The sequence below is a fragment of the Pyrus communis genome, chromosome 14 (genome assembly GCF_041283825.1).
Source record: "Pyrus communis isolate YQ-2024b chromosome 14, ASM4128382v1, whole genome shotgun sequence".
Lineage (NCBI taxonomy): Eukaryota > Viridiplantae > Streptophyta > Magnoliopsida > Rosales > Rosaceae > Pyrus > Pyrus communis.
In genome coordinates this window covers 17,827,342-17,899,430 of record NC_142578.1, presented here as the reverse complement: position 1 = coordinate 17,899,430, position 72,089 = coordinate 17,827,342, and the positions used below count along the sequence as shown (strand labels likewise).

Sequence of the window (72,089 nt, the reverse complement as noted above, 5' to 3'; positions counted from 1 at the left end):
ACTATTTATGAAATTGGACCTATAAGTAAACACTATTTATGAAATGAAACCAAGACTTGGGCACTATTTCTAAAACCGATAGAGGATAAATGAGCATTAGAAAGCAATGTGAGAGAGATTTGTCAATCCTTGCATGCACTGTGTTTAAATCCATCTTACAAATCTTTGTAATGCTCACATAATGCACTTCTAATCCTTCATATCTAACGTTTGGTGATCTAATCCCTTTACCCACTTGACATCAAAATTTTGGGATTTGGAAGTTTTAACATTTTTCATGTTATAATTTGACATTTACATGTAAGATATAGCTGCATCACAGACACGCGACCGATAATCTAAACAAATTCAATACCCTTTTTCCCATATGGTGCTAATTTTTAAGAAATTTATCACCTTCCCCAACAAATTTATTCATGAAATAATTCAAAACATAAATTAATTTTCACCAAAAAATTCTCAGAATTATTTCCTACCTACCACCTGACACACCCCGACGGAAATCAAGGTGTGATGGGCGTCACGCGAGGGTGATGTAGCCATGTGCACAGTGCGGAAGGAAAAATAATAATAAAAATGCGAATAAATAAAAACCAACTACTAGCAGTACTAGCTAAGATAACATGCTAGTGTGAGATTAAGTGTGATAACACAATCAAAGCATAAGTAGCCTAAGTGCAGTCCAGCAGGACAAATACTAATTATACGACACCCAAAGGTGACCATACAATGGTGATAATTTGTCAAAGCTACCGTAGATTCCTCGCAAGCCACCAAAAAGCACTCTTAACTAGAACCTGGAGGGGCGCAAAACTAAAAGTGTGAGTAGGCAAAACAAAGCTTTTCAAAATCATTTCATTTCTCAAAAAGTTCTAACCTCTCACCATAAAACTTGTATAATTTCCCAGAAAATAGAATATATATATATACCACAACCAGATAATTTCCCAGAAAATAGAATATATATATATGTCAAACATCTCAACATAAAATATATGTAAGTCAGGTGATATAAATCAATGCAAATGATATATCAGCCGAAGTCACCTAACGTGTCATATCCCGCCCCGGGACGGATCACTTCCCGGGCCCGCTCCACCACCGTAGCACGATATTGTCCGCTTTGGGCTTACCATTCCCTCACGGTTTTGTTTTTGGGAACTCACAAGCAACTTCCAAGTGGGTCACCCATCATGGGATTGCTCTAGCCTCCTTCTCGCTTAACTTCGGAGTTCCTACGGAACTTGAAACCAGTGACCTCTCAAAAGGCCTCGTGCCAGGTAAGGATGAGAATATACATATAAGGATCACTTCCATGGGCGATGTGGGATGTCACAATCCACCCCCTCTAGGGGCCCGACGTCCTCGTTGGCACACCATGGCCAGGGTTAGGCTCTGATACCAAATGTCACATCCCAGCCCGGGGCGGATCACTTCCCGGGCCCACTCCACCACCATAGCACGATATTGTCCGCTTTGGGCTTACCATTCCCTCACGGTTTTCTTTTTGGGAACTCACGAGCAACTTCCCAGTGGGCCACCCATCATGGGATTCCTCTAGCCCCCTTCTCGCTTAACTTCGGAGTTCCTACGGAACCCGAAGCCAGTGAGCTCCCAAAAGGCCTCGTGTTGGGTAAGGATGGGAATATACATATAAGGATCACTTCCCTGGGCGATGTGGGATGTCATATAACATGACCTATACGGCTCAAATCCACATCTCAGGAAATATACCTGCACACGAGTCAAAATCACCTAAAGTGGTCTATACGACAAGACTGGGTGTAAATAAATACGCTCAAATGCTACGATCACATGAAGACTATGCGAGTAATCGTGGGTCACCTACAAGTCGGAACCACCTATAGTGGTCTGTACGACAGGACTGTGCACCTAACTTGGATCCAAGATGAGCGCATGGTGTGGGAGGTGAACATCACGTGAAGGATTGTGCCCTAACTTTGTACGGGAGCACCAACACCGGGGTGCAAGTTTATGAGTTCTCAACACATCGCACATAATTATCAATCTCACAACCATAATCTATAAACTTACCTGGCTACCTATGCGTCCGTAGCACCAATCATAAATATATGCAACTACTAATGCATGAGTAAAATAGGCAGATACTTTGCATGGCATTTCAAGACGTATAATCATTCAAATTCATTTTCTGGGAAAAATACCAAGTATATAGGTATATACTGAAAACCAAAAGCCCACTCACTGGTATGTGGAAGGGTTGTAGCCCCCGAGCCTGGATTGACTGCGCTCGTTCTGAGGATATGTCTCACCTATATGCGAAACAACTATATAAACGTTAATTTAAAGCACATAAACAAAACTAGCTAATAACTTCTCATACATCGCTCAAATGAGGTGTTTGAATATATCAACGTGATCTACCCAACACCATGAACATCCCCATATTTTAAGAAAAATTTTCCGCCCACCCACGTGCCACCATGCGCCGGCCACGCGCAGGCACGTGCCTGGCACACGTACGAAAACCCTAACGGCGTTAAGGAATATTCCTTCCAAAAATGGAATATAATGTTATATATACCTGACGCCGTTAGTATATTCCATCAAAGTTGATGGAATATTCTCCTTCTCCTTCCTTGGTTCGTCGAAGTTCGATGCCAGTTGCTGCTCATCTCCGGTTTTTGGAAAAACTTCAAAGCTTGATAACTGACTCATTTCTTAACAAAAAAACCATGAAATTTGTACCAAAATGAAGCTAACAACGAGTAGAACAAAACCTTACCACTTTTAGGACTTAACTACAATGGAATCTTGCCGAAAAAACCCACGATAATCTGGTTAAACTTGAAACTCACCAAACTCAACTTCCCAACGTCCAAAACACTTCGTTTTTTCTTCTCCGAGCTTCGTGAAGACTTTCTACAGCTCCTTAGAAGCTTAAAAACGTCCAAAAACTTCACGATCACGATTGCATGAACAGTACCCAAATCGGAGTTCACGAGAAACTAGGGTTTTTGAAGGTTTCACGTCCAACCAAAGGTATGGATCGACTCCTGAGCTTGAAAGGAGTCCAAAAACACCAAGAATGATCTCAATCTACGATTGGAAGGGTTGGTTTGAGGTTTGTCCGTACAATTGTACGGAAATGGAAGAAAATCCGACAGAGAAGAGAAAGAGTACATGGGTTGAGGGTGTGTGTGTGTGTAGTCCTCGTTGGGTCACCAACCAAAACAAAACCTTAAGTCTTTTAGTTCTAATTGGGTCCAAATAAGTTGGACTAAACTTATTTGGTCCACAACCAAAGTGCATGTCACACAACGCCATTTAACATTCAAGGGTAAAATAATCATTCCACGCTAGCAAGGATAAAATAATATATCCATTCGGGATGGGCTCATTTGCTTATGATTCGAAAAAATGGTGGATTCGAATGGAAATGAAAATGAAAACAGAGATTAGGTGGAGAGATCAATTCAATTACAAAAATGGAGGAATTGTTTATGTGCAAAGGAAAGATCGTGATTAGGCGGAGGGCTTGAGAAATGGAGATCGAGAAATAGAGATTAGGGGGGGTAAGGATCGAGAAAGGGAGAGAGGATTAAACGGAAAAAAGATTGTCGTTAGGGTAGCCATTAAATAAACTTAGGTCATCTCCAACTGAAGGGTCCAAAGGGCCAAAGGGTCGAAAATAACCTGAAAATCATCTCCAACCGAGAGTTAGGCCAGAGGGCTATGGAATCTGAGAGGGCCCCACGGAATCAGAGAGAGCTAGAGGGCTGGCTGCATGGGTGGCCAAAAAATAGAGCATTCTTGTTGGTTATAACCGACAAGATTGCTTAAAAAAAAATTTGAATACAACGGCTAGTCAGCTAGCCGTTGAATTCAATTTTTATTTTGGTTTTTTGGGCCAATTTTTTGTTTTGTTTTTTTGTTTTTTTTTTTTTTTTGTTAAGATTTAAAGTTTTGAAATCCTTTTAGCGCTCGTTTGCATGTGTTTTTAAAATTCTAATCTTTTTTTTCCTATAAATATCTAAACCATTCATTAAATTTAAGTTCTAATTTTTTTGGTTTTTTGGGCTAGTTATCGTTGTAGTTTTTAAATTTAAGTTGTTGGATTTGAATTTAAGTTATTGTAGTTTTTAAATTTAAATAATAAATTATGTTTGACCCTCGGTTGGAGACGGTTTTTTGTGACAGGGCTAAAACGAGCCATCTGGCCAGCCATCGGTTGGAGATGGCCTTATTATCTAGTTGTTTTTTTTTTTTTTTTTGGTTAAGATTCAAAGTTTTGAAATCCTTGTAGCGCTCGTTTGCATGCGCTTTTAAAATGACTGAAAGTAGTTTTGGTAAAATTTTTTTTAGAATCTATCTTTAGTAAAAATACAAGTAAATCTTGAAAAACACTTAAAGTGCGTCCTGGAAGAAGCACTTAAAGTGCGTCCTGGAAGAAGCACTTAAAGTGCGTCCTGGAAGAAGCACTTAAAGTGCGTCCTGGAAGAAGCACTTAAAGTGCGTCCTGGAAGAAGCACATACAGAAGCACCAATTATGTGCGTTTGGAATCTAAAAACATTTTCTCTAAAAACACTTTCAATTATTTTAAAAGTACATCTAAACAAGCCCTCAGTTAGTTTTCTTTATTTTTTATAAAAATATTTTAGTCGTCTAGATTACAATGGCTCCAGAACTCCGCCAACCAACTCAAAAACCTTTCGAACAAATAAATCAGTCGAACAAAGCGACGGTGCTGGTCTTTCCACGTTACCATGCAGCTCATCGTGCTTTCGATTATGGACACGTGGAAAGCCAGTCGTTCATCGTACACAAACCTCGCACGTGCAGAATCTGTACACTAACAGGCTGCATCAGTTAGTCGCACGTACGAAACGCTTCCGACTATAAATTTGGAAGGCAGAAGCTGGTCCGCTGAAAAGAGAAAGAGCAAAGCTCCCCTCCGGCGAATTCCGGATAGAAATTATCGTCATTTTCAGTTAGATTCTTGATTTATAGCTTGATTAATTTTGTTTTGTTATCATCATTTTCAGTAATCCAATAGAAGTTATCGTTTTTCCGGCGAATTCCGTTTCCAAGCCGACCCAGAAATCAGCCGAATAGCGTAGAGAAAGGGGGGAATCTCATTTTCGTTATGCCAACTTGGGTTAAGGAGAATCCCATTATTTATTAGTGGTCATGCCGTACCGTGTTCGTGAAAATCTGTTCATCGGCAACATCAGTGATGCAGCAGAGATTCTCCAAAATGGTAGCACAGAGAACACGCATATTCTATCGCTTCTTACTTCAGCGTCGATATCGTTTTTCTTCGAATGGAAGGGTTTAACAATTCCCACAGAGGAAATTAAGAAGGTGTATGCTGGCGGGTCTGGTGGTGCCTCGGCTTCCGAGGATGATTCCGGTGACGGGAAAAAAAGTTGTTCAGCGTCCGATAAGCTTTTGTACTTGTTGGAATATGCAGGCAAGGATTTGAAGCTGGTGAGAATGGGGGTTCCACTGAGAGATATGGAGAATGAAGATTTGTTGGATCATTTGGACGTGTGTTTGGATTTTATTGATAAGAGTAGAAAAGAGGGGTCTGTTTTGGTCCATTGCTTTGCTGGCGTGTCTAGAAGGTACTCATCATTTTGACCCTTTATCATTTTTCTGTTTAGTTTTATTCTGGTTCTTGCTAATACCTTCACTCGGCTTGATTACCACAAGTGAACGTACTGCGTGTCTTTTAATACTATTTTTGCTTGTTGTGACTGATAGTATCCTCTTCGCTTTTGGGTTTTATTTTTCTTAAACCTGCAAGTTTTGTTAGAAAAGTTAACAATTAGAGCTGCGGACAATTCTACAAACATATATCGGAAATTGTCAAAAGGCCCACATGCTCTTAGTTTTTCCAGTTTTCTGAATCCAAATTTATAGCGTTTTCAACCTTCTTTGCATGTGTCCATTGCAGTGCAGCTATCATTACGGCATATCTGATGAGAACAGAACATCTATCACAAGAAGGTGTGACAAATCCATTTTAAGTATTGCTAGTCTTCATATATAGCTGATTGCTGCTGTTGTATTTTTTTTGAAATCCAAATGGTTCTTCTCAGTTTGAGATAAAAATAGTTTTGACAAGCGTGTATAACTTGAAAGGGTATAAAAATGTCTAAGTAATTGAATTGGGCAAAAAATACAGCCAATTAATGCTTAACTGCTCAGACTTTAACCCCTTTCTTCCCTCATACGTATTCCTACAGATGCACTAAAATCCCTGCGGCAAATCTGTAAGTCTGTTTGCCCCAATGATGGTTTTCTTGATCAGGTGATGCAAACACTTAATGACATTACATTCTGATATACTCATTTGCAATTAGCCCATAATGAATTGTACTCTTCTATTTGATCCTCGCAGCTAAAAATGTATGAGAATATGGGCTTCAAGGTGGATCATGCCAGCCCCATATATAGGTCTTTTCACCTGAAAGTATTAGGTACACTTTCCTTTCTTTTTTCTTTTCTCCACCTTCTCTCCCTTCCCCTCCACCTCTTTCCTTATGTCCCACATGATCTGTCTTAATGAAGGGATGATTGATACATCATGTTTTCATGTTTTAATTTTTTAAAATTTTGATGTGGGAGCTGATAAAAGAGTTCCATAGAGACTAGGCTATAATTCTTGTGCTCTAAGTGGCAAGTTATCATATTTCTGCTTTGCTTGAGTGTCATGTCATACTCATTATAAAACTTATTGTCAGAAAGATAGTAAGGAACATTGCCTTACCTATTTGGATGTGCACCATTATAGGCTGGCAATGGATCAAGCCATGTGTTTTGACCAGTTGAAAGCAATACATTTCACAAGCCCAACTATATAGAACCATGGGGTAATTCATTGCAATTTAAGCTTTATCCGTCATAGGTCAAAAGAATTTTTTTTAGAGAGAAGTGGATCAAGTGTTTTTTGTTTTCCAATATCAAAACTGCAACCTGTCTCCCCCCTGCGGATGTTGAATCAACTTTTGGGTGGTTATTGCCCAATGAATGTCTTTTGAGAAGTTTGAGGGATGGTGTTTTCGATGGAGTCAATGGCGAATTATTGCTCAACGGATGTCTTTGGGACCATGTGTTTCATTTTGATGCAGTCAGGTCAAATTTTTGATATATTTCGGCGTGCAAATAGGAGCATACTTTGGTGGATGTCGTAGTCCAACTTTGTAGCAAACAGAGAAAGTCTGTCTTGGATGGTAAATGGAAGAAACTCTGAAAAGAACTCCACAACAACAACAACAAAGCCTTTTCCCACTAAGTGGGGTCGGCTGTATAAATCCTAGATTGCCATTGCGCTCGGTTATGTGCCATGTCTTCCATTAGTTGCAAGTACTCTTAAGTCTTTTCTTAGAGTCTCTTCCAAAGTTTTCCTAGGTCTTCCTCTACCCCTTCGGCCCTAAACCTCTGTCCCGTAATCGCATCTTCTAACCGGAGCGTCAGTAGGCCTTCGTATCATATCTCCAAACCACTGTAACCGATTTTCTCTCATCTTTCCTTCAATTTCAGCTACTCCTATTTTACCTCGGATATCCTCATTCCTAATCTTATCCTTTCTCGTGTGCCCACACATCCAACGAAGCATCCTCATCTCCGCTAATGGAGATGAGTTATAACCCTTAAACTAACCGTAATCTTAACCATATAAATGCTTAGGAGTACTAACATTAAAACAGCTAAAATGCTGCTACAGTACCCATGAACTCTAGCTGAAAATGTCTTGTCCCCTCATCTACCACCTAACCTTCTACCACCTAACCTATTAACAGAAGAAAAGAAATGTTTAGTGGAACAGCAGTGACAATTTTGGAAGGAATAGGAAGGCAGTTTTCTTTATGTTCATTTACTATGTGCATCGTTTGGGTCAGCACAGGATATGCCATAACCTACTCATTTTTGGTGGAGTTTTCAAATTTATTGGTAAATGTGAATTTCTGTTTCACTGCTATAATTGAAATACACCCCATCATTTCAGGTGAATCTTATCATCGTGGGAATAGAATAGACAGTTCTATATTTAGAGCCGATCCTGGTGTGGCTACTGAAGTTGCCTCTGGAGTGGAAGCAACTTCAAATGAAGGAAAAACTGTTAAACCAGCTTTCCGCTGCAAGAAATGTCGAAGAGTTGTTGCATTGCAGGACAATGTTGTGGATCACATTCCAGGTGAGGGAGAGCAATCCTTCGGTTGGCACAAGCGAAAAAGTAGCAACTCATATAATAAGTCTGAGGATTCTGAATCTGTATGTTCATCCATTTTTGTTGAGCCTCTAAAGTGGATGGCAGCAGGTAAATTTACATCTCTCAATTCCTTTTTTTGTAGGCTCATGTCCTTGTGACCTGCTTTGATTAATTTGAATGCTGTAGAATTGGATGAGCACTCTTCCATTTTTGTGCCCGTATGACCTGCCTTTTCCATTGCCACAATAGTTAATCAAGCAAGTAGCGGACTGTTGTTGAATGGGATTTACTTGGTTTTGTTTAATTTGATTGTTATGACATAATGACATAAATATTACAGTTGTTCAACTTGGATGTTATATAATCAATTTGTAGCTTAAGATTCAATTAATTGTGAATTTATTAATTGCTGGTGGCATCTTCTCCATTACACAGTCGAAGAAGGTGCAATGGAGGGAAAGTTGTCCTGTGTGCATTGCGAGGCTCGCTTGGGTTACTTCAATTGGGCAGGCACCCAATGCAGTTGTGGAAGCTGGATCACCCCTGCCTTCCAGCTCCACAAAAGCCGAGTTGACATCAGCACCATCTAATATCTGTCAAAAAAAAAGGAGAAAGGGTCCAATACCTCTCCAAGGAATATTTAGAACTTCAGTAGTGCCAGAATACCGTTTAACAAGGTATAAAATTTCGGAGACAATCAGCTATCCACAGAGGAAAAGGAGTCTTGTTTATCAAGTTTTTCATACTGTGTACTGAGGTTTCATGATGTTTGGTTAAAATGGTCCATTTGAGACATTCAACAGAACATGTCAAGTTGAGAGATTATCTAACAAAACGTTAAGAGCAAAGGCGGTTGAGATTAACAAAATGTTTTATGTTTTTATCGCAAGGGACTCTTTACCACAGTAATGGAAATAAGTTGTGCCCTGCATTTCGGCATGGGTTTGAATCTCATCGGCTCCTAATTTAACGTTTAATCTAACGAAATTTATCGTTTGTATCAAATAGAAAATGACGTCTAATTCGTGTCAATTAGATTTTGTTTCTGTAGTTTTGATTTGAAAACAAGTCAGTTGGGCCTAATGGCGTAATGAGATTCAAACTTTTAGTAAAATGTTTGGGTAATTTTATTTACATCAATTTAATATCTCTTTACACCCAACTTACTTTTTATACTAATTTTATTTTTAATTAAACTATCAATAGTTCTTTAAATCCAAATTTATTATTTAAACTACCCTCATAAACTCAATTTAATATGTAAATTTATCCTTACACCCATTTGAAAATAAAAAACCAAAAAAATAAAAGTATTCTCTCCTCTAACGTTCGCTCCTTCTAACAGTTGATTTTGATGGAATCTCCATCACCCTCTATATCGTTACTCTCTCAACTTAGTTTCGTATTTATTGAGACTTGATAGTATTGGTCAATTTTCTCATTAGATTTGTTGAGAGGAAGTCCTTGAATTGCTGCTTAATCATTCATTGCACTGTAAGAGCCAATTTTTAATATGATTGCATCACAATGCATGTTCTTATTTGACTTTAATGACTAAACTTGTTTAAGATGTTTTTGAAATTAGGCTCACGTGCCTCATATGTTGCCATGTTTACAATTTAAAAATATTTCTTAAGATCATTTCTTAATTTCTTTTTAATTAAGGTTAAAAAACTTGTTTGGTATAAAATTTAAAATTGTTTTTTAACAATTAAAAAGAAAACCCTCCCTTCACCCTCAACCTCCCCTTCCCCTACCCTCCCTTTCTCTCTTTATTCAGTCGTCCTGATCTCCATGACCAAACCTGGCAAGCACTTCACAAAAATACCCAAAATTAACAAGAAATTCTAAGAAAATCGCTTGCAGATGCAGTTCTCTGGAATTTCAACGACAAGTTTGTACATCGACTGGTTGAGTGGCATTTTGATACTGAATAAGACAAATATGGAGAAACCAATCTCGACGGCGAAGTTGAGGATCCGCTAGAGGAAAGCGTCGACAACCAATCAAACGAAGAAAGGTTTTAGTTTGGCTTGAAGTCGGGTTTCATGAGGTTTGTGGCGAGGGCGAAGAGGAAGCAGAGATCAAAGCTTGTCGACGCTTTGAATGTTAGTTGCGACATCGAGAGGAAAGAGATTGCAAAGATGAAAGAAAAATTCTAAAGACTCACTTTATTTGTTTTTAAGTAATAAGCTAAAGTTTTGAGGTATAATTGAATTTGGTTTTCAAGAACAGGCTTGCCAAACGCAAACTTTTGGTTTGGATCTCAAAAAATGTTTTTGAGTTTAAAATAATGAATCCGAGTCCAATACTAAATGGGCCACTTAGTACTATAGTATAGTAGTATTTATTTTTACTTGTAAGTCTTAGGTTTGTTTCTCGCAAAATGTGAGTTTTTATTATTGCTAACCCATTATGATGTTTTAAGTCCACTCTCTCTTCTTAGTGTAGATAATATCGTTTGTTAAATAAAAAAAGTCAAGTTTTGGAGGCAGTAGTCTCAGAGTAGATGCGTAGTCCAAGTTTGCAAACCTACAATTTTTTTTGGAGTCTTAATGAAACATTCCTAATACTATTTACAAGTTTTTCAGGAAATGACTCTAATTTAGAATTGTGGTTAATGAATATTTATCAAGATAGTCAAACTCTAATAGTAAGACTGGGATAACTTCTACTACATTATGCTTCTTCTGATGCTTATAATTAAAATGTGATGGTCTAAAATCTCTTATGTTAATTCTGGCCACAACCATACTAACATCTGGTTTACAAATACAACTTTATGTATTATCACAAAAATATGGTGGATATATCTTTGTAATAATATTCATCCCTGGTTTGGATCAAAGATGGACTGATACAAAACACATTATAATTGTAATTGTAACTCTTTCATGGATTGATATTCTGCTCATGATCTCATTTTGCATGTCTAGTGGCATTATTCTTAATTTTTCTTTTGAAATTTCTTCTAATAAGATATCATCTATTTTTAATTCTAATGGTATATTTCTACAAAATCTTTCATATCTTGCTTGTTTTTCTTTATCAGATGCTGATGCTACTCATTTATTTGATGTTACTGCATTTCAATATCTTCTTCTAAGAGCTTAATCTTAATCTCTCTCTTTATGGGCTCATTAGCCTTTTATTCTATGGGTTCGGTAACTTCTTTTTCTTTATTCTTATACTGATAAGTTTCTATGCCTTTTTTTAATTCTTTTTTCAGAGTATTACTTGCTTTTTGTTGCATTATAAGAGATTGGAGTTCTTGGTTCATTTTGGTGAACTGATTAAGCAATGCCTCATGGTCTCTAGAAAGGGCTTGGAGGCTGTTTTCAAGAGAATGAATATGATGCTAGTTTTGATGAAGATTAAAAATAAAACTATCAAACTCTTGTTCTAAAGCTCTAATTAAGTTTTCATGACCTAACATCATGCTTGACTGCTTGATTTGAACATTTCAAAAATTATCTAAAAGAACCTGCTACCTATCAGTGAGTTTTGGTACCCTTGGCCTATACCTCAAAGTTGGATTTTTTATTCCTTCAATTATAGTGCCATTAAAGTTAAAGGTAAGTATTGATGGTGATATTGGTCTGTTATTGCTATTTTGAAATCCACTATATGGAGGTCCATGCTAGTCTTCTGCCTTGTGGTCTTGTGTTATTTGACAATGATGGTCCACGATATTCCATTCGTGTTCAATGAATTAGTCTTAATAAAATATTAGCTAATGTATTATCACTACCTTTAATATGTTCAAAAATTGGTTTAAAACCATTTCCTGTAATTGAATCAACAAAATTGACCCATCTTGTTTATTAGTATGTATCTTATTGTAATGAGAATATATATATTTTGACACTCAGTTCTTATTGTAAATACTTCACTACGTAAAAATAAAGAAAATGTTTCAAGTAAGTTAATTATTCCTAAAATTTCTATATCTGTTACTAGTAATCTTGACTGTACATCATATTTTCCTGATGAATATTTACAAACTTGTTCATCAGACTTTGGTATTTCCTTATGCTTTTTCTGATATGGTATTCATGCCCATCCTAGTGATGATGCAAACGTTTCAACTATCTCGTAACTATCATCTAATGACAATGTTAATGACTTAAGCTTCGTAATTTCTTCTTTTATATTTTGAGCTAGTTTAATATTTTCAATATTAAAATACTTTTTGTCCTGCTTTGCTAATTTTACTATGTAATACCGCTATTTTTCTTCCTAAATTAAGGATAAAATTTCTTGCATAATTTAACAATATTAATATTGTCATGTTTTGCTAGTTTTACTATGTAATACTGCTAATTGAAGTATTATAGCTTTTACTTGTCCAAAATGACATTTTGAGTGGCTTGTTATGTCATTAGGCCTTAAAAATGCCCCGTCGATCTTTCAAAGAAAGATGGATCAAATTTTCAAAAAATATGATAATTTTTGTAGCAGTTATGTAGATGATATTTTAGTACATAGTAAAAATAAAAATAAACATAAAAAAACATATACAGATAGTTTTACAAGAATTTATTGATAAGGGATTTGTAATTAGCAAAAATAAAATTAGAAAAGCAAGATATAGAATTTTTAGGAAGTATATTAAGTCAGGTACAATACATTTACAAGATCATATGGCCAAAAAAGTTTTAGAATTTTCAGATAAGTTAGAAGATAAAAAACAACAGTATTACATAATAAAAATAGCAAAACAGGATTATATTAATACTGTAGTACTATCGACTTGAAGTATCTCATATAGAATTTTTACTATGTAATATTATCTAATTGAAGTATCTTTATACATGCTTCCTCTTCTAAGATTGGATATTCATTGTAACATCCCACATCGTCCAGGGAAGTGGATCTTGTAAGCTTTATATGTATATTCTCATCTCTACCTAGTACGAGGCCTTTTGGGAGCTCACTGGCTTCGGAGTTCATCAGAACTTCAAAGTTAAGTGAGTTCACGCGAGAGCAATCCCAGGATAAGTGATGATGCGGGAATTTTACGCACACAAATTAAACCCTCTTTTTGTCAAATTGTAGTAAGTATGTAAGTAGGGATCGTTCTGGACCGGGGATTAGGAGGGATTGTTAATCACTTGGATTTGACTCAAAAACGTAAAAACAATATAAAACACTATACTAGACTCAAAGAATGCAAAACTAAACTTTAAAACACTAAGACAAACCAAAGACTCAAAATGCTTTAAAAACACAAACTAAACAGATTCTAAGCACTAAATTGAACAATAAAGTAAAGGGGGGGGGGTTTTGATTTGACGAGAATTGAAATAACAAAACAAGTTAATAACTAAGCAGATTGTAAAACGAAATTGGATTTAATGAATGATGAGAAACTAGTTAGAGGGTTCCTTATCCACACATGAACATATGCATATAATTTGATTCCCAGTTATGACTTCAACAAACGATGAATGACAATGCTCCAAGTTAATTAGGTCCGCTTAAATTAACTTTCAGATTTCCCTAGATTCATTGGATTGAATGGAATACGCATTACAACTAAATTATTCCTAATCAAAGTCCCTAACTATGGAATACGCATGATAGAGACATTCAACAAAGATCATTAAGTTCAACGGAAATCATAAACATCGACTAGGCATTCATAACTATGGAATACGCATGATAATCCAGCCTAGGGTTTACTAAACACAATCGTGACTAGCGATTTTTACTACTCATGAATATAAGTTCATAACGATTAGGTGAAATTCCCTTATATCCTAGCATCAAGTTTAGGCATGCAAATTAAGTGTCGACCCTCAACCCATATACATAAACAAGTTCTTAATCAAAACAGAAAAGTAAACCACATCTAAAGTTCATGAATTCATAACTGGAGTAAATCAAATCATAATCAACATATGTCCATGGCTTCAAATTCGCCTCTAACTAAAAAGAAATTAGTTCCACATGTTTAACATAATTGAACAACAAGTTAAATTAAACATGAAAACAGAAACAAAAGAAGAAAGAACTCCAAAAGTTGTAGATTGTAAAGATGAAATTGATGGAATTGAATGGATGGGAAGTTAGCTAAGGGGTTCATCTCCACACATGTTACACTTGCATATAAAACGATTTCCAATTGCTTTTCAATAAACCATGAATTCTCAACACCCCAAGTTAACCGTGATGCACTAATTAACCTTCAAATCTTCCTTATGTCAATGAATTGGATGATGTATGCGATAATTCAAATCATTCTCCAACGGTCCTCAACATGAATGCATAGAAGAGGTACAGTGAGAGATCATTATGCTCTATGAAAACTATAAATGTTGACGAGGCAATTGTAACTATGAATGCATGAAACTCTTGCCAAGAATTCATTTAACGCGATTGTTTATAAGCAACCTCCACTACTTGTGAATATAAGTTTGTAACGATTAGGTGAAACTCACTTATATTCTAGCGTCATATTCATGCATGAAAATTAAGCGTGCACTCTCAATAAACATACATAAATAAGTTATCAATCAAACAGTTAAACAAATTGAATTCACAACTTATGAAACGCAATTAGAAGTAATCAAATCATAATGCAAGCATAAACATATATTTCGAATCCCCCCCTAGCCAAGGGGGATTTAGTTCCTCATGATTACAAAACAAAGAGAATTGAAATTAAACATTGAATTCAAAGGAAAAGAAACACCTAAACATTCCAACAACTCAAACTTGAATTGTATGAACGTTTAGGCCCTCTTCTCTTCCTCTTTGTTGCGCACAAGGTCTAAGGATATTGTTTTGGAGGGTATTTGTATGTGGAATGGAGTGGGGAGTGGTGGAAATGTATATGAATGGATGGAATGGTTGAGGAAGGCACGGCAACAAGGGGTTTGTTGCTGGAATGAATGTGCACGGCAATGGGCTGTTTTTGTGATGTGAAGTGTTTGAATGGATGAATGAATTTCTGAATTGAATCCCCCCCTTGTGGCTGCAATGGATGTTTATTTATAGGTGAAAAAGAGGGAATATGACAGCTAGGAACTTGGTGGAAAGCTGGAAATGCAAAGGGGAATGCATGTGGCTGCAAGGTGTGAATGATTATGGGTGCATGTGGCTGATTTATTTGAAGGGAATGCATGTGCAAACAGCTAGGAAAAGTTGTGGAATGGCTGGAATGAATGGTTATGCACGGCAAGGGATGTTTGGTGCTGGAAATGAATGTGAAAGCATGTGCAATGACAGCTAGGTTGGTTGTGGAAAGCTGGAATTGCACAAGGGAAATGCATGTGCACGGTTTTGGTGTGGAGAAAGGGGTGAATGTGCATGTGGAATGAATATGTGGCTGCATGTGGATTAAAGGGGGAATGCTAGGTTGGAAATGCATGTGGATTAAAGGGGGAATGCATGTGGCTTGGCTGGAATGCAAAGGGGGAAGTCACGGCAATGGTTGTTGTTGTGATAAGTGATAAGTGTATGGTTATGGTTATGATAAGTGATAAGTGTATGGTTATGATAAGTGATAAGAAATGTGGTTTTAAGTAGTTAGAATAGGAAACAAAGCCCTTCCTTGCACGACAAGGAAGGGAAACATAAGGGGACACACGGCATGGCTTAAGGTTGCATGTTTTGTGACCTAGAATAGGTAGGATCCTTTGATATTAGGTCTTCAATTTCGTCCATTCCTTTTGCTCCAAACATAAGCTATCCATTCCAAGTCCAATTTTGCTCCAAAATGCTCCAAAATGCATCTTTTTGCTTCCTTAGCCATATGAATCTAAAAACACACGAAAATGGCTTAAACTACTAAAACAACTATGAATTAACAATATAAATGCACGAAAACAAGCTAAGTAAGTCGCCTAAATATGCTTCTATCAAGTGACCCATTGGGGAGTTCTCGTGTGAATTCCCAGAAACAAAACCGTGAGGGCGTGGTTAGGACCCAAAGTGGACAATATTGTGCTACGGTAGAGTCGAACTCGGGATGTGGTGGGGGCTCGGGCCGGGTGTGACAATTTGGTATCAGAGCCAATCCTTGGTCGGAAGTGTGCCGACGAGGACGTCGGGCCCCTAAAGGGGGTGGATTGTAATATCCCACATCGCCCAGGGGAGTGGATCTTGTAAGCTTTATATGTATATTTTTATCTTTACCTAGCACGAGACCTTTTGGGAGCTTACTGGCTTCAGAGTTCATCGGAACTCTGAAGTTAAGTGAGTTCGCGCGAGAGCAATCCCAGAATGGGTGACCCACTGGGAAGTTCTTGTGTAAGTTCCCAAAAACAAAACTGTGAGGGTGTGGTTGGGGCCTAAAGTGGACAATATCGTTCTACGGTAGAGTCGAGCTCGGGATGTGACATTCATGTTCATATATTTATTCATTAAATTCTTTTATATTATTATGTTCATCATTTTCTTTTGAGTTTTCTAAATAATAATTATCTTGACTGCTAGATTCTTTTATACTTATGCTTTTATATGCTTCTAAAGTATTACTTTGATCAGTAATGATTATTGCCCTACTGAAAAATGTTATATTAGGATTTATAAATAAAAAACATTATAAATTGTTCAAAAAGTTTAAGCCTAAAATAAATGGATATGATCCTACTTGTGAAACAAATGTTAATGGTAAATTAAATTTTTGTTTTTCTACTTTAAGAGACTCATTATTAATACATTGTGTTAAGTAAACTGGTCTCTCATCAAACTATGTTATTCTAATTGGTTTTGCTAATTTTTGTCTATATTTTTTTGGTACTAATTCTTTTCTTATGACACTCTTTGTGACTTTGGTATCTATCTTAAATGTTGTTTGTATTTTATAATCTTTTGCTATTTTTATTTCACAATTTATGGTAATTAAATAACTATTTTTTGGTTTCTCTATATTATGCACAACATTTCCTAATATTTCAGTACTCTTAACTAACTCTGCCGAATTAACTTCTAATAACCTATTATTATAACATTTTTCACACAGTATTAAATATGTATTATAATATTTATTTGCAACTAATTTACTACACTTATAACATCTTTTTGGCCAACCTAAATTAATATATTTATAATCCTCTTTATATCGTTCTTCTATGAATGCACTCATCACTATTTGAACTACTTGAATATTCAAAGTTTGAATCTTTCATATTTATACCCTCTATACTATAAATAATTTTATTATCACTTAAATAATCTAAACTATATATTAACTATATATTCTCATCTTCTTCTAATTTGAATAACTCCATTAAATGTACTTTATCTCTCGGCTGTTTACCTAATTTTGGACACTTAGGTCTAATATGTCTAATCTCTCCACATAAATAACATTTACAACTAGTTTTATCTTTTGGTGCTTTATATTTTCTTATCCAAGGTCTACTACTTCTTTTCCTAAATTGTTTTGGAATATATTTTATCTTCCTATATGATCTTGAAGGTTCTATATTGAAATTCTTATGTTGTTTATAGGGTTTGTATGACTTGTACTTCTTTTTATATAATTTGTTATGCTTATTTTTTTTTGTGACAAACATACTATTGTGGTAAATTTATATTTATACAACTAATATAAAATTGTTTTCTAATTTGTCTTTGAGCTTTTTGGCTACACTCTTATCTAAGTATATCGTATACATGTTGAATTCTAAGTCTTATTGCAATATTATTTTTGTTTGGATGCTTTTTCCAATCATTACAAATTTTTCTCCTATTGGTCCTTTTATTTTTGTCATATAAGTATCTAATAACCTAATATCACTAATTATACCTTTTCTTCCTAAATATTTAAAGAAATCTGAAGTATACTCAGCTATGTATTGTAAATCACAAATTTGTAATTGTTCTAAATTTCTAATAGCTCTTATTTGTTCTTGTTCACTTCTGTCATCTAGTCTATTATGATCTAAAAATTCATGTTTATTAAGGTAAAAAAACCATCTATATTAAGATGTGCTTTAGTTACCTGATGCTAATCTAGATTTTCAACTTTCCATGCTTGAAAATAATAAAAAACTAAATCATTTAAAGTATGCTCAAAATAATCTAACATACTTTGTGAATTACTAAAATCTAACATTAATACTGCATGTCCGCAACATTTTCCCCATCTTTCAATTGTTTTCTCTCAATTATGTGGATCTACTGTCACATCCCGCCCCGGGCCCCCACCACATCCTGGACTCGACTCCACTGTATCAGGATATTGTCCGCTTTGGGCCCCAACCACGCCCTTACAGTTTTGTTTCTGGGAACTCACACGAGAACTTCCTAATGGGTCACCCATCATGTGAGTGCTCTCGCGAGCTACTCGCTTAACTTCGAAGTTCCGATGAAACCCGAAGTCAGTGAGCTCCCAAAAGGCCTTGTGCTAGGTAGAGATGAGAATATACATATAAGGCATAGATGATCTACTCTCCTGGACGATTTGGGATGTTACATCTACATTGTCTAAATTTAATATATTATCTGCTATATTAATTTGTCATAATCTTCTCAAATATATAATCCTATTTTTTTCTAGATGGTCTCATCACTTTTTCATCTATATATTCTACTCTTGGCTTATTCATAATATTGTTCATTTGTTTGTCTTAAAAATTGTTGATCAGTTCTAGCTGTGTATTCTAGATTATTGTCTACTCCTACTATACTACTTTCTTCTACTGAATTACATTCTACTTTTACTTCTAATAAATTATTGTATTCTTTTGTTCCTAAAATATGTTATACTCCTATGTCTAAAATTAATTATTTTCATTTCATCATTTGAAATTCTATGTAGTCCTAAATCATATGTTTTATATTTTTCTAAATATTGTTCATTATCTAAATTATCAATATCTTCTATGAGTTTATTTATAATATGATCAAATTTTGCTCAACTAAATTAATATCTAAATTATTAAAAGCCATATGAATACTCTCATTTTTAATTTCACTCTCATCATCATCTATATTTTCTATATGAATTTAACTAAAATATGATTTTCTTAAGTGAGTAATTGCTTATTTGCTAAGTATATTAAGTGTAACTTCTTTATTAATACAGCTAATTTCATGTTGACTGATTATACTTACAATTCTACTTCTATTTTCAAATAAACCTAATTGATACAAATTATATTTATTTTTCTGTGTTCTTTCAAAACTTCTTCTAATAAATTCTTGTGCTTCTTCTTCATTTGGATAAATATTTTCAGCTCTAACTACTTATTTTCATTTTCTTATAAAAAGTTCCATTCTCTATTATCAAAAGAATTTATCTTAGGTCTTCTAATTTGATTATTTGTACTTAAAGTTAAATTTTCTAATTTTTGTAACAAAGATGATGGAAGTGATGAAGATGTGTTATGTAAAACTTGATCTAATTTTTCAGCTAAATTTAAAACTAATTGGATAATTAAATTATTTTGTCTAATAGGGATATTACCACTAGCTATTGGTGCTGAAAAATCTATTTAACCTACTGGTTTTTTATCTAACTCACTAATTTCTTTCAAAGCTTGGATATATTTTCTTTCTAGAACCAGTCATTAAACTGATAATCTATCTTTTTTTTTAATGTAACTTATCTACTTATTCACTCAAATCTTTTTCCACTAATTGGATTTTTTGTACTTCTAATTTTAATTGCTCAACTATTTCTAATGATCTAAGTTATACTTGCTTAGACTTACCATCTATAAGGTCAATAAGCTCTTTATCTCTCTTTTGCTAGGAAACCTTTAAATATTTTTATTATTATCTTCTAACTGAGATGTAATAAAATCTAGATTTTGCCTAATAGCTTTTATGAAATTTTTCTGAAAATATTCAAACAACTGATTTAATAAATAATTATGCTTATTATTTTCTAGTGTATATTTTTTGCTTGACTAATAATAAGATTTAAAATACTATTGGCTTGTGGATTTTCTTCACCATGTAAAATATGATTATGCTTTCTTAATGGGAAAATAACAAACTAAACTATTTTGTTCTAAAGTAATTTTTGTTTTTTGTGGTTCAGTAATTAAATTAAGATAATCTATCATAAACTACAATCTTTCTTTCTCTAAGATTATGGCTAATTGTTTCTTAAAAACTTTCTTTCTTCTCTCATAGTCTCTAAAGTATGATCTATTGCTCTTTTTGCTTCGAATACGTTATGCTGCACTTCTATGTTTTTATATTTACTAATAAATAAAAAGTGTTCAAGATAACCAAGATAAAACTTCAGTTTCTTCAAAGTCTTGCTAATTCTATTAGAATATATGCTAATTTTATTTCTATGCTAGTTATAGTTGGCTATCTAAGACAATAAATACCTGGTGGTTGTTGTTGATATGGTTTACAAGGACAATAATAGCTAGTGTTCATACAAAATTAAACAAGTGTGTGATATTAGTTGTGTTTATAATTTCCGCCCTTAAGGTACTTTACTATTATAATTGTACTATTAAAATGCTAAACTTAGCTTTGATACTAAATTCGAAAAGCAAAGGCCCGGTTAAATAGTCAGATGACCAGTATAACAACTAGACGTAAAACCTTGCACATGGAACTTGACATGTTTCAGCATGACGACCACTCACAATGTAGGTATAAGGCTTTAAAGGCTGAACTCAGAGGTACCTTGGTTAATGTCCAGTTATTTGTATGGCAAACATTTAGCTATAAAAAAGTGTTCGGACAAAGTATGATCATCAGTTTAGTAGGTTAATAATATAACTACAATAATGTTTCCTTGTTTTGGACTGGAAGTATAATTAAACAAATACACTAAACAAAGAAAGAAAACTTACTTAATACTTAAGACTTGGAGATCACTTGAATATATACACTTGAATTTTTATTGATGTATAAAATGTTTACAAAGAGAAGTGTTTACAAAGAAGTAAGCAAAGGGAGCAAGAAGGCCAAGAGAGCTAAAGGCTTTGTCTGTAGGTATGGTAGTCATGTTGGTGTGATGTGGTATGTAGGTGTGGTGTATTTACAATGAGAGAAAGCTTCTCTTTTATACAAGCATCTCTTTGGATGCTCGTCAACTTTTTCTTCATTTGTCACTTTGCTTCCACTGTTTCTGAATCTATTGAAATTGTCGGCACAATTTTTGAAACGTGGACTGAATTATTTGTCTTCTTTTTGCTTTGTCTCCTTTTGCTTTTGTTTTGATAATGGCCATGTGAACTTGCTGCATGTCTTGTCTCCGTGGAGCCCATACTTGTTATTTTTTCTTTATGCCCATTTTATCTATTATAACAATCTTTTGTCCTGATGAATAAACACAGTTTTTAGGGGCCCTTTATTAGTTTTCCAATTTTTTTATGCTAGTTTGTAGGGGTTACGATTTGGGTGTGTGTGTGTGTGTCTATATATATTACTTCTTCAAAGACGTTTAATTCCATATATATTACTTCTTCAAAGACGTTTAATTCCATATAGCTTTCTTGTATTATACATATTTGTTCAAAGATGGTGTAAATTCTATGTAGGAGAGCAGCAAGCTGTGCTTCCATGGGGACATCAAACCAATAGCCACCTCTGCAGAAGTGGCCAATACAAAACAAGTCGGCCCTTCACAAAATGCGCTGGAAACTCCCTCAAAGACGGCCAACGACGGTGGCTGTATCGCCCCTTGGAACGTAATTTTAGAACCAAATGTTTGTATAAGAACCCTGATTTGAGCAATTAGCTGCCATTTTATAACGATACGCCATTATGTATTTATTTCCATAACCGTTGCCGTAATGTCCCTATAATTTCATGTGTGGTTTCCGCAAGTTCACACAAATCCGATGAGTTATTTGTCTTTAGGCTCCTCAATCCATGTTACTGGATTTATGTCTCAAATTCTTCAGGTTATGAGATTTACAAAGGCATTCACATTTAAGACAAGTTAGGCACGAGAGTTGCCGCGGGAATGGCCAACAGGAAAAAGAAAGAAACAAAGCACAAAAGTGTGTTTAAAACAGTCCGAACGCAATATACTGCAACTGTACATGTCTGGTTTCCTTTTTAAGACATATGCACCCTTCCAATATGATGCAGACAATTCTATGTCCTACTCTTGCGTATACGGTATAATAATACATACTCCGCGCGCAATAGCTACAATATAAAATAAAAAAGAAAATAAACAAAACAGACATCCTTCTGACAGCGTATTATTTCCGGTCCTCGGTAAATTTGTTTGCCACCCTGAGATATGGATGAAATTTCCAACCTCAAGAGTGAAAAATTTGGATCCGTCTTCACAGAACAATAATTAGGGAATTACGGGGCCTGTGCTTCTAGAAGGATGTTTGTTGCTACATTGACGTCATTTCTAGCCTGCACTAGTGCCTGTCTGGCAGAGCTCCTATCAAAGCCCATAGAAACCAGAGTACCAATGGAGTCCTCTGTTGGCTCTGTTGCAGACAGCATGGAAGAGGGATAATTTCTCTGAAAACAAACGAGGAAATTGATGACGTGCATGGAAATATGAAATCAGAACATAACTTAATCCAAACGCTTATATATTAAATAACTTGTGCTGCATAAGCTTAAATGGCTAGCTTCAAGAATATATGTAAGCACTCCTCTATATTCATTTGAAAATTAAAAACTTAATTTGCACACCGATATATTCCAACACCAAATGACATGCATCATATTTAGATTTGCCTCAGTCTACCATTCTGCACATTTATTTTCTTTCTTAGAAAACAAAAGGAACATATGCAAACAAAGAAAAGGAACCTCAGAAACCAAACATAAATTTACCAAAAACAACTTGGCCTTGACTTCAGCCAGAAGGACAAAATAAACATATCAAAACAGAATTTGAATATATCATTTTCCAAATTACTTGGGGGTCATAATGTTATTTCTTTTGTTTCTGTCATTCATACTTATTCTGGATCAAGTTACTCTTCTGCATTTAGCGCAGTACAAAATTGGAACCATCGCAAATAAGTCCTCTCATCGTCTCTTTTATTAATGCCACACTCACCACATCAGGAGCAAACTCTTTTATCCCTAATTCTTACGACTGCGAGTCCATCTTAAACATACATGCCTTGCACAACATTCCATATAATAGGGTCCACAAAAGTTGCCCTACCAAGTTTTATATAGGGAGGTGATTTCCACACACCCTTTTTAGCGGGTTCATAAAACTTGCCCTATTTTCCTTTATATATACCTCTACTCATGAACTGTAATCTAACTCACTCCTGGGCAACAACCTGGTCCCTATCCCAGTTTGACTAAACCTGCATTCTATTTTGATCAGCTTTAGTCCTGTGCATTGTGGTGCCACTTTTAGCAAACATGTTCCCGCAAAAGTATTTTATGATTAGAAAGCCTTTGTCTTTCATGGAAAATAGACTCTTTCTTTAGATAAACTGAGAATATATATTATGTCCCCTTCTAACATGTATCTACAATATTGAAAACAGAAGAATGCTTGCCTCTACTTGCCGAGCTGTGAATGGTGGTGCATTTCCCACAACATTTCTAGATGGTGCTGCTGGTGGAGTCCCCATTGATGGCCAAGAAATCCTTGAAAAGAAAGAGGCAATGACTTCTGGGAACTGTGAAATGAGAAGACATGCACATGAATAAATACAAATGTGTTTTGCAAAATAAGCAACTATTGACCTGATAACCGTTGAAGTGTTCATGTATGTAAATGTAAGAGAGAAATAAGAAGGCAAAAGTACATGCATGACCAAATTCATATCCCTCAGAATGGTGTGATCAACATGCGTTCATACAGACACATGTACACGTGCAGGAACACATGTAGACACAAATCCACCATTGATTGTAACACAATGGAAACTCAAAAATAAATAAATAAATAAACAAAAATGTAAACAATGCACAATAAAAGCAATACACTGCAATGAAATTGTTGAAACAAACTGATTCTGTCCGAAAGTATAGCAAAATTTGTTACTGATTAAAATCAAGAGTCAAGTATGTCCAATTACTGAAAAGCCGCCATAGTTCACACTGAAAAATCGAAGCTTTAAAAGCCACATTGAGAACATGATTTATCGAACCCCCTAAATTCAGGAAAATTTATTTTAAATAGCAGTTCACAAAAGTCAGGCTTTTCTTTTCCATTTCCAAGGCCTAATCTACGATTATATATCTCAGGGTTCAGAGAGAAAAAACATTAATTACCGTCTGAACAGAATACAAACCCAAACTATTGGCCACATCTTGAAATACAACGCAGAAAAAAAAATGCATGGTTTCCTTTACTTTTTTCTTTGGTAAGATCATAAGTGAACCTCAAAAGTCGGACTGAAATATAACCTTTGCTTTGCGGATAGAGAAGACATTTAGATGATATAAGGAACCACAAACGACTCCAAATATCCCCGGTATGATTGATCGTTTCCAGGATGATAAAAGAAGCTGCAAGAGAGAACAAAATCTAGATTTAGTGCCAAGGGAAAGAAAGAAAGAACAACTTAGGCGCACGTTCTGCAACATATATGGTTAAATGGAGTACTTTGATTGCACATATTTTACCTGTAGACCGGCTAGATATATGAAAGACTTATCTGAGAAGCGAACACCAAATACACGAAAGCGTGTTGAAACTGGAATATCAAAGAAAAAGGGTACAAAAGATGCAAATATAAGACCATAAGGTCCTGAAGTAAATAGGTTGACTGCTGGATCTGCAAAAGACAGGAATTTGACGCCAAACTTTATCAGTGTAATGCACAGAAAAAAGCAAAACAATGCAGAAAACAGGAAATGAAACAATCTGCAATAATATTCCATCTATAAAGGGTTTTCTTCAAATTCCTTACTAATTTGAGTAACCTCAATCTATGTGCTGTCTACATTGTAAAATTGAAAATTGGCACAAGTAGAAGGGCCAGTGAGCTAATCAACCAGCAGCAGGATATGATTATGATTTCATCAAGCACTGATGCTGCCACAACCCATATCAAGAAGCCATGATATCCAGGGTTGCACTAACTATTGTTGTAGAAAGGAAGATGACAACTACCTATTCATCCAAAATATCACTGTAAAATATCATAGATTCCTGTTTTCCAATTGGCGAATTTGGAATTGAGAAACTCAGGTTTGGAAACGCAACAAACATGGCATAGAGGTATCCATGGCCCACTACAAGACAGATTTGCATTAGAAGGGTTCAGATTACACAAACCTCAATGAACATCATAAAAACAACTGCTCTAATGCTCTTATAGAAAGAAAGATGTTTTAAAATAGATCTTGCCATAGTCAATTTTTCACTAATGATTTCTAAGAGGCTTGAGATTTTCCAAAATAGACAAAGTACTGTCCTGTACAAATAGACAACTGCATGCAAGAAAACAAGGTAACAAAGGACCAACGGCATGAAGTCGGGAAAATAAATAAAAGGCAAAATAATGACATAAAACTTAATTTACAAACAAAAAGAATGTAAAAAAGAAAAAACTATCCACACCTTTAAGGATTGCTAGAGCAAGAATCTCAAATAGTAAAGATACCGTCACAGAGTACAATATGAACACCTGCAGAATCAAGGTATACTGATTATTACAGTAAAATCAACATATAATAGCAAAAAAACAAAAATCAATTGCATTCTGCATTGTATTTTATATTGTCAAAAGGTGGAAGTGAGACAACATTATCAATTAACAAACAAGTCATACATTGATTATTTACTTGAAGTACTTTTCATTTTGTGTGTGGTCGGGGGAGTGGACATGGCCCACTTGAGTTATATAAGATAGCCTGTAATATATCATGTTATTAATGCACCTCAGTACACCCGCCACACACAACTATGTATCTAGGCCATCCCATATTAGTTTGGGTTCAGATTAAATTTTCTCCTCCATTCACTGGAACTAGTGGTAAAACAAGTGTCCAATGTCCCAGCCACCAAACCCTTAACATATTTGGTTCACTAAAGAATGTGATTGTATGCGGCTGCATTTTTGTGATGGTACAAATGGCAACCATGAACAATGACATAACAATGGAAGTAAAGGTGGCAATGAGGTGTATGGTGGTTATGGTATGACCACTACCAACAACAGACACATACATAGACTATTACAATGTTGTTGGGCAGAAATCAAAATAACTGAAGCTGTGCTCTCGTAAACATTGAATGATCTTGATTGTCTTAGTGGAATCTAAGATGTTAGGAAGTGGTGTAGCAGCTGTGATGGAGTATGGAAGCCATATCCCTGTTGTGGCAATAATATATAAACTGTCAAGTCACAACTCAATTCTTGGAATCTCCCTTCCTTTCATTGGTTCATAAGACTATATTGAAAGTGATGCACTTGGCTTGATGCTCCCCTTTGCTTTTGCTGTTTCTTAAAAGCTTCCTTTATTTTGCTGGTAATGTAAAATATGAAGGGGTTTAACTTGGCTATTCCCAGTCACCTACAAGCATTCTTTGTAAAAATACTTGTCTTTTGGTGGTGGAATGCAAGAATATTTTGGAATTGTACTGTGATAACTAATTTTGGGTATTTTGGATAAAGAGAAATAGAAGAACTTTTAATATTTATGGAAGGGATGTAGTCTAAAAGGTGAGTTTATGGGCATCCTTACAGGTTCTTTTTTGCCTCCTTTAAGGGATCTTTCACTTCTGTAATTTAGTAGATTGGCAGAGCTGCTGTTGGATAGTTTTTCATTACCATTGTATTACAATGTAAAGATGTATTTTGGATTGTTTTTAGGTTTGTACCATTCTGTAGGTGGATCTCTGGTCCACATGTTGTGTATTGTGATTTTAATCTCTTCAACGAAGTATTTTTTTAGGTTTGTACCATTCTAGTTCCTTCACAAAATCCAATCAAACCCTTCATAGTTTTTTATAAGTTATAACTCATCCAAACTAGCAAACTTCTGAGAGATGTGTAATACAAATTACAAACCATGGAACCAGATTAATCTTTTATTTAGGCGAAAGATATCAATAATATAACATCTGACACAGGTATTCTGAAAAAAGTATGAACAGAGATGTCAGTGAATATTTTATGCTAACAGATTACTCACTGAGTACTTATTGGAACCTATCTGTCTCTCAAAGACCCTGAAGTAGTATAGCAGATACAGCCCAAACATCAGTTCTGGTGTAGATGAAAAGGCAAACACTGACACAATTAACTTCCAAAGGCGAAACTTCCCGAATATGTCCTGACAAAAAAAGACAAAAATAATTTGGTCAGAATTACCAATTCATTCAAGAGTTCCTAGCGCCTTTCACAACAACAACAACAACAACAAAGCCTTATCCCACTAAGTGGGGTCGGCATCCTAGCACCTTTCACTAACTAAAAAAATTAGGATTGGGGATTTTTATTCTACACAATCAACCAAGCTGAATAACAGTAGTTTGGTTTCATCTACTAATCCAAATGCTTTGTGGATTTTCAACTCGAGATGTAATCACCCTCAAGAAGTTAGATCACAAACAGAAACAGGTTATTAGGAGGATATTTGGTAATATTAAGGAACCAAAAGAAACTATGTTGCTGGTCCAGACATTGACTAAAATAACGAAGTCTAAGGCCAATTTCTCCTTGGGAGAAAAAATTGTGTAGACTAATTTCATTTTAGAATCCAGACACACAACATAAAAATCTCTCTATTTTATAGCTAGGGTGGAGTTAATTGACCAGTTTCGAAATTTCTCTCACCTTGATAGACCAATCCCAACCAAACACTGGTTTTTCAGTCTTGTTCTACTAATCTATGGGTTATATATGTTTAGTAGGGGTTACAGGAGAACTGAACATTAGGGTGGGTTCTTTGTTGAGGCCAGGCAATATTAAATCCAACGAGTAGCACCCACCTCTAACGTACAAGAAGACCTGCATGATAGGAGAGTTAAAATGCCATAACTCAGTAGCGATCTCCATAATCTCCCGAATCCTCAAACTGTAGTATTTTCCAATCTCTAGGAAGAAGGGAGAGTTCATCCAAAACTAAAGTTGCGTACGCAACCCCAATTCAATTCATCCTCAAACATCTAGACAAATTCTGGTTTCATGATACCTTGATATTATATAAGACAAAATTATTAAGTAGCTTAGCATCACAATAGAGTTCAAGCCCAATGTCCAATCCCCATTGTTTCTTCAAACTAATCCAGAAATAGCAGGGCAAGACACATTTTGGGTTTGCAACCTCATATTGAGTTGTCCAGACAGAAGAGTGAAAATCAACATCCAAATCTGACTGTCAAGTGAACCCAAACTAAAAGTAAGCACACGGAAATTAGAAAAATCAGTTAACCAGACAACAATCAATTCCAGTCTGAGGTATCTCCATACCAACCACAGCGAACCACCGAAAATCAACATCTAGCTGACTAGATGTCTAATACTGATTAATAACTAAAGTGTGCTACACACATGCACACTCACACACACACAGGGATTTAACTACACAATGACGAGCCGCCGAAAAACTATAATGATGACCATAACATGCTGAAGAATGATGCTGATGAAATAGCAACAATGACTTACACAGGAAACAAAACCCAAATTCAACAAAACATTTAACATCAAAGTAAATTAAAACTAAAAAAGAAACAATTTTGGCACAAAACCCACCTGCAATTACATCTTAAAATGCAGTAATTCGTCAATACTTAACATCAATAACAAAAAAAATCGTAGCAAAAACCTTAAAAATTATTAAAAAGTGGAGAAAAAGAGCACCAGATAAGACAATCCAAGCTTGCTCGAACGGCCCTGGATCCCAAAGAAGACGGTGAAGAGACCGCTGGCAACGACGAAGGCTCTGGTAATAGGAGCATTGTCTGCGATGAATAAACAAGAAAGCTTCTGGGTCATTCAACACAAAGAGAATCGAGAGTAGAAGGATACATAACATATGAAGATGGTTCAAAGCAATTTGGGGAAGTGAATGTACGCACGGAAACCAGATGGACCGCCGTTCATCTTCTCAGTGAAGGACGAAGAAGCAACAACGACCTTCACAGTTGACAATCACAATCTCTGTTTTTGTGATTTCTCAGCCCTCTCTGTCTTTTTTTTCTTCCGTTTTTCTTGGTTTTATTTTTTATTTTTGAGAAAAAGTGACGGGGCAAATTTCTTAGCAATCAGTTAACGCCACGTAAAAATGGCACAAAAATAATAGATCATGTTTATATATATATATATATATATATTATTTTTTTTAATATTTTTCACACTTCTATAATTAAAAAAACTATTAAAATAACCTTACTTAAATAATAGCCGTAGGTTTAATCTCACTTACGTAAGTGAGATTAAATCGTTACCGTTAGGTCCAATACCTCTTTCCTTGGTGATTGATAGAAATTTAAGGGTCGTATTGTTAAAAAAAAAAAAAAAAGGGTGCAAAGTTCCTCAACCTTGAAACATAACTCCTTTCATTTTGAATATTTGATATTTTGTAGTAATGTACTAATATTTTTTTTCATTAGGCTCTTATTGTGACGACCCGTCCCAAATTACAATATATTTTATCCTCGAGTGCGCTGAAAGGACTATTTTGCCCTTGTGGGCCGTGTGATGTGGATGTAATTATATAGTCTTCAATCATTTTTCCATCGACGTGAGAAGTGGTATTCGATGTTACAAATGTGGATGCAAATTAGGGCCGAGTCGAGTATGTAGTGTAGATGTTGTAAAGGAATTGGGTTGGGTTTAATTGCTTTAACCCAAAGCATGCAGCCCAATTAGGGCTTGAGACCATTTTAATATGGCCAACCCGTGGCCACACATACATGCACATGTGCAACCTGCATCCTCTCCCTCTTTTTTGAATTTTCTTCCCCGTTCGTACAACCGAGAGCATTCACCCTCAAACTAAACCAAAACACTACGGATCGAACTTGGTGTTTCCAAATTCTTACTCTTCTCAAACCCTAGAACACGGGGATACGTTATGTTAGGTGGTTTGACTTCGAAAACTCGAGACTCCATAAGCTCCGGCGAGGGGTGTAATTTTCTCCAACATGATCGCAAAAGGTTTTAGCTAGTTTTGGGACTTAATAAGGTACTATTCTTGCTCCACTAGCACTTTGGAACAATTTTAGAGCAGTTTTGATGTTGGGACACTCGGGTTTGTTAAGTTGCAGTTTTGGCCGGACTATCGAAGAATTTTCCGACCATATACCGTTAGTTTTAGGACTCTAAACAAGTAAGGACATGTTCTATTCAGTTAGAGCTTCATTTTGGTATAATTTTCATGAAATTTGGTTGAAAAACGAAGAAGATATTAAGGTTTAAGAATTTTCCAGTTTTTCGGCGATGCAGACGGTAGCCGGCGACAAAATCCAATGAACCACCGGAGAAGACAGAGCATATTCCGTCAAATTTGACGGAATATTCTTAACGGTGTCAGGTATATTTAACGGAATATTCTATTTTTTTAACGGAATATTATTCTATTCTTAACGGCGTTAGGGTTACCGTCAGCGTGCTAGGCACGTGCCTGCGCGTGGCCGGCGCGTGAGGGCGCGTGGGACGTCGGAAAATTATTGTAAAAATATGGGGATGCTCGGGTTGTTGAGTAAGCCACAATAGTATATTCAAACACCCTAATTAAGCAACGTATCAGCAGTTATTTCATAGTGATGGTTATGTGCTTTAAAATAACATTAAAATAGTTGTTTCACATATAGGTGAGACGTTTCCGGAGGATCAGCACAGCCAGGTAAGACTTGGGGGTTACGACCCGGCAACATACCAGTGAGTGGGCTTTTGATATATATATATATATATATATATATATATATATATGCCTTATGTTTCCCAGAAACTGTTTAAATGGTTTTTACGTTTTAAATGCCATGTCGTATGCATTACATATTAGAATTACTACTCGACGCTGAGGTAAGCTTCAGGTGAGTATATAGTGATGGTTGTGATGGTAGTGTGTATGATTATGATGAGTTGTTTTCAATGATTTATATCCTGCACCCCGATGTTAGTGCTCCAACCGAGGGTAGGGCCTAACCTTCACGTGATCGTTTACCTCCCGCACCATACGTTCACCTTGGATCCAAGGCAGGTGCCAACCTGTCGTACATACCACATTAGGTGGTTCCAACTCGTAGGTGACTTGCGATACTTCGCACAGCCTTCACGTGATCGTAGCACTTGAGTGTACTTATGTACACCTAGCCTGTCGTACATACCATGTAGGTGGTTCCGACTCTTGTGCAAGATTTGATTTGATTGTTGAGTTATTGATTCAGCCGTACAGGTCACGTTAGGTGACTCCGGCTGATATGTCACTTTATATTAGTGCAATTCACCTGGCTTACTTATTCGTGATTGAGATAATTGTCATGGCATACACATGGTTTGGTTATTCTCGAGTATAGGTTTCATATATATTTACAGTATTATTTTATGAGAAACTTATACGGGTTTTATAGTGAGGGGTTATTACATTTGAAAAGATCAATGGTTTTGAAAGTTTTGTTTTTGCCCACTCACACTTTCTGTTTTGCACCCCTCCAGGTTCTAGATAGAAGTTCGTGTCAGTGGCTCACGAGGACTTCATGGCAGTTTTGACAGACATCCACCAGTGTAGGGTTTCTTTTATGATTTGTATAATTATTACTTAGTCTTCTGGACTGCACTTTGATACCTATGCTCTGGTTGTGTGTGTCTTTACTCTAATCACTTTCACTCGTACTTATAGGCTAGTCTAAGGTAAGATAACAAGTGGTTTTTATTTATTCGCATTTTCATATCATTACCACTTCCGCACAGTGCACATGGTTACGTCACCCTCACGTGATGACCAGCATGCCTTGATTGAGGTCGGGGTGTGTCACTTATTTTAAGGTATGTAATACTTGAAAGACAAAAGTATTTTTATGTTTTAAAGTAATATTTATGTGACAATGTGGTTTGTATATACTAATTTAGTATTATGTTTTTCATTTGATTATTTATTGATTTAAAATATATTTTCTGTAATGGGTAACAGGTCGGGTCATATTACTCGTTAATATTAATGGGTCAATTTCGGGTCTGGTCATATTACCTGTTTATTTTAACGGATGTTACACGACATGACTCACTAAGATATTGGGTATGTCACGAAAACAATAAGAACACGAGAAACACGGCACAAATGCCAAGTATAAGAAATAGTGAATAAATTCTTAAATAGGAGGCATGTAGGAATTAGAAGCGTTAAAGATCCGATTCAATTTGCCAAACCGACATATTCAATCATTTACTTTGATTCAAATTTGATCGGTTTTGATATTTTACCAATTGGATTGGATCATTGAATTGCAATTCAACATGATTAGAGTGAAAGACGAATTTGCTTGTTATTATTATTTTTCTTTTGACTAGTGACGAATCAAGATCATCTTCAGAGCAATTACATCCAGATCCTCGGGATCAACGAATCTTGACCGTCGGTAATAGATCGTATGGCCAGAAACAAATCTCTCTTCAACCGTCTACTTCTTCCTTTTCCTCTCTACCCTGCAATCCCCAACCTCCTCCTTTGTGCTTCAATTTGATCCTAATCCTGGGGATAGAGACAACACATTATACATTGAAATTAGAAAAGAAGAGTTTTCCTCCATCACCACCCAAATTGAACTCGCGGTGACCTGATTCCCATCCGACGATAGACACTTGATTCCCGTCCGACAACGGTGACACGTCAACAGTCGTGTCGGTCAACCTCTTGAACTTATCTCTCTTCCCGTCCTCCTATAGTTCTGCTTCTCTCCCACCTTCCATGAGTAGAAGCCAGATTAGGAGCGACTGTAATCGTCTGGAATCGCCAGAGTTCGGCTTCGATACAACTTGAAGAATGAGGTTGGTGATTGCAAAGGAGAAGGGAAGGGGAAAGTTTACTTTTAACCGCACGATCTATTACAGACGGTCAGGATTCGTTGATCCCGAGGATCGGGATGCAATTGCTCCGGAAATGATCCTAATCCATAAGTGACATCATTAGTAGGTTAAATATTTAGTTGTTAGGGGAGAAGAGTCAGCGGACTCGAACCCAAATCAAAGTGCATAGACATAAAATCATGGGTAAATTACATTTTACCCCCTCAAGTATGGGGTCAATTACAATCTCATGCAACATCTTTAAAACATTTCAATTTCATATATTTAGTTATATTTCTTTTCAATTTCATACATCCGTTAAAAATCTGTTAAGTTAACCGTTAAGTAATGACGTGGCAAATGTAGGGTCCATATTTGTGCTGACATGGCTGTTAACTTTGCACCATGTGAATAAAAAAATAATAAAAACATGATTATTTAATAAAAAATCAATTTATATTATAATTAAAAAACTAAAAAAAATTGAAAAAAGCATATGGGCAAAGCTTAGCCCAATAACCCTATCTCTTCATCGACTCCATCCTATCTCCTTTGTGCTTGTCTGCAATCAATAATCCCATAGGGGTTTAGGAAGCTTTTTCCACCACCAATTGCTCCATCTGTGCTTGGCCCAATAATCCCATCAGGGTTTGGGAAGCTTTTTCCACTGCCGCTTCCTTCTCGATTCGAGTCCATCCCCATATGCTTGTTCGTCTCCAACAAGTCCATCAATGACATCCTCACCGGCTCGACCTCACTCGTCTCTCCTGACAATGCGTTATTTCATGTTTCTTTTCCCTCCTTGTCGACTTCTTTCGTCGCAGACGATGCCGTCACGGCAGCCTCTTACGTCGCTACAATTTCCAACACTAACAACGATCCTTCCTCGTTCAGCGTCGCTGTCAATCACCATCTTGGCCAGTCTTTCTCAACCTCATCGATAGTGAACCACACGGAGCTTCAGCATGAGAACATTAAGGTGCGGGGGTTGTTCACATCCGCCTTGTTAGACGAAATCGAGGTGTTGGGGAAGAACCGGGTGGAGCCCCACCACCAAATCTGCCTCTCACCCTACTAAGTCATTTTGAGATTGAACTCGAGAGTGACAGAACGGACCGAGCTACGAGCGAGTTGTGAGATCGTGGGTGGTGATTGGAAACATATAAGAGTGTGAACTGATGTAGAGGATAAGTTATTGGGGACGATTGCAAAAAAAAAAAAAAAAAAAAAAAAAAAAAAATCCTTCACCAAGTTGACCAGTTCCTCTTTTTAATTTTTTTAATTTTTAATTTATTAAAAATTGATTTTTATTAAATAATCCTTTTTTAATTATTTTTTATTCACATGGTGCAAAGTTGATTGCCATGTCAACACAAATGTGGACTCTACATTTGTCACATCATCACTTAACGGTTAACTTAACAGATTTTTTAACGGATGTATGAAACTGAAAAGAAATATAACTAAATGTATGAAATTGAAATATTTTAAAGATGTATGAGGTTGCAATCGATCCCATACTTGAGGGGGTAAAATGTAATTTACCCTAAAACCATTATCAATCCTCATAATCTAATGAAATTCAATTCGACCTAAACTGTTTTTACACATTTTTTATTTTGCAATTTAAGTCGTGTTACTTTCTCGAATAAACGTATTAGATTTAAAAAAAAAGAACTGTTATTAGCACTTTAAAAATCTCATTCTACACTCATCACAAATGTATTTTTATTTCTAATTATAAAAAGTTTGGAGTGCCAAATAAGATTTTTGAAATGCTAATAACAATTCTTTTAAAAAATAGTCAATTGTTAACAGTACATTACATGTTGTCCAAAAGGCTTTACTAACTTATCTCATCGTAAAAGGACAATAGTTTTCTCATTACAACTCTTTTGCGCTTATGCACATTAATAAAACTTTTCTCCGTTGCCCAGAACCTCGAACTTCTACATTAGTCGTACAATGCGCAAAAAACTATATTGTCGACAATCAATTTGGTTGGCAGTATTTGTGGTGCAACAACAATTTCCGCTGGTTTGTATAAGTGCAAAAACGAATAATGTCAATGTTAGCCAATGCAACAACAATTTCGGTGGTCCGTACGAAAATAATATCGGGTGTGATTGCAAACATAATTGTGAATAGTCCGTCATGTTTAATCATCATGGGGTGGTTCAATAGTTAGAAATGAATTTTACGCTCGTATTCGACACGTTTTGGGTTCGATTTCTCGCGTTAGTGAATCGCACGATGGTGACTAAAGGAAAGCTGAAATATTTGTGTGAGTCTCTTCTACCCTAAAAAAAATGCAATATCATGGCGAAACCATCAACAGATCCATTTTTTTTCAAAAAACAAAAAAAAAAAAAGAAAAAGGAAAAAAAAAAGTCGGTCATTCTTGTAGGGAATGCAACAACAATTATCAGAGTCAAGCCTGAACTTTTAAAGGCTCGAGGCAACACCAAAAAGAAGTTCCTAGTATACCTTTACATGTAAAAGTTAATTATATCATATTATCATATATGTGCATATTACTACCTATTAAAAAAGGTTTTGCAGCTATAAATTAATAAAAACTTTACTATTAGCTATATATCAATGGATTAATTTTTATTTTGGACTATTTATATTAATTAAGTTTAGATCAATAAAACATGTTACATTTGTTGCATGCCCATATAAATACATCTTAATTTTACATTTACACCCAAGTTAAACTCCAACAACCCCTTATTCAAATTACACAAAATAAAACAAAATGAGATTACATGGGCTCGCTGCTGCTCTACGATGCGAGCCTAGGCTTGCTGCTGCTCTGCGGTGTGGGCCTGGGCTTACTGTTGCTCTGTTTAGCATGGGTCTAGGGTCTGCCCTGGTGCCTCAGCTGCATTTGCAAATTCTTGGACTGGGCTCTAATCTTGCTGGACTAGTTTGTGTGCCTTTTGTGTGTGGGTTGGGGCTGCTGCAGGGCCAACTGCAATGGCTGATGTCGTTGTTGTCATGGACATGGTGGTGCTCGGTGGTGGCAAGGTTGCTATGGCAGCCATGTTAAGCCACGTTGGGCGGCAACTTAGGGTCACATCACGGTCTCCATCCTACGATTTCTATCCTTGAACGTAGGGTATTCCATTCGTCATGGTTTCAGAATTTCTCACCGTCGTCACTCTTCTCCAAGGCTATTTAAAGAACTTAAAAAAAAAAAAAAATTATATAAGTAGGAATGTGTAAGAAAATTTACGTAATGGAAAAACCTAAAAAATGAATGCGAGAGCCTTTTTCGAGATATTAAATGGAGCTCTCAATGAAAGTACCAATTTTTGGTACCAAATTTTCGACGTCTTCAATCTTGAGAAAATTGTACCTACAAAACAAATAAACACCTTTGACCAAGGTAAAAGCATCATGTGCCATGAGGTGGGGTGTTGGCCAATGAACCTTTGATACCTAAGTCAGTTTCTCTAAAAAGAGAGAGTTTAGGGCTTAAGTGTGTAGCAAGAGCTTACCAGAAATTGGTGGAGACGGGGCATTTATAGAGCTAGGGCCTGCTACATGTGTAGGATTTTGCCTGATATGTGGCAGCATTCGATTTGCCAAGATAATTCATCCGTAGGATGGATGAGAAAAAAATAATTCCAAAGATATTCATTATTAAATGATATCTTGGAAGTATCACTGATTTGATATACTTATGATTCCTCACTTGCTTGAGTTGATATTCAATTAGAAGATATTAAAGATAGGATCAATTACTTGTATCCTTAATGCCTTTGACTTTTCTCCTTATCATGGTCATGGGAGCTTGATGATGTTGTAGTCAGCTGCTCCAGCCTCCACGGATGTTGGACTGTGCGTGGGAGTCTTTGTGGACCCCACCCATTTAATGAAGGTATTCTTGTCTTATTCGGAAAAAGTCCACGTGTGGTCTTTATGATTTTTCGTATTTTCTTTGGCTCCACAGTCTAGCCATGGGGTTGCTCATCCAGCTAGTTTCTCTCTGGTTGGGGTCATGACTGGTCCAGTTTGTTGATTTGTTCTTGAATTTTGGTTTTAGTGGATCACTAAGTAAGGTAGTTCAGCTTGACTTTTGGTCGAATCCTTAATCTTGTTGCTAATTTTCTACTGACTTAAAGGAACTTATGCTAATTTTCCACTGACTAAAGGGAGAAGATAAAATGAAGATGGGTGTTTAATCTCCGGTGAGGCCGAGGTCTTTTGAGGTTGAGGATCATCGAGGAGGGTGGCAGGGAGGGTGCTTGTGAGGAGCTTCTAGGTAAGCAGAAGGGAAGGAAGAGGAGGATATGGGCCCACCTTTTCATTATTTTAGTTTTTATTTTTTATTTTTTAAAATTTGAATGCCAGCCCATATGTCAACCAACATAGGAGCCGAAGTGGGCCTGCAGCCACCATGTCAATAGTCAACGGGCAAATGACCAACCAAGCCATAAACCTCTTCTTTGTGTAGGCTTTTCGTTCCCTTGAGATCAATGGTGGTTAAATTTGAAATGTGTTTTTTTTTTTTTTGGGTTTTACAAGGGCAATGAAACGTAAATGCAATGAACTTAAAGAAACAACAAAATAATTAAAGACAAGAATCTAAATTATTTTCAGTTTCTTCAATTTCAAATGTTATACTCGTTGTGCTTTCAATAAGTTATTATTACTAAGTTATAACGTTGTTTGGTCTGAAAATATTCCAACGCCTAAATTCATAACTTCCATATGAGCTATTTATCTCCTATATAAATATCTCAATATCCTCCTCTCCTATGAGGAGTTTCACATAGTCTCCATGACACACCCCGACCAAAATCAAGGCGTTCTGGCCGTCACGTGAGGGTGACGTAGTCATGTGCACAGTGCGGAAGCAAAAATAATAATAAAAGTACGAATAAATAAAAACCAAACTACTAAAGAAGCTAGTTAAAGTACTACACAAGTGTAAGTGTGATAAACAATAATCAGAGCACAGAAAGTCTAAGTGCAGTCCAGTAGGACGAATACTAATTACACAACACCCAAAGGTGATCCTACATTTGTGATGTTCTGTTAGACCCACTGTCAAGTCCTTATGAGCCACCAAAGCGTTTCTAACTAGAACCTGGAGAGGCGCAAAACAGAAAGTGTGAGTGGGCAAAAACAAAGCTTTTCAAAATCATTTCATTCTCAAAAGTTCTAACCCCTCTTCGTAAAACCTGTATTATTTCCCTGAAAATAGAATATATAAATATATCACAACTATGCTCAGAGTAGCAACATTCACAAATATGTATGTATGTATGCAAGCCATGTCAACTAACTCAGCATATGATGTAAGTAACCCAGGTAATGTCAATCAATGCAGAATATATTCAGTCAGAGTCACTTAACGTGACCTATACGACTGAATCTAGAGCTCAAATCCACATCTTAACAACTATACTTGCACACGAGTGCTATGATCACGTGAAGACTATGAAGACTGTTCGAATAATCGCGGGTTACCTACAAGTCAGAACCACCTAAAGTGGTATGTATGACAGGACTGTGCACCTAACTTAGATCCAAGATGAGCGTGTGGTGCGGGAGGTGAACATCACGTGAAGGACTGTGCCCTACTCTGGGCAGGAGCATTAACACTGGGGTGCAGGTTTATGAGCTCCCAATGCATCTCACATAACTACTAATTCACAACCATAAACTATAAACTTATCTGGCACTTACCTGTGCGTCCGCATCACCAATCATAAATATATGCAACTACTAATGCATAATTAAAATAGGCAAAGACTATGCATGGCATTTTGAAACATATAAATGCTCAATTTCATTTTCTGGGAAAAACCACAAGTATATAGGTATATACGGAAAACCAAAAGCCCACTCATTGGTATGTGGAAGGATCGTAGCCCCCAAGCCTCGAGTGATTGCGCTCGTCCTCAGGATAGGTCTCACCTATATGTGAAACAACTATAAAAATGTCAATTTAAAGTACATAACCAAAACTAGGTAATAACTTATCATACAATGCTCAAATGGGGTGTTTGAATACACCAATGTGATCTACTCAACCTCACGAACATCCCCATATTTTTAAAATAATTTTCTGACCTCCCACGCGCCGCCATGCGCCGGCCAAGGCACGGCCAGACGCGCTGGCCACGCGCTGGCACGTGCTTGGCACACGTGTGGTAACCCTAATTACGTTAGGGAATATTCCATCCAAAAATGGAATATACCATTATATATACCTGACGCTGTTAGTAACGCCGTTAGTATATTCCGTCAAAGTTGACGGAATATTCCTTGTCTTTTCCTATGAGTCTCGCTGGTCACCGCTGTCCAACGTCATCAGTGCCACCGTTTGCAACTCGAATTCTCGTCGGAAACTGGAAAATTTTCAAAACTTCATATCTTCTTCATTTCTCAACCAAATTCCATGAAATTGGTACCAAAATGAAGCTTACAATGAGCAGAACAAAACTTTACCACTTTGAAGCCCCAAAAATGACAGAATCTCTCTGGAGAACCCTCGATATTTCTGGCCAAACTTGCAACTCAGTGAACCTGGGCTCCCCGACGTCCAAAACACCTCATTTTTCTTCTCCAAGCTTCGTGAGAGTGATCTAAAGCCTCATATGATCTTCAAAACTCCTAAAAACTTCACGATCACGTGTGCATGAACAATGTATGAAATCTGGGGTTAGAGTTCTCGAGGTTTTCGAAGGTTTCAAGTCTCACAAATGGTATATATGAACTTAGAAACTTGCAAGGAGTTCGAATCTTACCTTTTAGACGTCGATTCGTGCGTGAAAGGTTGGTTTTGAAGTTCGTCCGTACACTTGCAAGGGAAATGGAAGAAAATCCGAGAGAAAGAAGAGAGAGAAAAGGTCACAGAAGCGTATGGTATGGGTGTGTGTGTGTCCTGTAGAGTCAACCACAAAAAACAACTAAACAACACACCAAAATGGCAAATACCTACCACGGGCAAAATCGTTTTTTCACACTAACGGTATAATTAAATCGGGACGGGCTGTCACATCTACCCACCTTAAAAAAATTTCATCCCCAAAATTACACAACAAAACAAACCACTAGTAACCATAGAACAAACGAGGATACAAATCTCTAATCTAGTCTTCCGTCTCCCAAGTAGCCTTCTCTGCTGAGTGATTCCTCCACAAAACTTTCATTAAACTCACAGTCTTGTTCCTCATAACCTTTTCCTTCCAATCCAGAATCGTTACTGGTTCCTCGTCATATGTCAAATCCGGATTTATTTCCAATGGTTAAGGAGGTATCACATGCGACATATCCGCAACGTAATGACAAAGCATGGACACATGAAAAACATTGTGCACTTTAGCCAGCTTAGAAGGCAACTCAAGCCTATAAGCAAATTCACCAACTCGCTTGGTGATCAGATATCGTCTGATATACCTGGGACTTAGCTTGCCTTTCTTTCCAAACCGTACAACACCTCTCCACGGTGAAAGCTTCAGAAACACCCAATCACCAACTTTATACACCCTGTCAGTGGCATGCCTGTTCGCTAAGCTCTTTTGTCGATCCTGGGCCGCTTTCAGGTTAGACTTAATTACCTGAACATTTTGAGTAGTGTCATCTACAATCTCGGGGCCCACCAAAACTCTTTCTCCGACCTCTAACCAACACAAGGGTGTACAACAAGATTTACCATACAGTGCCTCAAATGGTGACATGCTTATACTCGAATGAAAGCTGTTGTTGTACGCAAATTCCATTAAATCCAACCGCTTGTGCCAAGCGTCACCAAACTGCAACACCGAAGATCTCAACATATCCTCCAATGTTTGAATGGTCCTATCTGATTTGTCCATCTGTCTGAGGATGATATGCCATACTGTAGAGTAATCTCGTACCCAAAACTTCCTGAAAAGCCACCCAAAATTTAGAAGTAAATCAAGGGTCACGATCCGAGACAATACTCACTCGAACACCATGGTACTTCACAATCTTCGATATGAATAGTTCAACTAATCGGCTTAAAGAATACTTTTCCCTCACTGGAATAAAATGAGCTGACTTAGTAAGCCGATCAACTATTACCCAAATGCCGTCAAAACCATTATGTGTACACGGAAGCTTGTACACAAAATCCATAGTAATATTTTCCCATTTCCATTCTAGAACGGGAAGTGGCTGCAACGACCCAAACGAATTCTTCCTTTCAGCTTTAACCTGTTGACAAATGGCACACCTACTCACATACTTAGCTATCTCTCTTTTCATACCCGGCCAATAATAAAATGGTCGAATGGTATGATACATTTTAGTACCTCCTGGATGCATTGCATAAGCTGAGATATGCGCTTCATTAAGAATTGCTTTATTTAATTCCAAATTATTCGGCACATACATTCTACTCTCCTGCATAAGCATACCATCCAATTCTCGAACTCTGAAGTCTTTCTTTTTCCGCTAATTCCTTGCTTGAATTATTTCCTGGGTCTTTTCATCAACCATCTGGGCTTCAAGTACACGATCAATTAAAATTAGCCTAACTTGAAAATTAGCAAGTAAGGCTTCCTCTCGATCTTTTACCTTTAACCTCACTCCAATTGATCTCAAGTCTGTCAGAAGAGGAATATGACTAGAGTACAACGTGTTAATACGGCCTTAAGATTTCCTGCTAAGTGCATCAGCTACCACATTTGCACGACCTGGGTGATAATCAATCGTGCAATCATAATCATTAAGCAGTTCCAACCATCTCCGTTGACGAAGATTAAGATCCCTCTGAGTGAAAAGATATTGAAGCTCTTATGATCTGTAAAGATCTTACATTTTTCTCCATAAAGATAATGTCTCCACATCTTCAGGGCAAAGATAATGGCCGCTAACTCTAAATCATGAGTAGGGTAATTCATCTCATGAAGCTTTAATTGTCATGAAGATAAGCAATCACTCTACCATGTTGCATCAGCACACATCCCAGACCATTCATGGAAGCATCACTGAAGACTTCGAAATTACCACTATCATCTAGGAGTGCCAAAATAGGTGCATGAGTGAGACAATACTTCAATTGCTGGAAACTCTACTCATAATTATCATCCTACTCAAACTTAACATCCTTCCTAGTTAACCTTGTCAGTGGTAAAGCAATCATGGAAAAATCCTTTACAAACCGTTGGTAATATCCTGCTAAGCCAAGAAAACTCCTCACCTCAATGACGGTTCGTGGCTACTCCTAATTCTCCACTGCTGCTACTTTTTGAGGATCCACCAAAATACCTTGAGCATATATGACTTGTCCCAAAAATGCCACTTGATCTAACCAAAATTGGCACTTGCTAAACTTAGCATATAGTTGGTGTTCCCTCAATCTTTTCAACACCAAAGTAAGATGTCGAACATGCTTAGATTTAGACTTAGAGTATACCAGGATATCGTCAATGAAGACAATGACAAACCTATCCAAATACGACTGGAATACTCGGTTCATCAAATCCATAAAAGCTGCTGGTGCATTCGTTAATCCAAATGGCATTACCAGAAACTCGTAATGATCATAACGAGTCCTGAAAGCTGTCTTAGGGACATCCTCACTACTGATCTTCAATTGGTAATAACCAAACCTCAAATCAATCTTAGAAAATACGCAGTTGCCTCGAAGCTGATCAAACAAATCATCTATACCAGCAATGGATAACAGTTTTTAATTGTTACCCGATTCAATTGCCGGTAATCAATGCATAACCTCAAAGTCTCGTCTTTCTTCCTCACAAACAACATTGGAGCTCTCCAGGGTGAAGTACTAGGCTGATATCCACTAATTCCTGCAATTGGATTTTCAATTCCCTCAGCTCAGCATGAGCCATTCAATAAGGAGTTAAGGATATAGGATTAGTACCTGGAAGCAAATCAATGGTGAACTCCACATTTCGGTCTGGCGGTAATCCAGGTAAATCATTAGGGAAAACATCAGGAAAATGCCTGATTACCCTTACATCCTCCACGCTACTAGGAGCAACATCATTCAACACAACATGAGCTAAGTATCCCTGGCAACCTTTTGGTAACAACCTTTTTGCTCTCATAGCAGAAATAACGCCATGTCTCACCCCACTCTACTCACCCACAAAAGTAAACACATGTACTCTAGGACGATAGAAGGTAACTGTTTTCCCGTAACAATCTATATTGGCAAGATTAAAATGCAACCAATATGTGCCCAAAATCACATCAAAATCAATAATATTTAATGGGATAAGGTTAGCTGGCATAACTACATCCTCCACCATCACTGGACATCCTGGATACACACAATCGACATAACATCTCTCCCCTTTAGGCATAGCAAACTCTAAATCACACCTTAGAGGTGTAGGGTGAGGTTGTGTCACTTGAACAAATGTATGAGAAATAACAGAATGTGTAGCACCACAATCAATCAATACACTAGCAAAATAATCAAGGATATTTAACGTACCCATAATCAAGTCAGGATTATTCTGAGCATCATGCAGAAAAATATTGTGGATGCGCCCCTGGGTTTGCTGTCGTCCACCGCGACCTCTGCTAGTTTGACCACCTCAACCCTGCACATTACGCCCCTGACTAGGCTGACCAGACTGCCTTGAAGATCCCGCACTACTAGTAGCAATCTCTCTCTGTTGAGGCTGTTCTCCCTGGTACCACTGAGATCCACCTGCTGGAATAGGAGGATACGACATATAACCTCCGGAGTACTAAGGATACCCACTCTGAGAATAAGGATATTGAGGATACGGATACTGTCCTAGAACATAAGGAACAACATCACCCTGATAATGGTAAGCACCACCACGACCCATCTGACCATAACTACCAGGCCTTGGAACTTACTGGATCGGCGCTGGTGGTGGTAAGAAAGACTGCTGGGGCCTCTGCTGATTCTGAGGACAATTTACATCTCTATGTCCCACTTGACCACAAGTAAAATATCCACTGCTGCCTCTCCTACACTCTCCAAAATGCCTGTTGTTACACCTACAGCACAACAGAGTTCTTCCTCTACTAGTATCGCCTTGTCTCTGGCCTCTAGGACCCCTAGAAAATCTACCACCTCTTCCTTGACCAGTGGCACTAAAACCTCCGCTGGAAGAACTGGAACTGGCTACACTTCACTTAAAACTCTGAGTCTTGCGAGGTCATTGAGATGCTTGAACTTTGCCTTTATCGTCTTTCCTTTAATTGCCATTATTTTCTTCTTCTTCACTTTCGCTAGGCATATTCTCAAAATCCTTAATCCTTAACAAAATCTCATAGAACTCCTGATAAGTATCGCAAGGAATAGTGGTCGCCATAGAACACCAGTTCTTCTTAGTACCTAATCTGAAACGACGAAGCATCTTAACTGGATTAGCAGCAACCTCCAGATGATAACGAGACAAATAAGTGAATCTCCGGTAATACTCATTCGCCGTCAACTTCCCCTGCTTCAATTCAGTAAATTCTTGCTTCTTGCGATCAATATACTCAGGGGGAACAAACCTTTTTCGAAACACCTGTTTAAATACTTCCCAGTCAGCCACTTCCTCTGGGGTCAAATGACGAACCTCTTGTCCCCACCAGGATGCTGATTCTTTACCTAAAAACCAAGAAGTCGTCTCTACCCACCTTTCAGAAGGAAGATTCCCTTGACTCTGTAACACTCGAAAAGTCTTTTCAATATGCTCAAGCCACCGCTCTGCACCCTCATCTCCTTCATGAGCCTCAAACTTATCCATCTTTAGATTATACATGGTCTCCAGAGGAGTCCTCTGAGGAGGGTGAAGAGTAGACTAAATAGCAGTAGCAATAGCTTCCCTTAACTGAGTTATATCGGGGAAACTAGGCTCAGCTGAGCGACGTGGTTCCCTACGAGGCGGCATAGTTTTGACAGAAGACACTAAAACAATTAGAACACTCACAAAATATGCAGGACTGCCAAACCTATGCTCTAATACCAAACCAACACACCCCGACCGAAATCAAGGTGTGCTGGCCGTCACGTGAGGGTGACGTAACCATGTGCATAGTGCAAAAGCAAAAATAATAATAAAAGTACGAATAAATAAAAACCAAACTACTAAAGAAGCTAGTTAAAGTAATACACTAGTGTCAGACTAAGTGTGATAAACAATAATCAAAGCACAAAAAGCCTAAGTGCAGTCCAATAGGACGAATACTAATTACACAACACCCAAAGGTGATCCTACATTAGTGATGTTCTGTCAGAACCACCGTTAAGTTCTCGTGAGCCACCAAAGTGCTTCTAACTAGAACTGGAGGGGTGCGAAACAGAAAATGTGAGTGGGCAAAAACAAAGTTTTTCAAAATCATTTCATTCTCAAAAGTTCTAACCCCTCTTCATAAAACCTGTATAATTTCCCAGAAAATAGAATATATAAATATGTCACAACTATGCTCAGAGTAGTAACATTCACAAATATGTATGTATGTATGCAAGCCATGTCAACTAACTCAGCATATGATGTAAGTAACCCAGGTAATGTCAATCAATACAGAATATATGTCAGTCGGAGTTACCTAACAAGACTTGTACGGCTGAATCTAGAGCTCAAATCCACATCTTAACAACTATACCTGCACACTAGTCGGAACCACCTAAAGTGGTCTGTACGACAGAATTGGGTGTAAATAAATACGCTTAAGTGCTACGATCACATGAAGACTGTGCAAATAATCGTGGGTCACCTATGAGTTGGAACCACCTAAAGTGGTATGTACGACAGGACTATGCACTTAACTTGGATCCAAGATAAGCGTGTGGTGTGGGAGGTGAACATCACGTGAAGGAACGTGCCCTACTCTGGGCGGGAGCACTAACACTGAGGTGCAGGTTTATGAGCTCTCAATGCATCTCACATAACTACTAATTCACAACCATAAACTATAAACTTACCTAGCACTTACCTGTGCGTCCGCAGCACCAATCATAAATATATGCAACTACTAATGCATAATTAAAATAGGCAAAGACTATGCATGGCATTTTGAAACATATAAACGCTTAATTTCATTTTCTGGGAAAAATCACAAGTATATAGGTATATACGGAAAACCAAAAGCCCACTCACTAGTATATGGAAGGGTTGTAGCCCCAAGCCTTGAGTGACTGCGCTCGTCCTCAGGATAGGTCTCACCTATATGCGAAACAACTATAAAAACGTCAATTTAAAGCACATAACCAAAACTAGGTAATAACTTCTCATACAATGCTCAAATGGGGTGTTTGAATACACTAATGTGATCTACTCAACCTCACGAACATCCCCATATTTTTAAAATAATTTTCTGACCTCCCACGTGCTGTCACGCGCTGGCCAAGGCACGGCCAGACGCGCCGGCCACGCGCAGGCACGTGCCTGGCACTTGTGTGGTAACCCTAACGGCGTTAGGGAATATTTTTTCCAAAAATGGAATATACCGTTATATATACCTGACGCCGTTAGTATATTCCGTCAAAGTTAACAGAATATTCCTTGTCTTCTTCGGTGAGTCTTGCCAGTCGTTGTCATCCGCCACTGTCAGCGCCGCCGTCTATAACTCGAATTCTCGCTGGAAACTGAAAAATTTTCAAAACTTCATATCTTATTCATTTCTCAACCAAATTCCATGAAATTGGGACCAAAATGAAGCTTAAAATGAGTAGAACAAAATCTTACCACTTTGAAGCCCTAAAAATGCTGGAATCTCGCTGGAGAATCCTCGATATTTCCGGCCAAACTTGCAACTCATTGAACCTGGGCTTCCCGACGTCCAAAACACCTCGTTTTTCTTCTCTAAGCTTCGTGAGAGTGATCTAAAGCCTCCTATGACCTTAAAAACTCCTAAAATGGTATATATGAACTTAGAAGGTTTCAAGTCTCACAAATGGTATATATGAACTCTGAAGGTTTCACGTGTGCATGAACAGTGCATGAAATCTGGGGTTAGAGTTCTCGAGGTTTTCGAAGGTTGGTCTCACAATTGGTATATATGAACTCAGAAATTTGCAAGGAGTTCGAATCTTACCTTCTAGACATCGATCCGTATGTGAAAGGTTGGTTTTGAAGTTCGTTCGTACACTTGCAAGGGAAATGGAAGAAAATCCAATAGAAAGTAGAGACAGAAAGCTCACGGGAGTGTATGGTATGGGTGTGTGTGTGTACTATAGAGTCAACCACCAAAAACAACTAAACAACACACCAAAATGGCAAATACCCACCAAGGGTAAAATCGTCTTTTCACACTAAACGGTACAATTAAATGGGGACGGGCTATCACACTCCAAACATTGTTTGAGTTTTATTTGTTCTTTTCTCTTTATCAAAGGAAAGGATCGAGTTGTTCAGCCAACCAAAGTATTTACAAGAGTCACACCAAAACATTGTCTTCGACAAGCGAAATTTATTTTTAAGGATATATAGTGATTACACCTCCAAAACAAAAATCTTGTTTCTACTAAAACATCCATGAAGGCCTACTTGTTTGCCCTAAAAGATGAGTATTTCAATGTATTTTTATTTATTTATTTTATTGTATAGTTATTTCTATTAAATTATTATTTACTAATATTTGTAGATTTTTATTGCTACTTAGACCCCAAGTATTAAAAAATTGGAGCAAACGTATGTATCATTTTGCTAATATTACATAACTTCACTTTCAACAATTTGCAGGTTTTAAAGGTGGCCTCAAATTTTATCCTTCTGTATAATGTGAATCCAGTTCTAAAAGGTGGAAGCGCATTTGGAGTAATCTCTTTGGGGGCATAGAGCTTATATTTGATTGCCCATAAGAATGGTCTGTTAAGTTCCGCGCGTTTTTGGTCATTTTTCCTGATTTAATGACTGAATATGTTTTTAATGCTTCGAATTTTTTTTTTTTGGTAATCCTATGTTTCCAAGTATTTTGTCATTTTAAGGGAAAAACAATCATAATAGATTGATGTTATGATTTGTCATCCACTATATGAATGTTTAGGGTAGTCAGAATAGAATAACATGACAGTTATTTGCATCATCTTGATCATTTGGATGCCTGGTTCATGAAAATATTATATATTGTACATGTGTGTATTCGATTATATATGCATGGGTGAATGCGTGTTTCTCTGTCTCTGTCAATTTGTATTGGTTTTCTGTTTTAGGTTGGTTTAGTTAATGGGGTTTGTTTTAGGTTGATTTAGTTAATGGGGTGTATCCGATTATATATTGTTTTTGTTTTTGTTTTAGGTTGATTTTATATAGTTGCTTCTTTGCCATGTTAAAACAACTTGGTTCAAATGATCGGAGTCTTAACTTTCAATTTGGTTCCAGTTCATGAATAATATTGTATCTGGTTTATAATTCTCTGCTTACCATTATGTTTATCTACCATTTATGTAATCTTGGAGCAACTAGGTTATAAGTGAATGGGCTCAAAGGGGATTTCCTAGTGAATGTGTTGGAAAGAAAAGGGTTTGGTGATAGGCGGAGAAAATGGATATTGGGCTGCTTGAAATCTACCAACTTTCCATTATAATAAATGGCCGACCAAGGGGTAAGTTTGGAGCGTCAAGAGGACTTAGACAAGGTTATTCTCTTTTGTCTTTATTGTTTAATCATGTCTACAACCTGATTGGTGCATTTTATGCAAGAAAAGTTCAAAGTCTGTTGACCATTTGTTTGTTCACTTTCCGGTGGCTTTAACTCTCTAGTTGAATTGTTTAAGGAGTTCGGTATCAGTTGGGTTTTACCCAGGCATTGTTATTCTATTATGGTAGAGGAACATAAATTATTAGGAAAGGGGAAGAAAATCAAGGTCTTATGGGGATGTATAGTTTTAGTTATTTTTTGGGTCATTTGGATGGAAAGAAACAAGCAGATTTTTTAGGACAACGAAGGTAGTAGAAGGGAGGATATGTGGGATAATGTTTGGTTATGGTCATCTTTGTGGGCTTCGGTTACTACAGAATTTAGAGATTTGTCTTTTTTAAAAATTTGGCGTGACTAGAATGCGGCTATTACTTAGTTTTGTGTTGTTTTCATGGTTTCTAAATGTCTGGGTGATCATGCTATTTATCTTGTTTTGTTTGTGCCTTTGCGGACTTCTTGTCTGCTTTTGTATTTTGATTGTTTCTTCTTCAAAAAAGGTTATAAGTAAAACTTCCTTGCAGTGATTTGGGTTATTATTGTATCTTGGCCATCTTGCCTCACTCTCTCCTTCTCTCCCAGGCTAAAGTACAAATTAATGGCTGCTTCCCACCCCCCACAGGAGGCGGCGTTGCTGAAGGCTGCCCAAAGGTATGCTTATTGGTTTTCTATTTTTTATTTATTTATTTATTTATATTATATGTATGGGTACCGTATTTAATTTTAATCGTCTTTGTCCAGATGAAACAACATGAAGAGTATGCTAGGGCTGAGGTCCTTTGTCTTCAGAGCAAGGTTTGCACCTTCCCTCCCTCCCTCTGGTTTTTATTAACTTCAGCATGATCATTTTGTTCATAATTACAAACTCTCTGTCAGGACCCATATTAAGGGCATACTGACAGTCTTCAACCTCTTTTTTAGGCTGCAGAGCTTCACGCAAAGAAAAGCAAGGTGAAGATATGGACGAACTACACACCCACTCCTACATATCCAAAAACAATTGATAACAAGAATTTGGCTGGAAAGGTAAAGCAACATTCTTGTTTTTTCTTTTTCCAGATTTGGGAGGAGTGGAGGTTACCATTAGCATACATTTTTGTTTTCCTTTAATCCCCTTCATCCCTTCCCCATTTTTTTAAAAAAAAAAAAGAAGAAGAAAGAATTCGATCTTCTGGGTTGTAGGCTTGGACCGTCACAGTGGGAAGTCTGAAGCCCAACTTTGCGAATCACGTGGATTGGGGGTCTTTAATGCCACCGTGAAGTATCAGGAAATACCAACTTATGTTGGGCGTACTCGACAGCGACGTGTGCAGAGGCCCTATACTTCATGGAGATCGGAGAGCGCATATCAGTGGACATTACTAGCATGATCGAGAGTGCCAAGGACAACATGTTACCAGATGGCACGAATTTGCCTGAGAATGGCTTCCAAGTCATGGCAAAGGGTGCCCTTTGTCAGCAGGGCTGGCCCTTCAAGGTAAATCTATTTGCATATTCTTCATAAAATAAATTATTAAATTTTAGATTTTGAATGTCGATAATAACTTGGTTTTGTTTCCAGGGTAAGGAAGTGCTATTTTTCTTGGGTGAAGTTAAGAAATTGTTGGCCGAACAAGAGATGAAACAAGCACTTGATTTTGGCCCAATTTGTGCCATTTTGGATTGTCATCCATGCATGTTATCCTTTGCGAAGGTATTGTCTTGTTACTCTCACTCTTTTTTGAATATTACGAGTGTAAAACTTTAACTTATATATGGGAAGGCTCTGACAAAAGTTTAGAGATTTGGGTTTTTGTATATATTCAAGGTTGTTGTGGATTTTCTAGGAGTTGGATGATAAAAAAGGGCAAGGCTTTGGGAATAGCTGAGCTATATTGTGTTGTGCCTTGTGCCTTGTCTTTGGTTTAAGAGTGTACGGTGAAATTTGTGAGGGCTAAGTAATAGAAATGCGTGAATAAATGAGAGGTGAGAGAGGTGAGAGACATGGTAAAGTGAGCTACAGACATGTCTCTAGAGATTTCAAAGTCGAGCAAAAGGTCATCATTTTGAAGATGTGGATGCCATTTGTCTTACAATGCACTTGGTGTTGAAATAATTATGATAGAATTCTCTCTTTTAAACAGTTTTAGGAGACCATTGTTACCCCCGAAAAAAAAAAGCCTTATGGGATTGCATTACGCACTTAATACGTGTGCGAGAATGAAGGGAAGGTTGTGATCAAGCGGTGTCACTTGTGTGGCTATGGACACAACTTGCATCAGGTCTGCAGAGCAGGTTATGGCAGCAGCTCTACAGGGAAAAAGTACTGGATAGTGCATGACAATGCCTTTGGGAAGATTAGGGTGGAGAGGGGCAGAACGCTTTTGGCATTGGGGGTGTTGGGCATGCCTAATGATGAAGTGCGGGCATTTTTGCGCCTTAGTAGGGGAGCATTGGCCTTTGGCCATCACTAGGCCACTCCCTTCTGGCAAGAAGGGGAGACATTTCCTGCAAGGGTGAAGAAAGAAGAGCATCAAAAGATTGTAAAGAGGAGCTGGTTTGAGGGAAGACTTGAGGACGAATGAATGATCCAACAATTGATACTAACAATACTTGACACAATTACAGGAGAGGGATGGGAAGTGAGCAAATTCAAACTCTGGTAATCAAATAGCTTCTTAATTTTGAATAGTATCATATGCGTGACCGAATTACATGAGATGGATGGCAACAGAAGCAAATTCAAACTCTAGTGACCAAATAGCTTCTTAATTTTGAATTGTGTCACATACTTGTTCCAATTACATAAGAAGCTATTTGGTCACTAGAGTTTGAATTTGCTCCCATTGCCATCCATCTCATGTAATTCGGTCATGCATGTGGCACTATTCAAAATTAAGAAGCTATTTGATTACCAGAGTTTAAATTTGCTCACTTTCCATCCCTCTCTCGTAATTGTGTCAAGTATTGTTAATATCAATTGTTGGATCATTAATTCATCCTTAGGTCGTCCTTTGGACCAACTCCTTTCTACAATCTTCTGATGCTCTTCTCTCTTCACCTTTGTAGGAAATGTCTCCCACTTCTTGCCAGGAGGGAGTGGCCTAGTGATGGCCAGAGGCCAATGCTCCCCTGCTATGGTGCAAAATGCCTGCAATTCATCATTAGGCATGCTCGACACCCCAATGCCAAAAGCATTCTGCCCCTTTCCACCCTAATCTTCCCAACGACACTGTCATGCACTATCCAATACTTTTTCCCTGTAGAGCTACTGCCATAACCTGCTATGCATACCTGATGCAAGCTATGTCCATAGCCACACAAGTGACACCGCTTGATCACATCCTTCCCTTCATTCTCGCACACATATTCAGTGCATAACGCAATCCTATAAGGCTTTTGTTTAGGGAGGGGGTTAACAATGGTCTCCTAAAACTGTTTAAAAGAGAGAATTCTATCAGAATTATTTCAACACCAAGCGCATTGTAAGACAAATGGCATCCGCATCTTCAAAATGATGCCCTTTTGCTCGACTTTGAAATCTCTAAAGACATGTTTGTAGCTCACTTTACCATGTCTCTCACCTCTCCCACCTCTCATTTATTCACGCATTTCTATTACCTAGCCCTCACGAAATTCACGGAACACTCTTAAACCAAAGACAAGGCACAACACAATATAGCTCAACTATTCCCAAAGCCTTGCCCTTTTTTATCATCCAACTCCTAGAAAATCCACAACCACCTTGAATATATACCAAAACTCAAATCTCTAAACTTTTACCAGAGCCTACCCATATATAAGTTAAAAGTTTTACACTCATAATATTCAAAAAAGAGTGAGAGTAACAAGACAATACATTCGCAAAGGATAATATGCATGGATGACAATCCAAAATGGCACAAATTGAGCCAAAATCAAGTGCTTGTTTCATCTCTTGTTCGCCCAACAATTTCTTAATTTTACAAGACAATACCTTCGCAAAGGATAACATGCATGAATACTAATGCCCTCTTCAAGCATTATTATCTTTTTTTTTCCCCTTCATTTTATGAGAAAATGAATGTGATCTTCCCCTCCCACCACAAACTACGTATAGATACAAGTCTTTCGTTCACAAACCATTGATTTGTAATTTGGTATTATTTCCATGTATTCATATAACATCAGATGGGTTCAAAGATTTGTTAGCAAATATATTAAAATAAACAGTTAAATGGGTACCCGTTTATAACCGCGGGTAATACACATAACCACCTATTTAAATTTCACGAGTAACGATTACCCATAATTGTAACCGTGAGTTTGAAATGGGCGGGTAACCGCAGTTACCCATACCCGTGGGTATTTTGCCCATCCCTATGTAACAATCAACATATAGATGCATCCCATTCTAACCCACTCAACTTTATAAATAAACCAAAAAATATTTTAATTTGACTCCTTGATTAGGAAAAGAGACTTTGCAAATGAGCACCTATTGTCATGTGGGGAGCTATCATCTCAAATTTTGCTCAAACTAGTTGTCCTCATGAGTCATGGAATCTGTTCAACGACTATGTATTAGAATATGGCTTTTGTGGACTCTGCCATAATATTGGCTGTTCTGCGAGCCTGTTCTTCCTTTAGCTGTTACGCCTAGAGGTATGCAAATCCATGGGCTAATGCAGATGAATTCCGATTGTGATTTCCGTTCTTTCTAGCATGATAACGAAGTTGGATCAAGTTGGCCAAAGAGAACCGTGCTAGGAAGATTAAGAAATCACTGAAGTTCATGCCTGCATTAAAAAGAAAAAATTAGCAAGCAGATTGGGATTTTTCCTTTTTCCACCCCCATTTAAACAAAGCTTTAGGTTATTGCAGGTTCATCTGCTAGAATATTAGGATACGGTACACTGTCATCTACTGAGTTTAAGCTTTCTTCAAAAGTTTGCACTTTAGCTGTATTAGCGGCAAGGTTCCGTTGGCAGAGACCTTACATCCTTGATGTCTTCTATGTACTCCATAGCCTTGTAGTAGTAGTCTCTCTAAAGAAAATCCCACTATAATTTAATAGATATAAATTAGTGCCACTAGAACACTAGCATCATTAGTTTTACATGGAATGGTTAAAATTTAATACACGAGAGACTCTGGCAGTAGTGTTCCACTTACCACCCAACAAATCTTATAAGCTTTGAACCAGTTGTGGTTTATGGAAATTGCATCTTCCTGAAAGTATTATGAACACAAATAAGATGAAAAAAAATCCGTTCATTGATAGGAGCATATTTATGCTACTTAGTTATGTTATTTCCTTACATTTAGTGAGCTAATAACTACTTATTAGAGTGTTTTAAGCTATTTTCGTTTGTTTGTAGGTCCTAATGACAAAATTGGCAAGAAAAGGCAATTTTGAGCCTTTTAGAGCAGTTTTGGGCTTATTTTGGATAGCTTGTATATGAAGCAAGGTGGATGGACGAATTTGGAGCAAAAGAGGTTAGAAACATGCTACAAATCAGAAAAGGAAAGTTCATGACAAAGAAGATAAGGAAAGTGCAAGAAAAGAGGAAACATTATCCAAAACCTTATCCAACCTTATCTTATCCTAACCTAATCTTGTTCTACCTTAATCCTAGCTGCAAGTGGACCTAAAAACCTAACTTCTAGAAGCCCTATCTGACCCTAAAAGGGTGCCACACCTTCCCCCTCTTTTATGCCTTCTAGAACACCCAAAATCAGCCATAAAACACTTAGTTTCTAGACGGCCCAATTTTGGACGAAAATTCTTAAACCTTTTTCTGATTGGATTTTGATTTTATTTGGCCCTTTTTCTCTTGGATTTGGATTGTATAAGTCCATATCTGAGATTAATTGGGCTAAGACTTAATTCCCAAATCCTTGCCGCAACTTAGGGGCCCTAAACACTTATATCAGCTAGGTTTAACCCTAAATCTGATTGCTAGGGTTTCGGCCATGCTATATATATATATATGTCTATTATTGTGCTGCACCCGCTTGGACACCCTAGGCAGCCATTCATCATTCAAATCATTCATTCATTCAACCCATTCACCATCCATTCAGAAATACACTTTGTGCCGCAAGTCCTAGGGAGAAGGAGTGCCGTGGCTTCCATAGGAGAAAGACCATCTTGTGCTGCAAGAAATCTGCATCCATTGGAGACTTTCAGAGTTCTTTCTTCCCTTGTTTCGTTTCCATGTTTATTTTAATTTGCTTTTCAATTGTTATGAACATGTGTAACTAAGTTTTTCTTAGTTAGAGGTGAATTCAAAGCCATGGGCATATGTTTTATATGAATTGTGGATGTGATTTACTTAATTGATTTATTGAGAACTTGTTCTTGTGTGTTGATTAAGGATGCATACTTAGTTTTCATACATGAATTTGATGCTAGGATATAAGGGAATTTCACCTAATCGTTATGACCTTATATTCATAAGTAGTAGAAATCACTAGTCATGATTGTATTAAGTAAATTCTAGGCAAGAGTATCATGCAATTCATAGTTACAAATGCCTAGTCAATGCTTAGGGTTTTCAAAAAGCTTAATGATCTTTGATTTTATCTCTATTATATGCAGTTCATGTAGGGAATTTGATAAGAATAATTTGATTGTCGATGAGTATTCCATCCAATTCAATGAAACTAGGAAAATCTGAAAGTTAATTTGTGCTTTTCACAATTAATTTGGGGCATTGTCATTCATGGTTTAAAGGGATAAAATCTGGAAATCAATTTGTGTTACATATGTGCATGTGTGGAGAAGGATCCTCTAACTAGTCTTTTTCCCATTCAATTCACCTAATTTAGTGCCTAATTTGTTTAGTTTACAATCTGTCCATTTTAATTAATTTCGTCCAAATCAATTCCCCATTTTATTAAGTGTGTTAGATTAGTTAGAAAAGAGTTTGAATCTGTCCAAATTAGTGTCTTGAGTCTAAGTTAGTTAAATTTCGTCCAAATCACCCTTTAGAGTCTAGTTTGAGTCTATTTATGTGTTTTGGGCTGTTTTGAGTCTTTTTAAGTTGTTTTGAGTCATATAGGTCTAGGTTAGTGTTTTAAAGTTTAATTTTGTGTTTTTAAGTCAGTTTAGAGTAGATTAGCATCCCTAGTTAATCCCCGGTTAGAACGATCCCTACTTGAATTTATACTACAATTGTCACAAATAGGGTTTAATTTGTGTGTCAATATAATTTTCACATCATTCATCAAGCATGAAGACAGTTTTTTATTTTGATTGAAAAGAAAGGGTTGCAAGAGGCTGAAATGACAACTTGATTTACACTACATGAAGCTTTGAGATAAAACAAGATCCTGGATATTGAGATCAAGAAACAAGCAGGGCCAAGTCCGTTTCAATCAGCCAAAGGCAAATGTAAAATGCTAAACAGAAGGCACATACTGCTATAAGTTTTCTGTTATAGTGGCTATAAAGGTCACACTGCAAATGGAGAGTGATTTACTTGGAAAACCTCTTATAATCATTGCATGCTTTCATACTTCTACTTTATGATAGGGCGAAACAAACTTGAAGAAGTAGAAGAAATACCAAATTATGATACCATCCGCTAGGCACAAAGATAATCTCATTTGGTTCTTGAATGCACTCCAACCAGACAGCCTGCTCAATAGATTAACATATGGTTTCAACACAAAAAAAAAGATGCAAAGCCGGGAACATTTGTTTCACCAACATCATCAAAGATATTATATACACAGCTTTTCATATTCCTGAAGTTCAAGCGAGGGAAAGAAAGAGATAGAGTTCTATAATATGCTTCATTTATCAAAGCAATACACAATCCAGTGTCCCAGACTCCCAACACAGATGTCTCTGAATACTGTTAGTGCAGGAAATTGTAAACTTTCCTGCCAAACACAAGATGACTTTGAGAAGGAGAGACGAAAAGCCACCGTTTTTTGCCACACACATTCGCTGACCAGCTATATGACCTGGAACATCAGCATGAAGAGGAGTCCAAGTGCCTGCATAAACCACAGAAAGGGAGCTAAATCTCCTTGAAAATTTTGACTTAGATCATACCTATGACTAGAAAGTGAGAGAGACCGAATGAATGTATCACAAATATTCCCAAACCTTCTGCTCCCATGTAAACAAAACGATAATCTGAGCAACTTGCTTCGTTATTTTCTGAGTAAATGTTGGGATCCTTATGCATGTGATAATTGTCAAGATACATGTTGGGCCAATCATCACAAAAGAGCACCAGAGTTGTGTATGCTTGGTATTCTGGGTACTCCTGGAGATCAGAATACCAAGGGATGATAGAACAAGTCAGGGGACTAAGCTAGAAATCTGAGATGTTACCTTATACTAGACACACTGATAGTCTGATACGGGCAAAGTGATAGACTCTCAGAGCTGAATGTCCCAAGTACATGTGCAAAGCCCACATACACCCGAGGCAGACAGTAACAAGGATATCAAAGCATAAAATCACCAGGAAACTAACTCCTCAACTGCCCCAAAATTCCCCGCAAATAAAGGGTGAATTCAAAGCTTCTAACTAGCACCTTAACAAAATGCCAGTCCTTCAAATACAGCAACTCCTTGCTCGTAGCTTCATGACTTGAAGCATAACTATGCTCCTGAATGGGGTCCCCGAGCCATTGCTCAACAAAGTGTGCAACGGTCATTTCCATTCTCTTCTGATGTGTGAATTCTCTAGTACCACAATCTGCACCCTATAAGTGACAAAATATCACCACAGAAAAAACAAAACAAAATAAAAGGGGTGGTGGGATTAATTAGGATTAATTTAGGATTAATTCCTCTAACATACTTCTTAATCATGACAATCATACATCACCTAAAAACTACTTAGCACTGAAATATTACACCAAAAATACCAAGCTTGAATCTTTAACTACAGAAAACAAAACAGGGCTGATAGATTAGCTAATATCTAATTACCACATAATCAATCTTCTTAATTATGATTAATTCCTTCTAAACACACTTCGTAATTCATATTTAATTTCACTAAATCGGATTTCTGCAAGAAATTTAGTACCTGAACTTTGGATTTTCCGAAATGGGTAGCGAAAAATTGAAGATTTGGCTGGCCGTTGTCGGTGACCCAATCTGCAAGCTCCCCAATCGTCCATGAGACCTGTGAGCACCACAGGCTGGTTTTTCTCCAGGTACCTCCCCACGAACTCGTTGTACCCCAGTTTTTTCCCGCTCCCCTTCTCTATTTGCCCCCCAATTTGAATACCCACGTTTTCTTCTCCCAGCTTATTCTACTTCAGCGAGTTAATTCGGATTTCCAACGTTCGGTTTCTCTGCGCGCCCTCTTTGATTTCGGGAAGACGACTTGAGTTGGGCCAGGCCGGGCCGGGGAGGTCCAAAGTGATTTTAAAGGGCCCAAATTTGGCCGAAGTTTTATTTTTTATTTTTTATCAAAACAAAATTCATTAAGGAGAAAAACCACGAGAACACCTGTTTCCAATACTGTCAAAATTAAAAGCATTAAGAGCAATAGAGGGTAAGCAATTATCCCATATGTGAGGAGTCTCAACCGAAAGACCCAGGTAAGCTAAGGCATCCGCGACAAATTTGCCTCCCTGGTAGATATGGTTCCACACCACTTGACTAAATGAGCAAGCAATACAACGTGCATCCTCAATGATAGTTCTAATCTTCCAAGGAACCTCCTAATTTCCTTGAACTGCCTCAATACAAGCTTGGAGTCTTCCTCTTATCATTACCTTTTGGAAGCCCTTGGATCGAGCAAACTTGAGTCCTTCTTTTAAGCACATCGCTTCAGCAAACGAAATAGTGATCCCATTAAGATTGAAGGCACCCGCATCCACAACTTGGCCATCATAATTTCTGATAGTGTGGAAAAATGAGTTTTGATATATTTCCAAAATAATATGTGTTTACAACAAGAGCACAATATAAAGCAGCAAACAAAACACAAGGGAGAAGGGACATGCCACATTCTCCTTGATTTAAGGACTAAACAAATGGATTTTGACTAATTGCAAGGCACTCCTTGATTTAAGGAGATTTACATCAAAAAGTCACCTAAAAACCCTAGTTTCTAGGAGCAGCAACATGTTGCTGCAGGAAGTATGATGCTCTCAAGAAGGAGCAGCGATAAGACTTGCTGCTACTGAAAACTAGGGTGGCTGCAGGTTTCCCTTGCTGTGGCTTTTCGTTCAAGACTCCCCTTCAAGCTGGATCCATAAGATTAATGGAGATAAACTTGCCAAGAAGGTGCTGAAAATGTGTAGTTGGCAATGCCTTGGTAAACAAATCAGCCAATTGATCATGGCTACGAGTAAAGAGAGTTTGAATAACTTTGGACTGAACTTGAGCTCGCACATAATGACAATCCACCTCAATATGCTTGTTACGTTCATGGAAGATCGGATTGGATGCAATGTGCATCGCAGCTTGGTTGTCGCACATGAGGGGCATTGGTGCATTGCTAGGGAACCCCAAATAAAAAAGAAGACTCTTGAGCCATATAAGTTCACACACAGTGGAAGCCATTGCCCGATATTCTACCTTAGCATAAGAGCGAGCAATGACATTCTATTTTTTGCTTTTCCAAGTGACCAAATTACCACCTACGAAAGTATAATAACCCGTGGTTGACTTTCCATTGAGAGCATTGCCCGCCCAATCTGCATGCGTATAGCCTTGTATTTGGGTTGAACCATTATTTCTCATGAGACTACCATGCCTAATGGACCCTTTGAGATACCGTAGTATCCTTTTAACAACATGAAGATGTGTAACAGTGGGAACATGTATAAACTGGCTAATAAGACTCACGACATAAGTAATATCAGGTCGTGTAATAGTAAGATAAATGAGTTTACCAACTAATCGTTGATAGTAACTTACGTGAGTAAGAAGTTCCCCAACCATGTCCAACTTGAGCTTGTAATCCAAGGAGTAGTGACTGGTTTACAATCAAGCATACCGACCTCTTAAAGACGATCCAACACATACTTTCTTTGGTTAAAAAACAGTCCATTATGGGAAGTTGCCATCTCAATGCCAAGAAAGTAGTTTAGCTTACCAAGATCTTTGATAACAAACTTTTGATGAAGAAACCATTTGAGGATCACAATCTCGTCCATATTGTCGCTAGTTATGATAAGATCATCGACGTAAATTAACACCACCAATTTACCCAATGAACCTATGCGAATAAACAAGGATGAATCTGCATTACTCTTAGAGATTCCTACCTCTTCCAAAACCAAGCTTAACTTAGCGTACCATGCTTGAGGAGACTGTTTTAACGCATAAATGGCTTTGTGAAGTTTATAAACAAGGCCATTTTTGGAGGCTTGTGGATGTCCAGGAGGTAGTTGCATATATACTTATTTTTCAAGTTCCCCATGCAAGAATGCATTTTTCATGTCCATTTCCATAAATGGCTTTGTGAAGTTTATAAACAAGGCCATTTTTGGAGGCTTGAGGATGTCTGGGAGGTAGTTGCATATATACTTCTTTTTCAAGTTTCCCATGCAAGAATGCGTTTTTCACATCCATTTGGAATAAGAACTAACCTTGGTTAACTGCCACAAAAAGAAGAACCCGAACTGTATTCATCTTGGTCACAAGCGCAAAAGTCTCCTTGTAGTCCACCCCATATGTTTGAGTAAAGCCCCGAGCCACTAATCGTGCTTTATAACGCTCAATAGAACCATCAGAATGGAATTTGAGCTTGTAGACCCACTTACTGCCCACGACTTTCTTGCCACAAGGGAGGTGGACACCCCAAGTGTGGTTGTCGTTAAGGGCTCATAATTCCCTGGGTTCATGGTGGTTTGAGATAACACTGAGAAAAGCTGCATGGGAAGGTGAATAGCGATGATATGCAAGAGTGATTGGATGCCGTGTTGCATAGGTAACATAGTCCAGCAGTTTAGGTGGAAGTTGGCATGCTCATGGAGGATTTCTTCTAACTGGAAGTGGGTCAACCTCTTGACGGCTGGGAGATGTTGTTATGGCCTCGCCATGAGAATGTGGCACATGGCAAGTTCTTGAAGAATTAGGAGAATGAGAGGCATCGGAAGCAGGAGCATGAGCGACATCAACTTGAAGATAGTCTAAGTTAATATCCCCACTAGGATTAGGCAGTGGAATCAAATCCTCCCAAGTCTCCCCTTTACTTGACTATGCGGTTCCTTTGTGAAAATAAGGAATGGAGTCCTCAAATTTTACATCTTGAGACACCACAATCTTGTTAGTAACATGATTAAAGCATTTATACTCTTTCTGAGTTGAAGAGTAGCCCAAAAACACACACTTAATAGATCAGGGATCCAACTTATCACGATGAGATGCTTGAACATGCACAAAACATGCACATCCAAACACTTTTAAATGTGACAAATCTATGGGCCGATTTTTAAGAACTTTATAGGGTGATTTAAACCCCAAAATTCGACTTGGAAGCCTGTTTATCAAATATGTGGCAGTGAGCATGCCTTGTGACCAAAAATTCTTAAGAATGTTTATGTGAAGCATCAGAGAACGTGTCTTCTCTAGGAGGTCTCTATTTTTCCTCTCGGCCACCCCATTTTGTTGAGGTGTCCCAACACAACTTGTTTGATGAAATATGCCATGCATGCTCAAACATTGTGTCATGTTGTTAGACATGTATTTGGTGCCATTATCCGACCTTAATATTTGAAGATTGGACTCAAAACGAGTAGTAACAAGGTTGTGAAAGTCTTTGAACATAGTAAACACTTCACTTTTGAATTTCAAGAGATATAACCAAGTGATTCTTGTGAAATCGTCAACAAATGTCACAAAATATTTGTAGCCATCAAATGATTCATTAATTGGACCCAAAATGTTTGAGTGTACAATTTCAAAAGGCTTACTAGCTCTAGACAAGGAAGAATTAAAATGTAGTCTAGCGAATTTGGAGAAATTACAAGTGTCACACTTGATAAGAGTTTGATACATAGTAGGAAATAACTTAGACAAAATAGGTGTGGATGGATGTGTTAGACGTTGGTGCCATAAATGTGGATCTTGGGGCTATTTTGAACTTGAGGCTGCACTAACTTGGAGGCCTTTGGACAGTGAGCAATTTCTTGGCAAATAGTAAAGAACATTGAGAAAGAAACCTTCACCAATCGCCTTCCCGGTGACTAGGTCCTGAAAAATCACATTTTTTGGTGAGAAAATTGCAAGACAGTTTAAAGTTTTGGTAATTTTTTCCAATGGAAAGAAGTTGAAAAGGGAAGGCAAGGACATATAGGGTAGTGGACTCAACTTGGTTCAAAATTAACATAATTTTTCCTCTACCCATAACGAAGACTCCTTTTCCGTTAGCAACAGACACTTGAGATGACATATTTTGAAATTCATGCAAGTTTGTTCTTTGGTTTGTCATGTGATCAGTGGCACCCGAATCAATGATCCAACAATCATGCACACAACTATTATTTAGAGCAGTAGAAAAAGCATGGAAAATACTTGGGATAGCTTCATGTGGTACACCTTCAGCCTCTGCTAAAAACCCCGCAAACTTGCCAAGCTAAACAAAATGCTTCTCGGATTCAGTCACCACTGCCTCATCAACCTTTCCATTCTCTTTCTTGTGTTGAAGAAATGAAGCAAATTCATTTATTAGAGCAACATGACTTGAAGTAAAATCCAATAGCCCATCAGTAGTGACATTATTTGAAGTAGACTCAACGAAGTTTGCCATAAGACTGACTTTGTATGGTGAACTAGTAGCAACTTTGTATGGTCTCTTGATGTCCTTGTTGACCTTTGGTTTCAGCTCGGGATGAAGTATCCAACACCGATCCTTGGTGTGACCAATCCCGTGATAGCCAATTCTAAGACAATGATCACACTTCAAGTCGGGGTGTTTAGCTTTGTAAACCTTCACCTCAGGTGATTGGTAATTCGAGGCATACGCTCGAGATTCTCGCGTGAGAACTTTGGTGTCCAATCTTATGACCTGTCTTCTGACTTCTTCATGTTAAATGGTGGCACACACGCTCGAGAAAGACAGAAGCTCTGAAGTCATCAAAATGTGACTTCTTAAGTCTTCATACTCCGAGCTCAAGCTTGCTAGTAGTTGAAAATTTTTGTCCTCCTCGGCTCTTTTTAACAACACGGTCGCATCTGTGATGTGAGGTTGATAGACATCTAGCTCATTCCACATAAGGGTAAGGTTGCCAAGATGTTGCATGAAGAACTTGTTTTCTTGTTGAAGAGCTGCAACGTCTTTCTTGAGTTGAAAGACACTGGTCGAGTTATTTTGATTGCCATACATTTCTTTCACTTGGTCCTATAGATGTTGTGAGGAATTAGAATAGCTGAAAATTTCAACAATTTTCCTCTCCTTAGAATTTAGCAACCATGACATAACTAACTGATCTTTGCACAACCATGCTTCATAATTTGGAGCTGAATTTTCTGATGCTTGAATGACTCCATTGATGAAGCCGAGCTTGGCCCTTCCACTAAGAGCCAAAGTAACTGCCTTTGACCAAGGAAGATAATCAAACTCATTCAGCAAAAATGAACTGAGTCTTTGATTTGGGTTGATATCAACCTCAGAGAAATTTGTAGCCGATGAGGCAAGAGAGCTCTTAGCTTCTTGATTGACTGAATTTTCTTCTGCCATATTGTTGGCTGAGAAGAATTAGGCCTAAGAAGGACACTGCTCTGATACCATGTGGAAAAATGAATTTTGATATATTTCCAATAATAATATGTGTTTACAACAAGAGCATAATGTAAAACAGCAAACAAAACACAAGGGAGAAGGGACACGCCTCCTTCTCCTTGATTTAAGGACTAAATAAATGGATTTTGACTAATTACAAGTCACTCCTTGATTTAAGGAGATTTACATCAAAAAGTCACCTAAAAACCCTAGTTTCTAGGAGCAGTAGCATGGTACTGCAGGAAGTATGATACTCGTAGGAAGATTGCAGGAAGGAGCAGTGATAAGACTTACTGCTATTGAAAATTAGGGTGGTTGCAGGTTTCCCTTGCTGTGGCTTTTCGTTCAAGAGATAGCAAAAGTCGTTGCAGCCTGATCCTTAGACACCGAACTATTAATGTTCAATTTGACCATGTCTTTCTCTGCCGAGGGAAGCCACTTGATGGTTCAAACATGAGGATTGGTACCTAACTTAGCCCCCAAGAAAGCTTTCCCGGTTCCAGCAGCTATGGAAACCCCACGAGTGGGGATGGGAGAGATTCCCCGGAAAACCAAGTTATTTATCTTTGATGTTGGTCTCTTGCTTATGAATTTGGTTATAGAATTTTCTGGTGGACATTATAGGACCTGCATAGGCGTGTTTGCTCGTGCTTGGTTTCGAATGAGGAACTAGGCAAAACATACCAAAGTTTGAGGTTTGTAAAGTTTTGAGTTACGCCTAAATATGTTGCATTTCTATGCTGCTTGTATTATTAACAAGTATAAAAACATGAGTATTTGAAGGAAAGAAAAAAACCGTACAAGTGCTTGTTATTGTGCACTCACTAATTATGGTTTAATACTAAGTTTTAAATTTATTCAATTGTGAAAACTTACTATTATGGATCGACTGTATGATCTACATAACATCAGTAACGTCAATACTTCGCTCATAATCGAAACATCTTGTTTTAGACCAGTTGTTATTAATCCTAAGTAAAATAAGAAGTTGTGCGTGTGGTTTTTTTTTTTTTTGGGGGGGGGGGGGTGGCTTTTATGAACTTGAAGTTTGTCATAATCTTTGTTATTAGTGGCGAGGGGAGGGGGGGTAACTTGGTGGGTGCTTTTATGAATTTATTAGTGATTGATTCTAACTTATTGCAACTTAAGTGATGTTCATAGTCACGTTAAACAGGTAATTAAAACATTATTAGGCTCCAATGCAGTTAGAAAATGTATTTTTTAAGATACAAATAAGTTTTCATAAAAATGATTTTGTTTCATTGTGGGGCATGAGGGGAGAGAGACAAGGAACAAGGTTACATCACTTCGATGGAAGTTCAGTTGAAAGCTTTGAAACCATTGGAAAAGATATTCACCAAATCTAGGATTCTCTAAGATTATATAGGAAAAGATTTGTATTTAATTTGTAATTCATTTTTTATTGTGAGTCTTATTGGATTAGAGATTTATTAGGAGAATGCTCCTTTATATATTGTACTATTCAGATCAATGAAATCATTCGTTCGAGACAGTTCTTTATCATAATATTCTTTCTTCACATGGTATACAGAGCAGGTTTAAAACCCTAGCTTTTTTTTTTCTTCTCCGCTACAATCTCTTTTTGCTGCACCCTAAGTTTTCTCGTGTTGCAAACTTCGAAGAACAACCCGCCATCTTCCATGGGTGACAAAGAAGATTCAAACCCTTATTTTCTTCATCACTCTGATCATCTGGGGGTTGATGTTCATTCCAAAGTCTGTGAGTGGGGATAATTATGCGACATGCATGGCGTAGCACCATGACATTTTCTCTGAATGCCAAAAATAAATTGGGTTCCATTAATGGAACTCTCAAAGCTCATTCAGCGAATTCTGGTGAATACCCGACTTGGTAGCGTTGCAACGACATGGTTGTTGCTTAGATCGTTAACACTCTTGAAAGGCGAGATTGGAGACAAAGTTCTTTATTATACGACGACTTGTGCGATATAGGAAGATCTCTGAGAACGATTCTCTCAAAGCAATGCTCCCCGCATCTTTCAACTTCAACGGGAGATTGCATATTTGACTCAAGAACAGTTGTCTATGGCTACTTATTATATGAAGTTGAAAGCCTTATGGGATGAATTGACCTTTTATATTGAGTCATCTACATGTGATGCACACAATGATTGAAACAAACTCATGCAATGTTTGTCGAGTTTTAATGAGTTTTACAGTGTAATCCGAGGACCAATTCTTCTAATGAATCCACTTCCATCAGTTCATGAAGCATATGCATCAGTTTTTCAATAGGAGAAACACTGCAATATTGGTGTGACCAAGGCCATGACAGAAGTTGCTGCCATGGCTGTTCGATCAGGCAGTCCTAATTATAGTTTCTCCAAGGGAGATCGACAAGATTTTTGCAACAAAAAAGATAGACAAACAGGTTTTTCTTGTAATCGTCCACATTGCTCTTACTATGATCAACTTGATCATGTTAAGGATACTTATTGGCAATTCCATGGGTATCTACCAGGTCATAAGCTTCACAAGCTGAATCAAACTCATGGCAGTGACCATCATCCAAAGGCAGATGGCATGAACCCATTATAAACACAAAAATTTTGCAGCGAATGAAACGAGAACACATTAAAAAGTAAATATGTATTAATGAATTTGTAGGGTTACAATCTCTGTTTACAACTTTCCTCTGATCTAGTCTTCAAATTTGATGTAGATGCGTAAGTTGTTGATCCAAGGGTCGCGATAACTTGATCTCGGATGAATGATGCGTGGGTAGTCTTCACCATAGGTTTTAGGTTGCGACAAAGGTAGTGTTGATGTTGGATTTTGTTGATTCATGAGTCTTGGTGACTTAATCTTGAATCAAACGTCGTTACAAGTTTTGAGCTTGTAACAAAGTCTTGAAGAAATTAGCACAAGTGCTTGTTGATTCTTCAAGGGAATGCTTCGGCTTTGGTTGAAAGAAAGCTTCGACTTTGGTCGCACGTTCTTTGAAGAAAGCTTTGGTGGTGTATTAGTCTTCAAAGATTTATGCAGAGCTTTTTCTGGATGTAAGAATTTTTGGCCCTTATGCTTGTCTAGGGACCTTGTATTTATAGACTTCGAAAGCCATGCCTTTGGATGGATTTGGCCTTGATTTATATCTTGATTCGTCCATGAAAGAATCAAGGCATGTTTTTTTGTCTTGTTTCAACCACTTTCCCTTACTTTGGCCGAATTATAGGGTTTTGTTGCCCATTTTGTGAGCAATCTTTAATTCTTGCTTGTTTTATGAAGATGTTTTAGTTTTCTTTCCAGTTTTGGGAGTAATTTGGACCCATTGCTGATTTTAAGAGAGATTTTTTCCCTTTTGCTGAATTTTGGGAATGTTTTGTACTTCCTTTGCTTGATTTGTGCCACATGTCATTGATGACTTGTTTATTTGTGATAGGTCATGTGCCACATAGAGCTTTGTGATGCATCATTTGTATGCAACGAAATTTATGTCACATCCCGGCCCCAGCAGGACCACTTCCCGGGCCCTACTCCACCATAGCACGATATTGTCCGCTTTGGGCCCCCAGCACACCCTCACGGTTTTGTTTCTGGGAACTCACACGAGAACTTCCCAGTGGGTCACCCATCATGGTAGTGCTCTCGCGCGTTACTTGCTTAACTTCGGAGTTCCAACGGAACCCGAAGCCAGTGAGTTCCCAAAAAGCCTTGTGCTAGGTAAAGATGGGAATATACATATAAGGATCACTCCCCTGGGCGATGTGGGATGTCACAATCCACCCCCCTTAGGGGCCCGACGTCCTTGTCGGCACACCACGACCAGGGTTAGGCTCTGATACCAAATTGTGACATCCCAGCCCCGGGGGGGACCACTTCCCGGGCCCGCTCCACCACCGTAGCACGATATTGTCTGCTTTGGGCCTCACGGTTTTATTTTTGGGAACTCACACGAGAACTTCCTGATGGGTCACCTATCATGGGAATGCTCTCGCGCGTTACTCGCTTAACTTCGGAGTTCCAACGGAACCCGAAGCCAGTGAGCTCCCAAAAGGCCTCGTGCTAGGTAGAGATGAGAATATACATATAAGGATCACTCCCCTGGGCGATGTGGGATGTCACAATTTACATGTCTACAAATGCCCCTACTTCAAGACGTGTTGTAGGCATATGCTTGTCCCATGCAGGAAACGTGTTTTGAAGTCTCGCAATGTGAATGTTCTAACTCAAGGGTCGTTGAGACTTGATCTTGAATTAGTTTTCTTCTTCAAGGGCCGTAAGGGCGTATTTCTTGAATTGAAACGATGCATTTCGTCAAGGGCCGTAGAGGGGTATTTCTTGAATTGAAATGATGAATTTCGTCAAGGACTGTTGAGGCATCTTTCTTGAACGAAATATTTCTTCAAGGGCCATTGAGGCTTGGTCTTGAATGAAATGAAAATTTTCTTCAAGGGCCATAGAGGCTTGATCTTGAATGAAAATTTTGAAAATGGACAAATCGGCACATATTTTTTGTGCGTATTGATTTTCCATAATTTTTGGGAAAATACATTTGGTGCATTTTGAGACTTGGATTTTTCCTTGTGGTTGTGGTAAAAATGCTTTTCCTTCCTTAAGTAGGAACCTCCTTTAATTTTGGTAATGAGGGTGATTTCCTTCAAGGTGTTGGAAAGCTTTAATGCTTGTCCTTGGGTGAGTAGGATTTGCATTTTTTTTTTCTTTCCCTTTTATTTTTCCATGGCAAAGAGAGTGTTTGCCCTATTGGTTTGGGAAGCTTGAAGACTTGTCCTTGCTTTGGACGGATTTCCTCTTGTATCTTGGCAAGGAAAGGTACTTTCCCTTGATGTTTGGGAAATTTTGAAGCCTTTTCCTTATTTCTTTGTTTCCTTTTCTTTTCTTTGTTGATATTTGTTCCAAAAACAACATGTTTCTCTCCTTGTGGCCGAAAATATGTTGCCTTTTTTGCTTGGAATTTGCTTCCAACTTGCAGCTGGAATGTGCTTCATTCTTTTGATTTTCCTTTTGCTATTTGGTATGTATTCCCTTTATAGCATTAGGAAGTAATTGACCCTTATTTATAGGGCAATTAAGTGTGTGCCTTTTGGTCTCAGTTTCCTCGGTGGTGACGTTGCCATACAGTGCAAGAAACTATTTGTGTAGTCCTGCTGCCGGGTTGTGTAGTGCGATTGCGTAACACTTTGGTTTTCTTTGCTACTGTAATGTGCTTTGAAGGACTGTCTTGTAACTACCCTATTTGCCGTGCTACTCAAGCTTTTGTCCCTGATTTCTTTTCATCGTTGCGACTTGATCATTGTCATCCTTCAACGCTCATAAGGTTTGTTTCGCATGTCTTTTGTTTTAGTGAAGCAATTTTGTTTCTTGCCTCCCCACTTTTATGCTTATGTTGTCTTGTTTATTTTGTTGCAGCCATGGTATTTTTCAAATGCTTTAAGAGTAATACCATCACCATTCTTGAGAAAGAAGGTGATTCGCAAGATAGGGGAATGACGTTGAAACTTTGTGCACCGTTAACTAAGCCTAAGATGCTTGTTCTTCCTGTGAAAGATAACTCTATGCATATCAAGTCATGGTCTTCTGAAGTATCTTAGGAAGTGACAGATTTTGGTCGTTAGAATACGAAGACGAAGACGTGTACGTTGAGTATTCTTATTTTAAATCTTTTGCACCTTGTTCGTGATAATTCACCAGCTTTGTTTGAGCTTCTTGGTGATCGCATCCGTAATGGAAATATGACTTAGAATGGCATCTTGTCGACTACTGGAGAAGCCGTCTTTGCTGAGTTTTATTGGGAGTGGCTTAAAGATGTCTTGAGCCGATCCAAAGATATGCTTACCAACATGGGCCTTTATCACGCTGTGTACTCATCTTTGTTTAGTTATGATCGCTATCCTTCCATCCTTCGTGCATTCTTTGAGCATTGGTGTTCAATGACTAACACACTTCACATAGCCCAAGGGGAGATGTCGATTTCACTTTATGATCTTCACAAGATAGGAGGCTTACCGATTCATGGTAAGTTTTACGACGATGTTGTTCTTAGCATGAAGGAATTTTCTCATCGCAATAGCCGAGGTTTACCTATTAGTTGCTGTTATCTATTTTTGGCATATCATAAGCTTTCCCATGAGGCTTAGGGTAAGTCAGGTGTGAAGATGTCTTCATGGATCCGATTTTGGTATTGGGGTGCCATGAAGTACAAGAAGCCCTTGAAGAAAAACGGCCGCAACAAGACACCCAGGCCAAAGGGAGACTCATATCCGTCAGGTGTTATTGGTTCAACTGGGTGCCGTTCCCCTACAGAGTTGAAAGTGTTCGAGGAACTTGGCGTAGCGTCAGAGCACGTGGAATAATCTTACTTAGCCGTTTTCTTAGCTTGTTAGCTTTGTAAGTTTGTTTTCCCCATAAATGACGTCAACTTTATCCAACCTGGAGTCTTCAAAGTGGCTAGCAAGGTGGCTGCAGGTGGAGTCTTCAAAATTAGCCCAAAATAACTGAATTTGAAGCATCCTGAACACTTCTCCAGAAGGCCACGAACCCATCTGAATCATCTTGGGCTAAATTGCATTTAAGCCCAAAAACGTTACTTTTCAATAACCCGCACTGCTCCTTTATTGAATTACCAGAAAATAACCGTTTGGTAGAAATTTCTGAAATTTTGACACGAACATGCCAAGCGACACATGAATGTCCTCCAATTTGATTGTATCCAGAGGAGCTGTCCATGAATGATAGAACTTCATGGCCAGTGGTTGTATCCACCATGATTTCAATGATTGGCAAGGGAAAGTCATCCTTTAGGCAAACATCATTGAGATCTCGAAAGTCTACACAAACACGTATTTATCTAGATTTTTTAAGGACAATGATGATGTTGGAGATCCATTTAAAGTATTGCACTTCTCGAATGAAGCTTGCTTTGATTAGCTTGTCAATCTCGGCCTCAATTTGTGGGATGAGCTTGGATCGATAATATCCTTGAGTTTGCTTTATTGGCCGCATTCCAGGTTTGACTGCAAGGTGATGCACGACAATGGTAGGATCAAGGCCATGCATTTCTTTATAGGTCCAAGCAAAGACGTCTTTGTACTTCATTAGTAGTTGGTAATACTCTTCGATCTTGTTCGCACTTAGTAGTGCACTTATGAAGATACGCTTTGGCTCTTTGCTTGTGCCTAGGTTAAGCTTATTGAGATCATCAACCATGGCTTGCCCCTCATCCTCGAGCTATGGTGGCACTGTAGTGACGTCTTCCTCGGGGATTTCGTCTTCTTTGTCTTCTTAAATCATGATGTGGAAGACATCTTGGACCTCCTCTTCAGTGCCATCTTCTTGGCTTGTTGGCTTGAAGATTGGCCAATGTGGATGATGGTGCACCTCCTTATCTTCAATTGTCCTTCTATGTTAACCTCCAAGGTTGCTTGGCACTTCATCCTTAAAGGAATCAACTTTGAACGTCGTCATTTTCTTCTAGAGCGTCAAGTTTTTCTTCCACTGGCATTGTCTTCCTCTTTCTAGAAGGTTTCTTGGTTTCTTCAAGTCTTTCCAAGGCCGACTGTTGTAGAAGAGAGCTAGCCGTGTTTCTTTGTTCCTTAGGTTTTGATAAACTTTAAAAAACAAAGCTTTGGGGTGTTGGCGTGTTAAGCCATTAAAAGACGAAAGTTTGTTCTTGATTACTAATGCGATCAAGTGCCGAAATTCTGGGTTTTGAATGATTCAACCTATCGAAGGTTGACGTTCCAAGTGTAGGTTTAGGTTCCTCTTACTCTTGTTCAACGCTCACGCTGATGTGTTGAGCGTTAATGTTCTTCGCCTTGCTTGAAATCTTCATGGGTTTATTCGATGTGAAGCCAAGTCCATCTTTATTGTTGTCAACTTTGTAACAATGCTCCTTTAACTTCTTCTCAGTCTTGGTGAGGTCACGTTCTTTGTCGTTGACGGTGTTTGCATTCTTCTTTCCAAGATTTAAAGGGGAGGCAAAATCATACCCAGCCTTTGATATGAGTTTGTAGGCATTTGGGTCGAAACCTTCTTCGGTCTTCTTGGTTGGAAAAGAGCTTAATTCCTCCCCCTTTGGTAGAGGTTTAAGGAAACCTTGTGATGGTTTTGAAACTTTAGCCTCACCTAGCTATGTCAGAGGTAAAACTGCATTTGTCTTAAGTAGCTTTACACCGTCCTTGTGCAGTTGTGTGTCGATTTTGCTTGTTCCAGCTTCGAATGAGGATTGTCCATTCTTTCTTCTCGACATTGGTATGTATTAGAAGACGGGTGTGTTTGGTCCTTTTAAGGGCATCACACTCCTTTTGGTTATTGCGGGCTTAGCAGGCTCATAATCGTTTTTCTTTGAAGATGGCATGACTTCCCTTTCTTGCTTCTTGGGCATGGTTTGCCATTCCTGCTTAGGTGAGGTTTTGCCTGTGGATTTGATCTCTTTTGGAAGAACTTCAGGCATCATGTCTTCATCCATGTAGAACTTGGCATCCGCAAAGTGTGATTCGGCTTCGGTGAATGGCTTGGTGTCGCCTTGTATCACATTCACTCATTCTCGGTAAAACTTTAAGCATTGGTGAAGGGTGGAAGGCACTACTCCATTTTCGTGGATCCAAGGCCTTCCTAAGAATAAGTTGTAAGAGGTTCTCACATCAATTACATGGAATATCATGCTTGATTTGAGTTCACCAATGGTCATCTCCACGCAAATCATGCCCATCACTCTTTGTCTTCATTGGTTGAAACCTTGGATTAGAAGGCGGCTTTA

At 37.8% G+C, this 72,089-nt stretch overlaps 3 protein-coding genes and 2 pseudogenes across 4 annotated transcripts; 2 read left to right on the top strand and 3 right to left on the bottom strand.

Moving 5' to 3' along the window:
- The first annotated feature begins 4,858 nt into the window (after window positions 1-4,858).
- On the top strand, window positions 4,859-9,069 carry LOC137712187 (uncharacterized). Its single transcript, XM_088684781.1, has 6 exons — window positions 4,859-5,610; window positions 5,943-5,995; window positions 6,235-6,299; window positions 6,390-6,468; window positions 7,998-8,309; window positions 8,637-9,069. The coding sequence occupies exons 1-6, from the start codon at window positions 5,174-5,176 to the stop codon at window positions 8,789-8,791; spliced, it is 1,101 nt and encodes a 366-aa protein (XP_088540907.1). The 5' UTR covers window positions 4,859-5,173; the 3' UTR covers window positions 8,792-9,069.
- Window positions 9,070-22,133: 13,064 nt separating this feature from the next.
- On the bottom strand, window positions 22,134-29,281 carry LOC137713697 (rhomboid-like protein 20). Its single transcript, XM_068453034.2, has 8 exons — window positions 29,110-29,281; window positions 28,892-28,992; window positions 27,219-27,359; window positions 25,642-25,708; window positions 24,702-24,853; window positions 24,483-24,584; window positions 23,627-23,749; window positions 22,134-22,616 (listed from the first exon to the last, which is right to left on the bottom strand). The coding sequence occupies exons 1-8, from the start codon at window positions 29,132-29,134 to the stop codon at window positions 22,449-22,451; spliced, it is 879 nt and encodes a 292-aa protein (XP_068309135.2). The 5' UTR covers window positions 29,135-29,281; the 3' UTR covers window positions 22,134-22,448.
- A 14,882-nt stretch (window positions 29,282-44,163) lies between these two features.
- LOC148691315 (uncharacterized) lies at window positions 44,164-45,006 on the bottom strand (annotated as a pseudogene).
- A 3,712-nt stretch (window positions 45,007-48,718) lies between these two features.
- On the top strand, window positions 48,719-50,799 carry LOC137712851 (ribonuclease TUDOR 1-like). The gene is made up of 6 exons (XM_088684832.1): window positions 48,719-49,160; window positions 49,243-49,311; window positions 49,402-49,455; window positions 49,582-49,686; window positions 49,843-50,137; window positions 50,222-50,799. Exons 1-5 carry the CDS (start codon window positions 49,023-49,025, stop codon window positions 49,918-49,920), a joined length of 444 nt encoding a protein of 147 aa, XP_088540958.1. The 5' UTR covers window positions 48,719-49,022; the 3' UTR covers window positions 49,921-50,137; window positions 50,222-50,799.
- Window positions 50,800-52,810: 2,011 nt separating this feature from the next.
- LOC137712188 (arginine-specific demethylase JMJ20-like) lies at window positions 52,811-63,290 on the bottom strand (annotated as a pseudogene). Its single transcript, XR_015955657.1, has 9 exons — window positions 63,037-63,290; window positions 58,375-58,498; window positions 58,106-58,117; window positions 57,678-57,906; window positions 57,178-57,348; window positions 56,741-56,903; window positions 56,516-56,628; window positions 56,192-56,267; window positions 52,811-53,417 (listed from the first exon to the last, which is right to left on the bottom strand). The product of XR_015955657.1 is annotated as an arginine-specific demethylase JMJ20-like (transcript).
- Window positions 63,291-72,089: the final 8,799 nt, after the last annotated feature.

Bases quoted from the DNA above. Each gene is read 5' to 3' on its own strand.
- LOC137712851 (XM_088684832.1), top strand. From the start codon at position 49,023: ATGCGGCTATTACTTAGTTTTGTGTTGTTTTCATGGTTTCTAAATGTC. The intron at 49,161-49,242 runs GTTATAAGTAAA...CTTCTCTCCCAG, and splicing joins TTGTTTCTTCTTCAAAAAAG to GCTAAAGTACAAATTAATGG. The intron at 49,456-49,581 runs GTTTGCACCTTC...CCTCTTTTTTAG, and splicing joins TCCTTTGTCTTCAGAGCAAG to GCTGCAGAGCTTCACGCAAA.
- LOC137712187 (XM_088684781.1), top strand. From the start codon at position 5,174: ATGCCGTACCGTGTTCGTGAAAATCTGTTCATCGGCAACATCAGTGAT. The intron at 5,611-5,942 runs GTACTCATCATT...TGTCCATTGCAG, and splicing joins TTTGCTGGCGTGTCTAGAAG to TGCAGCTATCATTACGGCAT. The intron at 5,996-6,234 runs GTGTGACAAATC...GTATTCCTACAG, and splicing joins AGAACATCTATCACAAGAAG to ATGCACTAAAATCCCTGCGG.
- LOC137713697 (XM_068453034.2), bottom strand. From the start codon at position 29,134: ATGAACGGCGGTCCATCTGGTTTCC. The intron at 28,993-29,109 runs GTGCGTACATTC...TATTCATCGCAG, and splicing joins CGGCGGTCCATCTGGTTTCC to ACAATGCTCCTATTACCAGA. The intron at 24,585-24,701 runs GTAAAATATGTG...TCTCTCTTGCAG, and splicing joins TATATCTAGCCGGTCTACAG to CTTCTTTTATCATCCTGGAA.